Source organism: Oncorhynchus gorbuscha, unplaced genomic scaffold (genome assembly GCF_021184085.1).
Source record: "Oncorhynchus gorbuscha isolate QuinsamMale2020 ecotype Even-year unplaced genomic scaffold, OgorEven_v1.0 Un_scaffold_656, whole genome shotgun sequence".
NCBI classification, from domain to species: Eukaryota; Metazoa; Chordata; class Actinopteri; order Salmoniformes; family Salmonidae; genus Oncorhynchus; species Oncorhynchus gorbuscha.
The window spans coordinates 152,865-224,953 of NW_025745755.1; the positions used below are offsets into that span (position 1 = coordinate 152,865).

A 72,089-nucleotide genomic window follows, 5' to 3' on the forward strand; every position below is an offset into this window, starting at 1 on the left:
AAACCTCTATCCACACCCCCACCAAACCTCTATCCACACCCCAACACCCCCACCAAACCTCTATCCACACCCCAACCAAACCTCTATCCACACCCCCACCAAACCTCTATCACCCCCCACCAAACCTCTATCCACACCCCCACCAAACCTCTATCCACACCCCAACACCCCTACCAAACCTCTATCCACACCCCCCACCAAACCTCTATCCACACCCCACCAAACCTCTATCCACACCCCCACCAAACCTCTATCCACACCCCCACCCCCACCAAACCTCTATCCACACCCTAACACCCCCACCAAACCTCTATCCACACCCCCAACCAAACCTCTATCCACACCCCAACACCCCCACCAAACCTCTATCCACACCCCAACACCCCTCTATCCAAACACCCCTCTCTATCCACACCCCAACACCCCCACCAAACCTCTATCCACACCCCCTACCAAACCTCTATCCACACCCCCAACCAAACCTCTATCCACACCACCCCCACCAAACCTCTATCCACACCCCAACACCCCCACCAAACCTCTATCCACACCACCACCAAACCTCTATCCACACCCCCACCAAACCTCTATCCACACCCCCACCAAACCTCTAACACCCCCACCAAACCTCTATCCACACCCCCCACCAAACCTCTATCCACACCCCAACCCTCTATCCACACCCCCACCAAACCTCTATCCACACCCCCACCAAACCTCTATCCACACCCCCACCAAACCTCTATCCACACCCCCACCAAACCTCTATCCACACCCTAACACCCCCACCAAACCTCTATCCACACCCCCAACCAAACCTCTATCCACACCCCCACCAAACCTCTATCCACACCCAACACCCCCACCAAACCTCTATCCACACCTCAACACCCCCACCAAACCTCTATCCACCAACACCCCTACCAAACCTCTATCCACACCCCAACACCCCTACCAAACCTCTACCCACACCCCAACACCCCCACCAAACCTCTATCCACACCCTAACACTCCTACCAAACCTCTATCCACTCCCCCAACACCCCCCACCAAACCTCTATCCACACCCTAACACCCCCACCAAACCTCTATCCACACCCTAACACCCCACCAAACCTCTATCCACACCCTAACACCCCCACCAAACCTCTATCCACACCCCAACACCCCCACCCTATCCACACCCCAACACCCCCACTCTATCCACACCCCAACAAATCTCTACACCCCTAACACCCCCACAAACCTCTATCCACACCCTAACACCCCCACCAAATCTCTATCCACACCCCTACCAAACCTCTATCCACACCCTAACACCCCAAACCTCTATCCACACCCCAACCAAATCTCTATCCACACCCTAACACCCAAACCTCTATCCACACCCCAACACCCCCACCAAACCTCTATCCACACACCCCCACCAAACCTCTATCCACACCCCAACACCCCCACCAAACCTCTATCCACAAACCCCCACCCTCTATCCACACCCCCACAAACCTCTATCCACACCCCCCCACCAAACCTCTATCCACACCCCAACACCCCCACCAAACCTCTATCCACACCCCAACCAAACCTCTATCCACACCCCCACCAAACCTCTATCCACACCCCACCAAACCTCTATCCACACCCCCACCAAACCTCTATCCACACCCCAACACCCCTACCAAACCTCTATCCACACCCCCACCAAACCTCTATCTATCCACACCCCCACCAAACCTCTATCCACACCCCAACACCCCCACCAAACCTCTATCCACACCCTAACACCCCCACCAAACCTCTATCCACACCCCAACACCCCCACCAAACCTCTATCAACACCCCAACACCCCCACCAAACCTCTATCCACACCCCAACACCCCCACCAAACCTCTATCCACACCCCAACACCCCTACCAAACCTCTATCCACACCCCCAACCAAACCTCTATCCACACCCCAACACCCCCACCAAACCTCTATCCACACCCCAACACCCCCACCAAACCTCTATCCACACACCACCAAACCTCTATCCACACCCCCACCAAACCTCTATCCACACCCCCACCAAACCTCTATCACACCCCCAGTGGATCCACACCCCCACCAAACCTCTATCCACACCCCAACCAAACCTCTATCCACACCCCAACCAAACCTCTATCCACACCCCCACCAAACCTCTATCCACACCCCCATCTATCCACACCCCCAGTCTATCCACACAACACCCCCACCAAACCTCTATCCACACCCTTCTATCCACACCCCCAACCAAACCTCTATCCAGTCTATCCACACCCCAACACCCCCACCAAACCTCTATCCACACCTCAACACCCCCACCAAACCTCTATCCAGCCCCAACACCCCTCCAAACCTCTATCCACACCCCAACACCCCTACCAAACCTCTACCCACACCCTAACACCCCCACCAAACCTCTATCCACACCCTAACACTCTACCAAACCTCTATCCACTCCCCAACACCAACCTCTATCCACACCCCAACACCCCCACCAAACCTCTATCCACACCCTAACACCCCCACCAAACCTCTATCCACACCCTAACACCCCCACCAAACCTCTATCCACACCCTAACACCCCCACCAAACCTCTATCCACACCCCAACACCCCCACCAAAGCTCTATCCAGGAAACCTCTATCCACACCCCAACCAAATCTCTATCCACACCCTAACACCCCACCAAATCTCTATCCACACCCTAATACCCCTACCAAACCTCTATCCACACCCTAACACCCCCACCAAACCTCTATCCACACCCCAACCAAATCTCTATCCACACCCTAACACCCCCACCAAACCTCTATCCACACCCCAACACCCCCACCAAACCTCTATCCACACCCCAACACCCCCACCAAACCTCTATCCACACCCCAACACCCCCACCAAACCTCTATCCACACCCCAACACCCCCACCAAACCTCTATCCACACCCCAACACCCCCACCAAACCTCTATCCACACCCCAACACCCCACCAAACCTCTATCCACACCCCAACACCCCTACCAAACCTCTATCCAATCCCAACACCCCCACCAAACCTCTATCCACACCCCAACGGTCCATGGTCCACACCCTAACACCCCCACCAAACCTCTATCCACAGTACCAAATCTCTATCCACACCCCAACACCCCCACCAAACCTCTATCCACACCTAAAAACCAAACCTCTATCCACACCCCAACACCCCTATGGTTACCAAACCTCTATCCACACCCCCAGTCTATCCACACCCCAACACCCCTACCAAACCTCTATCCACACCCCCAAAACCTCATCCACACCCCCACAAACCTCTATCCACACCCCCACCAAACCTGTATCCACACCCCAGGGTCTATCACAGTTACCCCCACCAAACCTCTATCCACACCCCCAACCAAACCTCTATCCATACACCCCCACCAAACCTCTACAAACACCCCCACCAAACCTCACAACACCCCTACCAAACCTCTATCCACAACACCCCCACCAAACCTCTATCCACACCCCAACACCCCTATGGTTACACCCCAACCAGTCTATCCACACCCCAACACCCCCCACCAAACCTGTATCCACCACACAATCACACACCACCACCAAACCTAACAACAGTGGTATCCACACCCCCACCAAAGGTCTATCCACACCCCCACCAAACCTCTATCCACACCCCAACCAAACCTCTATCCACACCCCCACCAAACCTCTATCCACACCCCACAAACCTCTATACACCCCACACCAAACCTGGTATGGTTAACACCCCCACCAAACCTCTATCCACACCCCCAACCAAACCTCTATCCACACCCCAACACCCCCACCAAACCTGTGATCCACCCCCAACACCCCCACCAAACCTCATCCACACCTAACACCCCCACAGTGGTCCACACCCCAACACCCCTGGTCTATCCACACCCCAACACCCCTACCAAACCTCTACCCACACCCCTAACACCCCCACCAAACCTCTATCCATAACCACAAACAATCCCCAACACCCAACCTCTATCCACACAGTGGTATGGTTAGGGTAACACCCCCACCAAACCTCTATCCACACCCTAACACCCCCACCAAACCTCTATCCACACCCAACACCCCCACCAAAGTGGTATCCACACCCCAACACCCCCACCAAACCTCTATCCACACCCCAACCAAATCTCTATCCACACCCTAACACCCCCACAAACCTCTATCCACACCCCCACCAAACCTCTATCCACACCCCAACACCCCCACAAACCTCTATCCACACCCTAACACCCCCACCAAACCTGGTATGGTTAGGGTCCACAGTTATCCACACCCCAACACCCCTACCAAACATCCATCATCCACACTAACAACAGTGGTATGGTTAGGGTCTATCCACACCACCACCAAACCTCTATCCACACCCCCACCAAACCTCTATCCACACCCCCACCAAACCTCTATCCACACCCCCACCAAACCTGGTATCCACACCCCCCACCAAACCTCTATCCACACAATCATCCACACCTAACAACAAACCTGGTATGGTTACCAAACCTCTATCCACACCCCAACACCCCCACCAGTTATCCACACCCTGTCTATCCACACCCCCAACCAAACCTCTATCCACCCCCAACACCCCCACCAAACCTCTCACAACACCCCCACCAAACCTATCCACACCTCAACAGTGGTATGGTTCCACACCCCAACACCCCCTACCAAACCTCTACCCACACCCTAACACCCCCACCAAACCTCTATCCACACCTAACACTCCTACCAAACCTCTATCCTCCCCAACACCCAACCTCTATCCACACCCCAACACCCCCACCAAACCTCTATCCACACCTAACACCCCCACCAAACCTCTATCCACACCCTAACACCCCCACCAAACCTCTATCCACACCCTAACACCCCCACCAAACCTCTATCCACACCCCAACACCCCCACAAACCTCTATGGTTAGGGTCACCCCCACCAAACCTGTGATCCACACCCCAACAAATCTCTATCCACCTAACAACAGTCTATCCACACCCTAACACCCCCACCAAATCTCTATCCACACCCTGACCCCTACCAAACCTCTATCCACACCTAACACCAGTGGTATCTCTTAGGGTCACCCCCACCAAACCTCTATCCACACCCCAACACCCCTACCAAACCTCTACCCACACCCTAACACCCCCACCAAACCTCTATCCACACCCTAACACTCCTACCAAACCTCTATCCACTCCCCAACACCCAACCTCTATCCACACCCCAACACCCCCACCAAACCTCTATCCACACCCTAACACCCCCACCAAACCTCTATCCACACCCTAACACCCCCACCAAACCTCTATCCACACCCTAACACCCCCACCAAACCTCTATCCACACCCCAACACCCCCACCTAATCCAACAGTGGTATCCACACCCCAGGGTCTCATCCAGTTAGTCTATCCACACCCTAACCACACAATCATCACACCTAATAACAGTGGTATCCACACCCTAACACCCCCACCAAACCTCTATCCACACCCCAACCAAATCTCTATCCACACCCTAACACCCCCACCAAACCTCTATCCACACCCCAACACCCCCACCAAACCTCTATCCACACCCCAACACCCCCACCAAACCTCTATCCACACCCCAACACCCCCACCAAACCTCTATCCACACCCCAACACCCCCACCAAACCTCTATCCACACCCCAACACCCCCACCAAACCTCTATCCACACCCCAACACCCCCACCAAACCTCTATCCACACCCCAACACCCCCACCAAACCTCTATCCACACCCCAACCAAACCTCTATCCACACCCCACAAACCTCTATCCACACCCCCACCAAACATCCACACCAAACCTCTATCCACACCCCCACCAAACCTGGTATGGTTAAACCTCTATCCACACCCCCACCAAACCTCTATCCACACCCCAACACCCCCACCAAACCTCTATCCACCCTAACAATATCCACACCCCCAACAAACCTCTATCCACAACAGTGGTATGGTCTATCCACACCCCAACACCCCCACCAAACCTCTATCCACACCCAACACCCCCACCAAACCTCTATCCACACCCCAACACCCCTACCAAACCTCTATCCACACCCCCAACAAACCTCTATCCACACCCCAACACCCCCACCAAACCTCTAACACCCCAACACCCCCACCAAACCTGGTCCACACCACCACCAAACCTGGTTCCACACCCCACCAAACCTCTATCCACACCCCCACCAAACCTGTATCCACACCCCCACCAAACCTCTATCCACACCCCCACCAAACCTCTATCCACACCCCAACCAAACCTCTATCCACACCCCACCAAACCTATCCACACCCCCACCAAACCTCTATCCACACCCCCACCAAACCTCTATCCACACCCCCACCAAACCTCTATCCACACCCCAACACCCCCACCAAACCTCTATCCACACCCTGGTCTATCCACACCCCAACACCCCCACCAAACCTCTATCCACACCCCAACACCCCCACCAAACCTCTATCCACACCTCAACACCCCCACCAAACCTCTATCCACACCCCAACACCCCTACCAAACCTCTATCCACCCCCAACACCCCTAGTGGTAACACCCCCACCAAACCTCTATCCACACCCTAACACTCCTACCAAACCTCTATCCACTCCCCAACACCCAACCTCTATCCACACCCCAACACCCCCACCAAACCTCTATCCACACAACACCCCCACCAAACCTCTATCCACACCCTAACACCCCCACCAAACCTCTATCCACACCCTAACACCCCCACCAAACCTCTATCCACACCCCAACACCCCCACCAAACCTATCCACACCCCAACACCCCCACCAAACCTCTATCCACACCCCAACCAAATCTCTATCCACACCCTAACACCCCCACCAAATCTCTATCCACACCCTAATACCCCTACCAAACCTCTATCCACACCCTAACACCCCCACCAAACCTCTATCCACACCCCAACCAAATCTCTATCCACACCCTAACACCCCCACCAAACCTCTATCCACACCCCAACACCTCCACCAAACCTCTATCCACACCCTAACACCCCCACCAAACCTCTATCCACACCCCAACACCCCCACCAAACCTCTATCCACACCCCAACACCCCCACCAAACCTCTATCCACACCCCAACACCCCCACCAAACCTCTATCCACACCCCAACACCCCCACCAAACCTCTATCCACACCCCAACACCCCTACCAAACCTCTATCCACACCCCAACACCCCCACCAAACCTTATCCACACCCCAACCAAATCTCTATCCACACCCTAACACCCCCACCAAACCTCTATCCACACCCTAACACCCCCACCAAACCTCTATCCACACCTAACAACCCTGGTAATCTCTATCCACACCCTAACACCCCTACCAAATCTCTATCTACACCCTAACACCCCTACCATACCTCTATCCACACCCCAACCAAATCTCTATCCACACCCTAACACCCCCACCAAACCGCTATCCACACCCTAACACCCCTACCAAATCTCTATCCACACCCTAACACCCCTACCAAACCTCTATCCACACCCCAACACCCCCACCAAACCTCTATCCACACCCTAAAACCCCTACCAAACCTCTATCCACACCCCAACACCCCTACCAAACCTCTATCCACACCCCAACACCCCTACCAAACCTCTATCCACACCCCAACACCCCCACCAAACCTATATCCACACCCCAACCAAACCTCTATCCACACCCCAACCAAACCTCTATCCACACCCTAACACCCCTGATCTATCCACACCCTAACACCCCTCTATCCACACCCTAACACCCCTACAAACCTCTATCCACACCCCACCCCACCAAACCTCTAGGGTCTATCCACACCCCAACCAAACCTCTATCCACACCCCAACCAAACCTCTATCCACACCCCAACCAAACCTCTATCCACACCCCAACCAAACCTCTATCCACACCCCAACACCCCTACCAAAACCTCTATCCACACCCTGGTCTCTATCCACACCCTAACACCCTACCAAACCTCTATCCACACCCTAACACCCCTACCAAACCTCTATCCACACCCTAACACCCCCACCAAACCTCTATCCACACCCCAACATCCCCACCAAACCTCTATCCACACCCCAACATCCCCAGATCCACACCCTAACACCCCTACCAAACCTCTATCCACACCCCAACACCCCTACCAAACCTCTATCCACACCCTAACACCCCTACCAAACCTCTATCCACACCCCCACCAAACCTCTATCCACACCCCAACACCCCTGGTCTATCCACACCCCCACCAAACCTCTATCCACACCCCAACCAAACCTCTATCCACACCCCAACCAAACCTCTATCCACACCCTAACACCCCCACCAAACCTCTATCCACACCCCCACCAAACCTCTATCCACACCCAAACCTAACACCCCCACCAAACCTCTATCCACAACCCAACACCCCTACCAAACCTCTATCCACACCCTAACACCCCTACCAAACCTCTATCACACCCCAACCAAACCTCTATCCACACCCCAACCAAACCTCTATCCACACCCCAACAAACCTCTATCCATGGTTCCACACCCCTCCAAACCTCTATCCACACCCTACCAAACCTCTATCCACACCCCTACCAAACATCCACACCCCTAACACCCCTACAAACCTCTATCCACACCCCTGGTCTATCCACACCCTTAACACCCCTACCAAACCTCTATCCACACCCTAACACCCCTACCAAACCTCTATCCACACCCCAACCAAACCTCTATCCACACCCCAACCAAACCTCTATCCACACCCCAACCAAACCTCTATCCACACCCCAACCAAACCTCTATCCACACCCTAACACCCCTACCAAACCTCTATCCACACCCCAACCAAACCTCTATCCACACCCCAACAAACCTCTATCCACACCCCAACCAAACCTCTATCCACACCCCAACAAACCTCTATCCACACCCCAACCAAACCTCTATCCACACCCTAACACCCCTACCAAACCTCTATCCACACCCCCACCAAACCTCTATCCACACCCTAACACCCCCACCAAACCTCTATCCACACCCCCAACACCCCCACCAAACCTCTATCCACACCCCAACACCCCACCAAACCTCTATCCACACCCCACCAAACCTCTATCCACACCCCCACCAAACCTGGTCTATCCACACCCCCACCAAACCTCTATCCACACCCCACCAAACCTCTATCCACACCCCAACACCCCTACCAAACCTCTATCCACACCCCCACCAAACCTCTATCCACACCCCCACCAAACCTCTATCCACACCCCCACCAAACCTCTATCCACACCCCCACCAAACCTCTATCCACACCCCCACCAAACCTCTATCCACACCCCACAAACCTCTATCCACACCCCCACCAAACCTCTATCCACACCCTAACACCCCCACCAAACCTCTATCCACACCGCTGCATTCAGGTTCCCTTCACACGCTCCTGTAGGATTTGTCATGCCATCACACAGACACACACATATCACTTCACACCAGTGGAGGCTGCTGAGGGGAGGACGGCTCATAATAATGGTCAGGATGGTGTGAAGGGAGTTGATACCATTCAGTTCACTCCAGTATGAGCCGTCCTCCCTCAGCAGCCTCCACTGCTTCACACGCTCCTGTATGATGTGTAATGCCATCCATCGCATTTCTCCAGAGAGAAATAGGGAACATTCCAGTTTGAGACCAGGCCAGGTTAAAACTCAGCCCGACAGGATGAATGATCACTGCTCACGCAATCACACACCTAACAACAGTGGTATGGTTAGAGTGATACCACACACCTAATAACAGTGGTATGGTTAGAGTGATACCACACACCTAATAACAGTGGTATGGTTAGGGTCCACAGTTAGGTGTGTGATTGTGTGGTATCAGACTAACTATGGACCCTAACCATACCACTGTTGTTAGGTGTGTGATTGTGTGGTATCACACTAACTGTGGACCCTAACCATACCACTGTTGTTAGGTGTGTGATATCACACTAACTGTGGACCCTAACCATACCACTGTTGTTAGGTGTGTGATTGTGTGGTATCACACTAACTGTGGACCCTAACCATACCACTGTTGTTAGGTGTGTGATTGTGTGATATCACACTAACTGTGGACCCTAACCATACCACTGTTAGGTGTGTGATAACAACAGTGGTATGGTTAGAGTGATACCACACACCTAATAACAGTGGTATGGTTAGAGTGATACCACACACCTAATAACAGTGGTATGGTTAGAGTGATACCACACACCTAATAACAGTGGTATGGTTAGGGTCCACAGTTAGGTGTGTGATAACAACAGTGGTATGGTTAGGGTCCACAGTTAGTGTGATACCACACACCTAACAACAGTGGTATGGTTAGGGTCCACAGTTAGTGTGATATCACACACCTAACAACAGTGGTATGGTTAGGGTCCACAGTTAGTGTGATATCACACACCTAACAACAGTGGTATGGTTAGGGTCCACAGTTAGTGTGATATCACACACAAACAACAGTGGTATGGTTAGGGTCCACAGTTAGGTGTGTGATAACAACAGTGGTATGGTTAGAGTCCATAGTTAGTGTGATACCACACACCTAACAACAGTGGTATGGTTAGGGTCCACAGTTAGTGTGATATCACACACCTAACAACAGTGGTATGGTTAGGGTCCACAGTTAGTGTGATATCACACACCTAACAACAGTGGTATGGTTAGGGTCCACAGTTAGGTGTGTGATAACAACAGTGGTATGGTTAGAGTCCATAGTTAGTGTGATACCACACACCTAACAACAGTGGTATGGTTAGGGTCCACAGTTAGTGTGATATCACACACCTAACAACAGTGGTATGGTTAGGGTCCACAGTTAGTGTGATATCACACACCTAACAACAGTGGTATGGTTAGGGTCCACAGTTAGTGTGATATCACACACCTAACAACAGTGGTATGGTTAGGGTCCACAGTTAGTGTGATAACAACAGTGGTATGGTTAGGGTCCACAGTTAGGTGTGTGATAACAACAGTGGTATGGTTAGAGTCCATAGTTAGTCTGATACCACACAATCCACTCACACAGGGTAATGATCTAAATAGGGAACACATGCAATCTCAGTCACTTCCTCTCAACCCAACAAGGGTTTTATAGAAAATGTAAATATATCATATGATAGAGGATGAATGATTCACTGCACATGCAAATCAGACACAACCCAATAATTGAGGATTGGGGGTTGAAATCTGTGCGTTCAATTACAACCTCCAACCACAGTGTCATGTTGGGTTCAAACGTCACACCAAGCTGGGATCACAACAATCTAAAAGAATCTTCTTCCATCAATGATGCCTGATTCCTCATGTGTTTGGTTCTGGTGACCATTGCAATGGTTCCTCTATGAGGCTATAATGTGTCCTCTGACGTACTGCTATGCAAATGGAACCCTATTCCCTATATAGTGCACTACTTTTGACCAGAGCCTTATGGAACCAGGTCAAAAGTAGTGCACTAAATAGTGTATAGGGTGCCATTTGAGAGACAACCATATACCGCTGTGTTACGTGGGTAGAGTTGATTGGGGTGATCCTCACTTGACTGGGAGGAGTGAGTGTCGTCATGGAAGGTCAGTTCTCTGAATTAAACAACGTAAATCAATTCTGCAATTGGAAAAAACAATGAATCACAGAGGACACTCCACATTCTTCCATGACACCTCTATTATAGACCTGTGTGTGTGTGTGTGTGTGTGTGTGTGTGTGTGTGTGTGTGTGTGTGTGTGTGTGTGTGTGTGTGTGTGTGTGTGTGTGTGTGTGTGTGTGTGTGTGTGTGTGTGTGTGTGTGTGTGTGTGTGTGTGTGTGTGTGTGTGTGTGTGTGTGTGTGTGGTTTAAGGTCGTAGACTATCACTTCAGCTTTAATAGACATCAGTACAGATCAGATGATCATGTATAATAGTGTAGTTATGAGACACAGCTTCAATAGACAACACAACAACAGAAGCCGGTTTCAACAACACATGTTCATTCTACAGCCTCCACCTACAGAGCCGCTGCAGGAGAAAGGAATTAGGTGGTTCCACTTCATTATCAAGCTAATACCATGAACTCTTCAATTCAATATTATTCACAACCACATATCAAACCATTTACATTTGATCCCTTACAGAGCTCTTAAGAACAATGTGACCATTTACAAAGTGCATGATTCCATTCATCTGTGAAAAAAGGCATAATTAGATGTTTGACATCATTCTACTTTACATGACTAGTTCAAGTTAGAAGCATTTAAATGAGGTGACACCAATGTCAGTTACTTACAACATATTTACAGTAATTACATTAGAATGAGTTGCTAATAACAGACCCGGAATATCTGACATACCAGTACATGTTAAGTAGGTGGTTGTCAAAAACACCTTCCCTGCAAAACCTGCACTCTTAAATCAAGACAGTAAATGGCTATGCCTGTCTACCATTCACACCATTATGGCTGTTTACACAGGCAGCCCAATTCAGGTATTTAGCCCAATTATTGGCAAAATATCTGATTTTTAGGGGGGTAAAATATTAGAATTGGGCTGTCTGTGTAAACACGGCCTGCCTGTCTGCTCTCATCACAGTAACACTTTATTTAGGACCAGTCAACAGGTTGATTCCTTCAGCCCAACCAGCCAAAACCCTTTCAGAAACACTACAACTTCTGTACCACCTCTCACAGGTCAAAGGTCAACATCCTGCCTGAGCAGCAGAAATTAAAATGGACCGCAGTCATATCACATGATCTGCATCAAGAAGATATGGAGTCCAGAGGAGGCTGGTTGGAGGAGCTATAGGAGGATGGGCTCATTGTAATGGCTGGAATGGAATCAAACACCAGAGGAGGCTGGTTGGAGGAGCTATAGGAGGATGGGCTCATTGTAATGGCTGGAATGGAATCAAACACCAGAGGAGGCTGGTTGGAGGAGCTATAGGAGGATGGGCTCATTGTAATGGCTGGAATGGAATCAAACACCAGAGGAGGCTGGTTGGAGGAGCTATAGGAGGATGGGCTCATTGTAATGGCTGGAATGGAATCAAACACCAGAGGAGGCTGGTTGGAGGAGCTATAGGAGGATGGGCTCAAACACATCAAACCTATGGAAACCACGTTTGACTCAGTTCCATTTATTCCATTCCGACCATTACAATGAGCCTTTCCTCGTTATAGATTCTTCCACCAGCCTCCACTGATGGAGTCATATCAAAGCACATGATGTTTATTTTCAAGTCTAAATGAGTTTCTCAGCAGCTACCGCCTGCAGTGCCTTTTGAACTTTAACCTCTGCAGGTCTCTTCCTATAGTTTGGAGATGAAGGGCCCTCGTACATGTCAGACCTTTACAGCTCCTATATTATCTTCATAATCAGTCTAAATTAGTGTCTCTCGGCCTGTCTGACCTTTCACCTCTAGACATGCCCTACAGTTTGGAGATGAAGGGCCCTCGTACATGTCACACCTTTACAGCTCCTATATTATCTTCATAATCAGTCTAAATGAGTGTCTCTCGGCCTGTCTGACCTTTCACCTCTAGACATCCCCTACAGTTTGGAGATGAAGGGCCCTCGTACATGTCACACCTTTACAGCTCCTATATGATCTTCATAATCAGTCTAAATGAGTGTCTCTCAGCCTGTCTGACCTTTCACCTCTAGACATGCCCTACAGTTTGGAGATGAAGGGCCCTCGTACATGTCACACCTTTACAGCTCCTATATGATCTTCATAATCAGTCTAAATTAGTGTCTCTCAGCCTGTCTGACCTTTCACCTCTAGACATCCCCTACAGTTTGGAGATGAAGGGCCCTCGTACATGTCACACCTTTACAGCTCCTATATTATCTTCATAATCAGTCTAAATTAGTGTCTCTCAGCCTGTCTGACCTTTCACCTCTAGACATGCCCTACAGTTTGGAGATGAAGGGCAAGCCCTCGTACATGTCGGCCTTCAGTTTGCACCATTCAGCCAGCCTCTGGATGGCGCTCTTCTCCAGAGCCAGCACCGACGCTGCCTTGTTCAGCTTGGCTTCGTTCCTCTCCAGGTAGCGAGTTCCTTCCTCCTGCAGGAAGGTCAGCCTCTCCGGGCGGCTCTCGTCCAATGGGATGTCCTCGCTCATGTAGGGGTTGAAACGGAAGTAGGTGTTGGGTGGAAGGAGGGCGTCCAGCATGATGTGGACCTCTGACGGAGAGAGAGGAGGTGAGAGAGGTTAGGTCATGTTGCTGGAGTACAGTTAAATCATTGTATATCTCGATAGCTATCATGTTGTTAGTGTAGCTAGTTTAGAGGAAGCAGCTGTCTGGGAGAAGGAGAGAACATGACGTGGACTTCTGATGAGGGACACAAAGTTAGTCCATATGTGACTGGTTTATTATGACTTCCTACTTTATAGAGGTCCATCAAGTTGTTCATAGTGCCATCACCCACAAACACTGACTAAACAGCACTCAGACTGACCATCTACACAGGTAGGAATCAAGTTGTTCATAGTGCCATCACACACTGACTAAACAGCACTCAGACTGACCATCTACACAGGTAGGAATCAGAAAGAGGTCAAGTACTGGGGAGCTGATGGATGAGAGGAATCAGAGAGATGGAGTACTGGGGAGCTGATGGATGAGAGGAATCAGAGAGATGGAGTACTGGGGAGCTGATGAATGAGGAATCAGAGAGATGGAGTACTGGGGAGCTGATGGATGAGAGGAATCAGAGAAATGGAGTACTGGGGAGCTGATGGATGAGGAATCAGAGAGAGGTCAAGCACTGGGGAGCTGATGGATGAGGAATCAGAGAGATGGAGTACTGGGGAGCTGATGGATGAGAGGAATCAGAGAGATGGAGTACTGGGGAGCTGATGAATGAGGAATCAGAGAGATGGAGTACTGGGGAGCTGATGAATGAGGAATCAGAGAGAGGTCAAGCACTGGGGAGCTGATGGATGAGGAATCAGAGAGATGGAGTACTGGGGAGCTGATGGATGAGGAATCAGAGAGAGGTCAAGCACTGGGGAGCTGATGGATGAGGAATCAGAGAGAGGTCAAGCGCTGGGGAGCTGATGAATGAGAGGAATCAGAGAGAGGTCAAGTACTGGGGAGCTGATGAAAGAGGAATCAGAGAGAGGTCAAGCACTGGGGAGCTGATGAATGAGAGGAATCAGAGAGAGGTCAAGCACTGGGGAGCTGATGAATGAGAGGAATCAGAGAGAGGTCAATCACTGGGGAGCTGATGAATGAGAGGAATCAGAGAGATGGAGTACTGGGGAGCTGATGAATGAGAAGAATCAGAGAGAGGTCAAGCACTGGGGGGCTGATGAATGAGAGGAATCAGAGAGATGGAGTACTGGGGAGCTGATGAATGAGAGGAATCAGAGAGAGGTCAAGCACTGGGGAGCTGATGAATGAGAGGAATCAGAGAGAGGTCAAGCACTGGGGAGCTGATGAATGAGAGGAATCAGAGAGAGGTCAAGTACTGGGGAACTGATGAATGAGAGGAATCAGAGAGAGGTCAAGTACTGGGGAGCTGATGAATGAGAGGAATCAGAGAGAGGTCAAGCACTGGGGAGCTGATGAATGAGAGGAATCAGAGAGAGGTCAAGCACTGGGGAGCTGATGAATGAGAGGAATCAGAGAGAGGTCAAGCACTGGGGAGCTGATGAATGAGAGGAATCAGAGAGATGGAGTACTGGGGAGCTGATGAATGAGAGGAATCAGAGAGATGGAGAAATGGGGAGCTGATGAATGAGAGGAATCAGAGAGATGGAGTACTGGGGAGCTGATGAATGAGAGGAATCAGAGAGATGGAGAAATGGGGAGCTGATGAATGAGAGGAATCAGAGAGATGGAGTAATGGGGAGCTAATGAATGAGAGGAATCAGAGAGAGGTCAAGCACTGGGGAGCTGATGAATGAGAGGAATCAGAGAGAGGTCAAGCACTGGGGAGCTGATGAATGAGGAATCAGAGAGAGGTCAAGCACTGGGGAGCTGATGGATGAGAGGAATCAGAGAGATGGAGAAATGGGGAGCTGATGAATGAGAGGAATCAGAGAGATGGAGTAATGGGGAGCTGATGAATGAGAGGAATCAGAGATGGAGTAATGGGGAGCTGATGAATGAGAGGAATCAGAGATGGAGTAATGGGGAGCTGATGAATGAGAGGAATCAGAGAGATGGAGTACTGGGGAGCTGATGAATGAGAGGAATCAGTGAGATGGAGTACTGGGGAGCTGATGAATGAGAGGAATCAGAGAGATGGAGTACTGGGGAGCTGATGAATGAGAGGAATCAGAGAGAGGTCAAGCACTGGGGAGCTGATGAATGAGAGGAATCAGAGAGAGGTCAAGCACTGGGGAGCTGATGAATGAGGAATCAGAGAGAGGTCAAGCACTGGGGAGCTGATGGATGAGGAATCAGAGAGAGGTCAAGTACTGGGGAGCTGATGAATGAGGAATCAGAGAGAGGTCAAGCACTGGGGAGCTGATGGATGAGGAATCAGAGAGAGGTCAAGTACTGGGGAGCTGATGAATGAGAGGAATCAGAGAGAGGTCAAGTACTGGGGAGCTGATGAATGAGAGGAATCAGAGAGAGGTCAAGTACTGGGGAGCTGATGAATGAGAGGAATCAGAGAGAGGTCAAGTACTGGGGAACTGATGAATGAGAGGAATCAGAGAGAGGTCAAGTACTGGGGAGCTGATGAATGAGAGGAATCAGAGAGAGGTCAAGTACTGGGGAGCTGATGAATGAGAGGAATCAGAGAGAGGTCAAGCACTGGGGAGCTGATGAATGAGAGGAATCAGAGAGATGGAGTACTGGGGAGCTGATGAATGAGAGGAATCAGAGAGATGGAGTACTGGGGAGCTGATGAATGAGAGGAATCAGAGAGAGGTCAAGCACTGGGGAGCTGATGAATGAGAGGAATCAGAGAGAGGTCAATCACTGGGGAGCTGATGAATGAGAGGAATCAGAGAGATGGAGTACTGGGGAGCTGATGAATGAGAGGAATCAGAGAGAGGTCAAGCACTGGGGGGCTGATGAATGAGAGGAATCAGAGAGATGGAGTACTGGGGAGCTGATGAATGAGAGGAATCAGAGAGGTCAAGCACTGGGGAGCTGATGAATGAGAGGAATCAGAGAGATGGAGTACTGGGGAGCTGATGAATGAGAGGAATCAGAGAGATGGAGTACTGGGGAGCTGATGAATGAGAGGAATCAGAGAGAGGTCAAGCACTGTGGAGCTGATGAATGAGAGGAATCAGAGAGAGGTCAATCACTGGGGAGCTGATGAATGAGAGGAATCAGAGAGATGGAGTACTGGGGAGCTGATGAATGAGAGGAATCAGAGAGATGGAGTAATGGGGAGCTGATGAATGAGAGGAATCAGAGAGATGGAGTAATGGGGAGCTGATGAATGAGAGGAATCAGAGAGATGGAGTACTGGGGAGCTGATGAATGAGAGGAATCAGAGAGATGGAGTACTGGGGAGCTGATGAATGAGAGGAATCAGAGAGATGGAGTACTGGGGAGCTGATGAATGAGAGGAATCAGAGAGAGGTCAAGCACTGGGGAGCTGATGAATGAGAGGAATCAGAGAGAGGTCAAGCACTGGGGAGCTGATGAATGAGGAATCAGAGAGAGGTCAAGCACTGGGGAGCTGATGGATGAGGAATCAGAGAGAGGTCAAGTACTGGGGAGCTGATGAATGAGAGGAATCAGAGAGAGGTCAAGTACTGGGGAGCTGATGAATGAGGAATCAGAGAGAGGTCAAGTACTGGGGAGCTGATGAATGAGAGGAATCAGAGAGAGGTCAAGTACTGGGGAGCTGATGGATGAGGAATCAGAGAGAGGTCAAGTACTGGGGAGCTGATGGATGAGGAATCAGAGAGGAAGTACTGGGGAGCTGATGGATGAGGAATCAGAGAGAGGTCAAGTACTGGGGAGCTGATGGATGAGGAATCAGAGAGGAATACTGGGGAGCTGATGGATGAGGAATCAGAGAGAGGTCAAGCACTGGGGAGCTGATGGATGAGGAATCAGAGAGAGGTCAAGTACTGGGGAGCTGATGGATGAGGAATCAGAGAGAGGTCAAGTACTGGGGAGCTGATGGATGAGGAATCAGAGAGAGGTCAAGTACTGGGGAGCTGATGGATGAGGAATCAGAGAGAGGTCAAGTACTGGGGAGCTGATGGATGAGGAATCAGAGAGAGGTCAAGCACTGGGGAGCTGATGGATGAGGAATCAGAGAGAGGTCAAGTACTGGGGAGCTGATGGATGAGGAATCAGAGAGAGGTCAAGTACTGGGGAGCTGATGAATGAGAGGAATCAGAGAGAGGTCAAGTACTGGGGAGCTGATGGATGAGGAATCAGAGAGAGGTCAAGTACTGGGGAGCTGATGGATGAGGAATCAGAGAGTCAAGTACTGGGGAGCTGATGGATGAGGAATCAGAGAGGGTCAAGTACTGGGGAGCTGATGGATGAGGAATCAGAGAGAGGTCAAGTACTGGGGAGCTGATGGATGAGGAATCAGAGAGGTCAGTACTGGGGAGCTGATGAATGAGGAATCAGAGAGAGGTCAAGTACTGGGGAGCTGATGAATGAGAGGAATCAGAGAGAGGTCAAGTACTGGGGAGCTGATGGATGAGGAATCAGAGAGAGGTCAAGTACTGGGGAGCTGATGGATGAGGAATCAGAGAGAGGTCAAGTACTGGGGAGCTGATGGATGAGGAATCAGAGAGAGGTCAAGTACTGGGGAGCTGATGGATGAGGAATCAGAGAGAGGTCAAGTACTGGGGAGCTGATGGATGAGGAATCAGAGAGAGGTCAATGGGGAGCTGATGGATGAGGAATCAGAGAGAGGTCAAGTACTGGGGAGCTGATGGATGAGGAATCAGAGAGAGGTCAAGTACTGGGGAGCTGATGGATGAGGAATCAGAGAGAGGTCAAGCACTGGGGAGCTGATGGATGAGGAATCAGAGAGAGGTCAAGTACTGGGGAGCTGATGGATGAGGAATCAGAGAGAGGTCAAGTACTTGATGAACTTGATGTTCTGAGCTGTGTAGGTCAAAAGGAAATCATTGAAGGAGTGACTGAAATACAGCACGAGACAAAACAATGGTCATCCAACTACCTACAGGGACTACATGCAGCGAATGAGTCACTTAATGAGATTCACAGAAAACAATGGTCTTCCAACTACCTACAGGGACTACATGCAGCGAATGAGTCACTTAATGAGATTCACAGAAAACAATGGTCTTCCAACTACCTACAGGGACTACATGCAGCGAATGAGTCACTTAATGAGATTCACAGAAAACAATGGTCTTCCAACTACCTACAGGGACTACATGCAGCGAATGAGTCACTTAATGAGATTCACAGAAAACAATGGTCTTCCAACTACCTACAGGGACTACATGCAGCGAATGAGTCACTTAAGGAGAATCACAGAAAACAATGGTCTTCCAACTAACTACAGGGACTACATGCAGCGTCTGTTTTAGTGAAGCACATTTATCTGACTGACTGGCTGGCTGGCTGACTGACTGACTGACTGGCTGACTGGCTGACTGGCTGACTGGCTGACTGGCTGGCTGACTGGCTCAGCCTTTAATCTGATGTTAGAAATAACCTAATGTGGTTTCATCCCTGTCAAAGGACAGATGTGGCACACCAACTACACACAGTACACCACACACACTCCATGGTCCCTTGGTGACCCACCCTCTGTGTCGGTGGCACTGCTGATGACGTTGGTGATCTTGGCTTTGAGACTGGTGGAGGTGGTGTTGTTCTTGTTGACGGTCTCATAGCGACCCGTACCCAGGGAGACAACACACTGCACTGGGGTGTTGGGCCACAGCAGCTTACACTCATGGATGGCCAACGCTGTGGGGTTGTTGATGAGGAGACCACCATCCTGGAAACACACAGAGACAATCAGACTTCAGAAAAATACCACAAGGATTTTAGACGGACCGATATGATGTTATAATGTTTATATATTTGTGCTTTACTCATCTCATATGTATATACTGTCTTTTAGTCAACGCCACTCCGATATGGCTCGTCCTAATATTTATATATTCCTTCATTCCATTCTTTTACTTTTAGGTTTGTGTTTATTGTTAGATATTACTGCACTATTGGTGCTAGAAACACAAGCATTTTGCAATAACATTGCTAATGTGACCAATAGAATTTGATTTGTTTTAATGTCTGCTTATCTTGTATGTATAAGGTACATGACATTAAGCTTGGTAAATGTCTAATAATATTGAGGTAGAACACAGTAAATCACCACCATGTCCTAGTACATAATGTCTGAGGTAGAACACAGTAAATCACCACCATGTCCTAGTACATAATGTCTGAGGTAGAACACAGTAAATCACCATGTCCTAGAACATAATGTCTGAGGTAGAACACAGTAAATCAACACCATGTCCTAGTACATAATGTCTGAGGTAGAACACAGTAAATCACCACCATGTCCTAGTACATAATGTCTGAGGTAGAACACAGTAAATCACCATGTCCTAGTACATAATGTCTGAGGTAGAACACAGTAAATCACCATGTCCTAGTACATAATGTCTGAGGTAGAACACAGTAAATCACCATGTCCTAGTACATAATGTCTGAGGTAGAACACAGTAAATCACCATGTCCTAGTGCATAATGGCTGAGGTAGAACACAGTAAATCACCATGTCCTAGTACATAATGTCTGAGGTGGAACACAGTAAATCACCATGTCCTAGTACATAATGTCTGAGGTAGAACACAGTAAATCACCATGTCCTAGTGCATAATGGCTGAGGTAGAACACAGTAAATCACCATGTCAGTGCTGCTCTGCATCTAAACACCAGGCCCTGATCAATGCTGCTCTGTATCTAAACACCAGGCCCTGATCAATACTGCTCTGTATCTAAACACCAGGCCCTGATCAATACTGCTCTGCATCTAAACACCAGGCCCTGATCAATGCTGCTCTGTATCTAAACACCAGGCCCTGATCAATGCTGCTCTGTATCTATACACCAGGCCCTGATCAATACTGCTCTGTATCTAAACACCAGGCCCTGATCAATACTGATCTGTATCTAAACACCAGGCCCTGATCAATGCTGCTCTGCATCTAAACACCAGGCCCTGATCAATACTGCTCTGTATCTAAACACCAGGCCCTGATCAATACTGCTCTGTATCTAAACACCAGGCCCTGATCAATACTGCTCTGTATCTAAACACCAGGCCTGTTTAAGCTTCCTGATCTGGGACTACGAGGCTGTTCTACTGGCCCACCAGGCTTGTGGAAACACGTCCCTATCAACCCCTCCAGGGCTGGTGAGGAGTGGTACACTGTCTAATACATCCCAGAGATGAATAGACCAGACCAGAGTCTGCTTGCCTGTAGTGTGATAGTGGTCTGAATAACAAGGAGTTAAACGTATGGTAGAAATGTCTTTCTGACCAGGCCAACAAAAGGGAACCAACAAGTGTACCTCAATGTCTATTGGTAAATAGCCCACCCATTTTCACCTACCTCATCCCCATACTGTTTTTATACTGTTTTTTATTTATTTACTTTTCTGCTCTTTTGCACACCAATATCTCTACCTGTACATGACCATCTGATCATTTATCACTCCAGTGTTAATCTGCAAAATTGTATTATTCGCCTACCTCCTCATGCCTTTTGCACACATTGTATATAGACTCCCCTTTTTTTCTCTGTGTTATTGACTTGTTAATTGTTTACTCCATGTGTAACTCTGTGTTGTCTGTTCACACTGCTATGCTTGATTTTGGCCAGGTCGCAGTTGCAAATGAGAACTTGTTCTCAACTAGCCTACCTGGTTAAATAAAGGTGAAATAAATAAAAAATAAAAAATACAAATGTTGTACAATCACCTCAACAGAGTCGGTGCTCCACAGTAGAAAGAGGCTTTGATTTGGTGAAATTAATTATTCAAGTCTCATTTCCAGAAGCAGTTGTGAATGTCAGTGGCTGCAGACAGACAAGATTAGCCAGACACAGAGGGTAAGTAAGGGCTCTCTCTCTCTCTCTCTCACACACACACACTTACTTGAGAGTGTGTGTGTCAGGCTACTCTATGTGCTCCAGACACTAGCTGAGCAGTGACCTCGTCTTGGCAAAGCCAGGTTTAGTCTTTGTAAGTTATGTCTTCCCTCTCTCCCTATTATCTACCCTCTCCAAGTCCACTTACTCTTGGACTTCATCCACTAAGTCTGCGTCCAAAATGGCACCCTATTTCCTATACAGTGCACTACTTCTGAGAGCCCTATGGGCCCTGGTAATAAGTAATGCACTACGTAGGGAATAGGGTGTAGTTTGGAACGCACCCTGAGTGAAGGGTTTTCTAACTGGGCTGTTTGGATAGGATTAAACTGCTAAAACAATGATCTACTCATGGTGAAGTGTGGGAGAGAGTGTGGCTCACAATAAGGCCTTGACCCCTGCTGACTGCAGGTCAAAGGTCGTTTCCACTCTGTGGGGGTCAGAGCTACAACAGCTCTCTGGGCTAAGCCTCTCTCTCAACAACCTCACTGGCTTCTCACTACAGAGACGCTGAAGAGAAACAAGACAATGAGTCTCCAGTGTTGCCATGGCGTTATGTTCAGCACTGCCTCTTCTAAAAACACTGAAGGAATTGGAATAAGGAAGTGGGCCCTGACTTACATGAAAGTGTCACTATTTGGTGTTTCAAACTAGAGGAAATGTCACAGTCAACAGTGATAGTGAACGTATTACAAGACAATTCTCAGTGCTAACAGTTGTTTCTTTAATCCGGTGATTATTTTGAGTTCCTCAGGCTCTTGAGACCTGTTAACCAACAAGCCAACGTGATTCTCCTGTTGTGCATCATCGTGACTAAGCAGAGATTTCATGGCACCTTAATGCATCTGGACACTTCGCTGCAGGCCTCATGATTAAACACTAAACGAGACAAATAAAACCTTGCCTGGCTGCAATTAAACTGTGACCAGATCACTGGTCTTTATGTAATGATGCAGTATGTCCCTGGTCTTTATGTTATCATGATGCAGTATGTCCCTGGTACAGTGTGACCAGATCACTGGTCTTTATGTTATCATGATACAGTATGTCCCTGGTACAGTGTGACCAGATCACTGGTCTTTCTGTTATGATACAGTATATCACTGGTCTTTATGTTATGATACAGTATGTCCCTGGTACAGTGTGACCAAATCACTGGTCTTTATGTTATGATGCAGTATGTCCCTGGTACAGTGTGACCAGATCACTGGTCTTTATGTTATGATACAGTATGTCCCTGGTACAGTGTGACCAGATCACTGGTCTTTATGTTATGATACAGTATGTCCCTGGCAAACTAACTGTGAAGGAAGTTCTGTGGAACCATAGTTCAGTGCCTCTGTCAAAATAACAACCAAGCTTTGTTATGGTCTTTATGTTATCATGACTCTAGATGGATAAAACCCATGTTGGCATGGCCATTGCAGGCTTCCACAATTTTAAAGAAGTCTGGGTGGGAATTCCTATGGGTTAAGGAAGGATCACATGATTCCATCCAGGTCATCAGTAGGGACCAGCAAATTAATTATACTCATGAGAAAACGCTAGGTGGGCACACTTTCAGTTTGTTTGCTAAATCATAGATGTAGAAGAAGAAGAAAATGGACTGCTTCAAAATGGAGATGTCCTCGATGGCGCTGCCTGTGCACTCACTGACAACATAATAAAACATTATGTTATCTATCCATGTATGTCCCAGGTACAGTGTGACAGAGAGAGATCACTGGTCTTTATGTTGACATGATGCAGTATGACACAGACAGACAGTGTGACCAGATCACTGGTCTTTATGTTACAGAGATGCAGTATGTCCCTGAGATAGAGACAGAGATCACAGACACTGATGAGAGAGACAGTAGACCAGACAGAGAGAGTATGTGACCAGATCAAACTGGGATTTGAATGTTAGGAAGTCTGATGAATGTTGTATTGACTGACTGGTACAGCTGCAGAGAGAGATCACTGGTCCTGTTTATTTATTTATCTGTTATAGATGTCCCTGATAATGTGACCAGGCCGATTTCAAGTTTTCATAACAACCGGAAATCTGTATTTTTGTTGTGGGCGCCGATTTGCAATTTTTTAAATATATTTTTTTACCCTTTATTTAACTAGACAAGTCAGTTAAGAACACATTCTTATATTCAATGATGCAGGAATGTCCCTGGTTAACTGCCTGACAGGGGCAGAAAGACAGGTCTTTACCTTGTCATGAAATCCAATATGTCCCTTACAGTTAACTAGTCCATCACAATGCGTATGTCCCTCTCATTGCACCAGATCAGCCTGCCTGTTATGTTAAATGCAGTAAGCCAAGGTAAGTTGCTAGCTAGCATTAAACTTATCTTATAAAAAACAATCAATCATAATCACCAGTTAACTACACATGGTTGATGATATTACTGGTCTTTATGTTCTGCATGATGCATATAATCTGACTGAGCATACAAGCATACAAGTATCTGACTGAATGGTGGTAGGCAGAAGCATGCACGTAAACATTCATTCAAACAGCACTTTATGCATTTTGCCAGCAACTCTTCAGTTGTGACGTCAAGCATTGCGCTCTTTATGTTTCAAGATCAACTCCCTGGATTTATGTTATCATGATGCAGTATGTCCCTGGCTACAGTGTGACCAGATCACTGGTCTTTATGTTTCTATGTAGTTGTTCCCCTTGCTCTGCAGTGTGACCAGATCATGTGGTCTTTATCGTTATCATGCTGGTATGTCCCCAGGGTCGAGGATAGGGACGGACCCTATACTGTTACACTGGCAATACTAAAGTGCCTATAAGAACATCCAATAGTCAAAGGTTAATGAAATACAAATGGTATAGAGGGACATAGTCCTATAATTCCTATAATAACTACAACCTAAAACTTCTTACTTGGGAATATTGAAGACTCATGTTAAAAGGAACCACCAGCTTTCATATGTTCTCATGTTCTGAGGAAGGAACTTAAATGTTAGCTTTCTTACATGGCACATATTGCACTTTTACATTCTTCTCCAACACTTTGTTTTTGCATTATTTTAACCAAATTGAACATGTTTCATTATCTACTTGAGGTTAAATTGATTTTAGTGATGTATTATATTAATTTAAAATGTGTTAATTCAGTACTGTTGTAGTTGTCATTAACAAATTATTACATCGGCCGATCAATTGGTATCGGCTTTTTTGGTCCCCCAATAATCGGTAGCTCAAAAAACAAACCTGCTCATTGTTAGTATTATTCAAATAAACAATGCTAGAAATATGCTTGTCTATGTTCTTCAACACTGAGCCAACAGCTCCCCATATAATAGTCCTGGTAGTGAGTGTTGAGCCAAAGGTCTCCATGCCACATCATCTCATTACGCCAGCTGGTTCTATTCCCTGACCCTTATGGTCACATAGCCTTAATTAGGGTCAACCTTCCAATCACCATATACTACTATTTTACAATCACAACAAGCCAACATCATTGGCCTATATCTGTGTTGGAGTCAAGAACTAAAAAAACTATTAAATTATCATGTTTTCTCATTGCTTTTCAACAAGGAAATTGGAATTTCAGTTTACTTATACAAAGAAAAAGGCAATGTAATAATTTCCCAAGTAAGATCATTTGGCCATGAGCTTGGAATGAAATCCCCATTACAACAGGATGTCATTTAGCTATAACAAACAAACCTGCTCATTTAAATCCCCATAACAGCAGGTCATTTAGCTATAACAAACAAACCTGCTCATTTAAATCCCCATTACAACAGGATGTCATTTAGCTATAACAAACAAACCTGCTCATTTAAATCCCCATAACAGCAGGTCATTTAGCTATAACAAACAAACCTGCTCATTTAAATCCCCATAACAGGAGGTCATTTAGCTATAACAAACAAACCTGCTCATTTAAATCCCCATAACAGCAGGTCATTTATCTAGCTATAACAAACAAACCTGCTCATTTAAATCCCCATAACAGGAGGTCATTTATCTAGCTATAACAAACAAACCTGCTCATTTAAATCCCCATAACAGGAGGTCATTTAGCTAGCTATAACAAACAAACCTGCTCATTTCAATCCCCATTACAACAGGTCATTTAGCTATAACAAACAAACCTGCTCATTTAAATCCCCATAACAGGAGGTCATTTAGCTATAACAAACAAACCTGCTCATTTAAATCCCCATAACAGGAGGTCATTTAGCTAGCTATAACAAACAAACCTGCTCATTTAAATCCCCATAACAGGAGGTCATTTATCTATAACAAACAAACCTGCTCATTTAAATCCCCATAACAGGAGGTCATTTAGCTATAACAAACAAACCTGCTCATTTAAATCCCCATAACAGCAGGTCATTTAGCTATAACAAACAAACCTGCCCATTTAAATCCCCATAACAGCAGGTCATTTAGCTATAACAAACAAACCTGCTCATTTAAATCCCCATAACAGCAGGTCATTTAGCTATAACAAACAAACCTGCTCATTTAAATCCCCATAACAGCAGGTCATTTAGCTATAACAAACAAACCTGCTCATTTAAATCCCCATAACAGCAGGTCATTTAGCTATAACAAACAAACCTGCTCATTTAAATCCCCATAACAGCAGGTCATTTAGCTATAACAAACAAACCTGCTCATTTAAATCCCCATAACAGCAGGTCATTTAGCTATAACAAACAAACCTGCTCATTTAAATCCCCATAACAGCAGGTCATTTAGCTAGCTATAACAAACAAACCTGCTCATTTAAATCCCCATAACAGCAGGTCATTTATCGAGCTATAACAAACAAACCTGCTCATTTAAATCCCATTACAGCAGGTCATTTATCTATAACAAACAAACCTGCTCATTTAAATCCCCATTACAACAGGTCATTTAGCTATAACAAACAAACCTGCTCATTTAAATCCCCATAACAGCAGGTCATTTAGCTATAACAAACAAACCTGCTCATTTAAATCCCCATAACAGCAGGTCATTTAGCTAGCTATAACAAACAAACCTGCTCATTTAAATCCCCATAACAGCAGGTCATTTAGCTATAACAAACAAACCTGCTCATTTAAATCCCCATTACAACAGCAGGTCATTTATCTAGCTATAACAAACAAACCTGCTCATTTAAATCCCCATAACAGCAGGTCATTTAGCTATAACAAACAAACCTGCTCATTTAAATCCCCATAACAGCAGGTCATTTATCTAGCTATAACAAACAAACCTGCTCATTTAAATCCCCATAACAGCAGGTCATTTAGCTATAACAAACAAACCTGCTCATTTAAATCCCCATAACAGCAGGTCATTTATCTAGCTATAACAAACAAACCTGCTCATTTAAATCCCCATAACAGCAGGTCATTTAGCTATAACAAACAAACCTGCTCATTTAAATCCCCATAACAGCAGGTCATTTAGCTATAACAAACAAACCTGCTCATTTAAATCCCCATAACAGCAGGTCATTTAGCTATAACAAACAAACCTGCTCATTTAAATCCCCATTACAACAGCAGGTCATTTAGCTATAACAAACAAACCTGCTCATTTAAATCCAGCCTGAGAGTCCCTGACTGAGGCTTCTCAGCTTCTCTTCATGATATCCTAACACAACAGTAGCACAACATGGATATACTGGCTCTAGTCTCATTGTTTAGCTGTGTCCAGATGGGCAGATGACCGGGACTGGGAGGGAGGACATGTTGCATTCAGCTGAGGCAGAAGAGATCACATTTTCTGTCCCATTTCCTCTTGAACACTGGGGAGGTCGAACTGGGAGCCACGCTCTGCTCATCTCCCCTCTAGACTCTGGGTGTCCCACAAATAGCACCCTATTCCCTATGTAGTGCACTACTATAGGGTTATGGTCAAAAGTACTGCACTATATAGAGAATAGGGTGGCATTTGGGACGTATCCTCTCTGTCAGTGTATTTATGATGGAACAACATTCATGCCAGTAAAACAAACACCAGTGAACTAAACTGCAGCACGTGGCCGAGCCAGACTAGCTACATGTTTAAATATACCAGATCACTGTGTATTAGTTCACCATGACTCTACTATAGAACCAGTACTATACAACCCAGTTGTTTAAATATACCAGATCACTGTGTATTAGTTCACCATGACTCTACTATAGAACCAGTACTATACAACCGTAGCAGGTGGTGTGGTCAGCCCAACGCATTAACCGGGGGCACACTGCCTGCTCTCCAGGACATCTACAGCACCCGGTGTCACATGAAGGACAAGAAGATCATCAAGGACCTCAGCCACCCGAGCCACGGCCTGTTCACCCCCTAACATCTAGAAGATCATCAATGACCTCTGCCACCCGAGCCACGGCCTGTTCACCCCGCTAACACCTAGAAGATCATCAAGGACCTCTGCCACCCGAGCCACAGCCTGTTCACCCCGCTAAACACCTAGAAGATCATCAAGGACCTCAGCCCCCGAGCCACGGCCTGTTCACCCCGCTAACACCTAGAAGATCATCAAGGACCTCAGCCACCCGAGCCACGGCCTGTTCACCCCGCTAAACACCTAGAAGATCATCAAGGACCTCAGCCACCCGAGCCACGGCCTGTTCACCCCGCTAACACCTATTCTGATTCCAGATGGTCAATCCTTACAGAACACTGAACACTATTCTGATTCCAGATGAGCCATCCTTACAGAACATGGAACACTATTCTGATTCCAGATGGTCAATCCTTACAGAACACTGAACACTATTCTGATTCCAGATGATCCATCCTTACAGAACATGGAACACTATTCTGATTCCAGATGGTCAATCCTTACAGAACATGGAACACTATTCTGATTCCAGATGGTCAATCCTTACAGAACACTGAACACTATTCTGATTCCAGATGAGCCATCCTTACAGAACATGGAACACTATTCTGATTCCAGATGGTCAATCCTTACAGAACATGGAACACTATTCTGATTCCAGATGGTCAATCCTTACAGAACATGGAACACTATTCTGATTCCAGATGGTCAATCCTTACAGAACACTGAACACTATTCTGATTCCAGATGATCCATCCTTACAGAACACGGAACACTATTCTGATTCCAGATGATCAATCCTTACAGAACACGGAACACTCAATATGCTTTAACTTTTTCTCCATCTTGAGTACATCTCAGAGCAGTTAGCTGGTTAATGCATGCAGAGGTCCTGGTCTGAGTACATCTCAGAGCAGTTAGCTGGTTAATGCATGCAGAGGTCCTGGTCTGAGTACATCTCAGAGCAGTTAGCTGGTTAATGCATGCAGAGGTCCTGGTCTGAGTACATCTCAGAGCAGTTAGCTGGTTAATGCATGCAGAGGTCCTGGTCTGAGTACATCTCAGAGCAGTTAGCTGGCTAATGCATGCAGAGGTCCTGGTCTGAGTACATCTCAGAGCAGTTAGCTGGTTAATGCATGCAGAGGTCCTGGTCTGAGTACATCTCAGAGCAGTTAGCTGGTTAATGCATGCAGAGGTCCTGGTCTGAGTACATCTCAGAGCAGTTAGCTGGTTAATGCATGCAGAGGTCCTGGTCTGAGTACATCTCAGAGCAGTTAGCTGGTTAATGCATGCAGAGGTCCTGGTCTGAGTACATCTCAGAGCAGTTAGCTGGTTAATGCATGCAGAGGTCCTGGTCTGAGTACATCTCAGAGCAGTTAGCTGGTTAATGCATGCAGAGGTCCTGGTCTGAGTACATCTCAGAGCAGTTAGCTGGTTAATGCATGCAGAGGTCCTGGTCTGAGTACATCTCAGAGCAGTTAGCTGGTTAATGCATGGAGAGGTCCTGGTCTGAGTACATCTCAGAGCAGTTAGCTGGTGTTCTAAAGCCTAGTGTTTCCATTCCCCTTTAAAACACTGATTGTTTTATGGACGGGCTGGTGGGCTGGCGGGCGTCTCCATCCGGACTGACTGAGAGCAGAGGGAGTTCAGCTGTCAACCGGTTTCTCAGCCAAGAGTTAAAGCTGCTACTTGCATGTTAATCCACACACACACACACACACACACACACACACACACACACACACACACACACACACACACACACACACACACACACACACACACACACACACACACACACACACACGAAACAGAACATAAAGGGATTAGTGATAAGAGTCTATTGACTATGTAATAGCATATTAGTTAGGTCAGTCCACTGGGTATGTAGCATTGTCAGAGAAGGGACAGAGAGCTAAAGGGACATTATGGATAATGAAAGCATTATCCATGTCATGAAATGGACTTGGCCTTATCAAAATGTTGAAGCAGGAAGTTCAATGATTAAAAGGAGGTTCATCCAAGATAACAGCCAAGTCTCGTGACAAGCTAAGGATTCAAATGATTACTGCCACATTAAAACCACCAAATATGTCCATTGATCAGTAGAGAAAACTCCAAAAACAACCCAGCTCTCTGAAGAGGCGAGTCAAGAGCTGTGGACTTTGAATACATCTCTAGTCTACACTCTCCTCTTTGGTCTGTTGTGAAAGCTTTTGAAACAAGGGAAACGGGGCCAAAACACAGTGGCACACAGTATATAAAGGATGTCACCAAATCATCCATCTCTCTCCACACACACAGATCTCACTCAGACTAATCCTGTGGCGTGTGTGCGTGCGCTACGTGTTGAAATATCAATACATTATTGGAGTGTGTGTGGCAGGGCACTGTGCCTCTTTATGAATGGCTGATCAAAGGGACTGTGGGGCAGGCAGGCAGCGACCTCTCCTTTCAGACTCTGGGTAAAGGTTAAAGAGCGGCTGTCTAAGGGCTCTGCCCAGATGGAGGGAGGCCCAAACCCACTTGGTCGGGTAGATAGAATATTCACTGGTTGCCATGGAGATTTCTAAGGCTCTGAGAAGAGAGCTTGCTTTGCAATTAGCTCTGACTTCCTACTTCCTGAAACAAACCAACATCCAGGAAACAGCTTTTGATCTATGACGCAGGTGTACAGTCTACAACCAAACACAACTAAAGCAGGTCAACGGAGTGGCATCCAAATTACACAGGTCAAATAACATTTTGTTTACCTAGAAAATAGAGAAACAAATAGGCTGTTGAGGTACAACCTGACAGAGTGTTGGCTATACATCAGATATTCTCTTTCATCAAGAGTCACTGTCCTGCCATTCCCCTACAGGCAGCAGCACCTACAGGAACCCTTCTCCATCACAGGGGGGCTCAGTCTTTGATATGCGTGTTTGAAGTGAGAGTGAGTTAGAGTTCTGTTCACAAACACAAACAGACCCCACAGAGCCCCAGGACAGCAACACAATTAGACCCAACCACATCATGAGAGAACAAAAAGATCAATTTTTTGCAATGTGTCAAGTTACAAAAAAAAACAGAGCAAACTAGAATGCTATTTGTCCCTAAACAGAGAGAACACAGTGGCAGAATACCTGACCACTGTGACTGACTCAAACTTAAGGAAAGCTTTGACTATGTACAGACTCAGTGAGCATAGCCTTGCTATTGAGAAAGGCCGTCATAGGCAGCCATGGCTCTCAAGAGAAGACAGTTAGACGGCAGGGTAGCCTAGTGGTTAGAGTGTAGGGGCGGCAGGGTAGCCTAGTGGTTAGAGTGTTGGACTAGTAACCGAAAGGTTGCAAGTTCGAATCCCTGAGCTGACGTGGTAAAAGTCTGTTCTTCTGCCCCTGAACAAGGCAGTTAACCCACTGTTCCTAGGCCGTCATTGAAAATAAGAATTTGCTCTTAACTGACTTGCCTAGTAAAATAAAGGTTAAAAAAATAATAATAATTTTTAAAAAAACAGACAATATGCTCACTGCCCACAAAATGAGGTGGAAACTGAGCTGAACTTCCTAACATCCTGTCCAATGTATGACCATATTAGAGACACATATTTCCCTCAGATTACACAGACAGAAAGAATTCGAAAACAAATCCAATTTTGATAACCTCTCATATCTACTGGGTGAAATACCACAGTGTGACATCACAGCAGCAGGATTATTATTATTATTTATTTTCCATTTTGTACTTTACCTATTTTCACATCGTTACAACACTGTATATAGACAAATGTCTTTATAATTTTGGAACTTTTGTGAGTGTAATGTTTACTGTTCATTTTTATTGTTTATTTCACTTTTCTTTATTATCTATTTCACTTGCTTTGGCGATGTTGACATATGTTTCCCATGACAATAAAGCCCCTTGAATTGAATTGAAATGGAACAGAGAGAGAGAGGCTCTACATTTACACACTGCATCTCCAGCTGAGAGAACGGGCTAATTTAACACACAGAAACACACACTACGGCCCTACAGTTAATGGTCTCAGGCCTCGGAGAGGACTATCAGGAAGTGTACTGAAAGTGTATTGATTTGCGAGAAGTGTTGGGTAAATGAGTGACAGTCAGGGAGAGATCATAGAGACAGAGAGACAAAGAGGGAGGGGTAATAGAGAAAGAGAGCGGTTGAGGTAGATAAACAGAGAGAAAGAGAGAGGTTGAGGTAGATAAACAGAGAGAAAGAGAGAGGCTTGAGGTAGATAAACAGAGAGAAAGAGAGAGGCTGAGGTAGATAAACAGAGAGAAAGGGAGAGGCTGAGGTAGATAAACAGAGAGAGGTTGAGGTAGATAAACAGAGAGAAAGGGAGAGGCTGAGGAAGATAAACAGAGAGAAAGAGAGAGGTTGAGGTAGATAAACAGAGAGAGAGAGAGAGAGAGGGGTTGAGGTAGATAAACAGAGAGAGAGAGAGAGGTTGAGGTAGATAAACAGAGAGAAAGGGAGAGGCTGAGGTAGATAAACAGAGAGAGGGTGAGGTAGATAAACAGAGAGAGAAAGGTTGAGGTAGATAAACAGAGAGAGAGAGGTTGAGGTAGATAAACAGAGAGAGAGAGAGAGAGGTTGAGGTAGATAAACAGAGAGAGAGAGAGAGAGAGAGAGAGGTTGAGGTATATAAACAGAGAGAGAGAGAGAGGTTGAGGTATATAAACAGAGAGAGAGGTTGAGGTAGATAAACAGAGAGAGAGAGGTTGAGGTAGATAAACAGAGAGAGAGAGAGAGAGAGAGAGAGAGAGAGAGAGAGAGAGGTTGAGGTAGATAAACAGAGAGAGAGAGAGGTTGAGGTATATAAACAGAGAGAGAGAGAGAGAGGTTGAGGTATATAAACATAGAAAGAGAGAGAGGTTGACGTAGATAAACAGAGAGAGAGAGGTTGAGGTAGATAAATAGAGAGAGGTTGAGGTAGATAAACAGAGAGAGAAAGAGAGAGAGAGAGAGAGGTTGAGGTAGATAAACAGAGAGAGAGAGAGAGAGAGAGAGAGAGAGAGAGAGAGAGAGAGAGAGAGAGAGAGAGAGAGAGAGAGAGAGAGAGAGAGAGAGAGAGGTTGAGGTAGATAAACAGAGAGAGGCTGAGGTAGATAAACAGAGAGAGGCTGAGGTAGATAAACAGAGAGAGGCTGAGGTAGATAAACAGAGAGAGGCTGAGGTAGATAAACAGAGAGAGGCTGAGGTAGATAAACAGAGAGGCTGAGGTAGATAAACAGAGAGGCTGAGGTAGATAAACAGAGAGAGAGAGAGAGGTTGAGGTATATAAACAGAGAAAGAGAGAGAGGTTGAGGTAGATAAACAGAGAGAGGCTGAGGTAGATAAACAGAGAGGTTGAGGTAGATAAACAGAGAGAGGTTGAGGTAGATAAATAGAGAGAGGTTGAGGTAGATAAATAGAGAGAGAGTACTAAAGCTACACATACAGAGATAGATGAATTGGTTACCTGGTGCAGGTCTTTTCCCAGTGGATACTCCTGGAAGTACCCTGGGGCGGCGGAGGAGGCTCTGATGGCCTGCCACATCTTGTGTTTACAGTCTCCTATGTAGTGGGACCTGACCCCTGGTAGCATGCTGTAGTTCCTGAACACATAGGCCTTCAGAGGCAGACCCCTGTTCACTATGGTGCTCACTGCTGACACCTAGAGGAGGAACAGAGGCATGAACTAAATGAAGACATGTTCATGAGAGAAGAGATGGGTTGGTTGTTCAGCAACAAAACCAACGTGCACAACAGAGGGGTTGGCTTAGATTGTTAACAACATGTATTTAGTCTCCAATGTTTATTGTGCAAATGTATTTATGTTTTCAATGAGCACTTGTTGTCTCTTAAATGCATCGTTACAGTTGTTGATTAGCTAGCTAGCAAATTTTAGCCCCATTAGCATTGACATGACATGAGTCAAAACAAGACATGGAGTCAAGACACAATGAGACTAAACGAGCAGCCTAGGATTCCCTACATGGCAGCTTCTTGTCATTGTTGCTATGTGACCGTCCAGGATCATAACAACGCAGGCCATCCAGCCGTATCGATGTGTGCGTATCATTTTGGTGCCTCGTCAGCCGACCCGTCGATATGGACTTGATTAAGTCCTTGTTCCCAGTGTAAGGGTATGGTTGTTAAAGTGATGTATAGATCAAACCTTACCTTTGGGCATTTTGGATCCCGGGCTGTCTCGACCATGAGGCCTTCTCCCATTCTCTCCCTGTTACACACAAAACATTCACCACTTCATTATCAAACCAGACTAAATTATACTGCAATTTACATGCTCCAAAATAAGAACATGATTTTCATAGGTCAGACTACACTGTCAAGATATTTTACCACTGACAGGCCAGTACCCTAGACGGAGCAGCAGGGTACTGACATGACAGTATCCTAGACGGAGCAGCAGGGTACTGACATGACAGGGTACTAGACAGAGCAGCAGGGTACTGACATGACAGTATACTAGACGGAGCAGCAGGGTACTGACACGACAGTATCCTAGACGGAGCAGCAGGGTACTGACATGACAGGGTACTAGACGGAGCAGCAGGGTACTGACATGACAGGGTACTAGACGGAGCAGCAGGGTACTGACATGACAGGGTACTAGACAGAGCAGCAGGGTACTGACATGACAGTATCCTAGACGGAGCAGCAGGGTACTGACATGACAGTATACTAGACGGAGCAGCAGGGTACTGACATGACAGTATACTAGACGGAGCAGCAGGGTACTGACACGACAGTATACTAGACGGAGCAGCAGGGTACTGACACGATAGTATACTAGACGGAGCAGCAGGGTACTGACACGACAGGGTACTAGACGGAGCAGCAGGGTACTGACATGACAGTACCCTAGACGGGGCAGCAGGGTACTGACATGACAGTACCCTAGACGGAGCAGCAGGGTACTGACATGACAGTATACTAGACGGAGCAGCAGGGTACTGACACGACAGTATACTAGACGGAGCAGCAGGGTACTGACACGATAGTATACTAGACGGAGCAGGAGGGTACTGACACGACAGGGTACTAGACGGAGCAGCAGGGTACTGACATGACAGTACCCTAGACGGGGCAGCAGGGTACTGACATGACAGTATACTAGACGTAGCAGCAGGGTACTGACATGACAGTATCCTAGACGGAGCAGCAGGGTACTGACATGACAGGGTACTAGACGGAGCAGCAGGGTACTGACATGACAGTATCCTAGACGGAGTAGCAGGGTACTGACATGACAGTATCCTAGACGGAGCAGCAGGGTACTGTACTCACTTGAGGATGTTCTCCCAGATCTGGCTGTCGTAGAAGGCGTGGCTCCAGCCCATCTTAACGGTTCCCACGATGACGTTCTGTTTGAACACATCAGAACCCAGCTTCCTGTAGAGTTCCTCACAATCATCCAGAGGAATCTGGAACACCCCCAACATGAAGGCCAGGATGGCACCTGAGGGACAGGGGTTCATCGTGTTAAGATGCCACGTGCCCAACAGGACTTTCAGATTTTAAACAAAGTATTATCCTCCCCAATGTCGTGATATCCAATTGGTAGTTACAGTCTTGTCCCATCGCTGCAACTCCCGTACAGAGGGAGAGGCGAAGGTTGAGAGCCATGCGTCCTCCGAAACACGACCCCGCCAAGCCATACTGCCTCTTGACACACAGCTCGCTTAACCCGGAAGCCAGCCGAACCAACGTGTCAGAGGAAACACCATACAGCTGGTGACCGTGTCAGAGTACATGCGCCAGGCCCACCACAGGAGTCGCTAGGGTTTGCGCCAGGCCCAAACCCTCCCTAACCCGGACGATGCTGGGACAATTGTGCGTCGCCTCATGGGTCTCCCGGTCGCAGCCAGTCTGTAATGACGCCTCAAGCGCTGCTCCACTCTGGAGGCCCTGACTTTTTGATTTTAAGACTGGACTGTATAGTGCCTTTCATTAAACACAAGTGACTGGGTTCTCAGACATAAATGAAACCTAGTCTTGGCCTAAAAGAATGCTCAATGGGTTATGTTCTCAGGACTAGGCCTGATCTGTCTGGGAAACCAGCCCTAGTAGTGTGGAGCGATATCATGTTGTAGACAATACAGGGAGCTTGGTGAAACAGCCTACCTGTGCTGACCCCACAGATGTAGTCAAACAGCTGGTAGATGGGTTTGCCCGTCAGTGTCTGCAGTTTGTGTAGGGTCTGCAGGGCCACCAGTCCCCTGGTCCCCCCTCCATCGATGGCCAGGATCCGTATACCCTGGCCCTTCACAGGGTCTGTGTATCCCACCAGGGTCAGGGCCTCTCTCACTGCAGCCTGGAGCCGGGGTCTCTGGTCTGCCTCAGACGCAACAGGCACGGGATCACCCTCTCCTGGGGGAGAAATTCACACACTTCCACATGTACCCATCTTAGTTGAATGCACTGATTGGAAGTTGGTCTATCAGAGCTTCTGCTACATGACTAAAATATGAATGTAAATATACCCACAGTATATCTACAAGGATTGAAGTTTACATTGTCTACAAAAACAGCCCCACACCTTGACGGCCACGCCGCGTGTCTCAGGGTACTCCAGAAGATGCAGGCTAAGCTCCTCCACACGGCTGGTGTGGATATTCATGTCTGTGGCTTTCTGGATGCCCTGCACCAAGGCTCTGGTCCTGTTGTCCATACTCACCCGGGCTATGATCTGGGATGGGAGGGCACAGAACATATCCAGGATCCTATTTAAAAATGTATATCAAAATGAGATATACGGTAATCATTGTGTGTAATGTTTTCCTTCTGTCCTAGATCATTGAACATGAACTTCAAACGGACAGGGTAAGACACTTCAAACGGACAGGGTAAGACACTTCAAACCGACAGGGTAAGACACTTCAAACCGACAGGGTAAGACACTTCAAACCGACAGGGTAAGACACTTCAAACCGACAGGGTAAGACACTTCAAACCGACAGGGTAAGACACTTCAAACCGACAGGGTAAGACACTTCAAACCGACAGGGTAAGACACTTCAAACCGACAGGGTAAGACACTTCAAACCGACAGGGTAAGACACTTCAAACCGACAGGGTAAGACACTTCAAACCGACAGGGTAAGACACTTCAAACCGACAGGGTAAGACACTTCAAACCGACAGGGTAAGACACTTCAAACCGACAGGGTAAGACCTTCAAACCGACAGGGTAAGACACTTCAAACCGACAGGGTAAGACACTTCAAACCGACAGGGTAAGACACTTCAAACCGACAGGGTAAGACACTTCAAACCGACAGGGTAAGACACTTCAAACCGACAGGACAGGGTAAGACACTTCAAACCGACAGGGTAAGACACTTCAAACCGACAGGGTAAGACACTTCAAACCGACAGGGTAAGACACTTCAAACCGACAGGGTAAGACACTTCAAACCGACAGAAGACACTTCAAACCGACAGGGTAAGACACTTCAAACCGACAGGGTAAGACACTTCAAACCGACAGGGTAAGACACTTCAAACCGACAGGGTAAGACACTTCAAACCGGGGGTAAGACACTTCAAACCGACAGGGTAAGACACTTCAAACCGACAGGGTAAGACACTTCAAACCGACAGGGTAAGACACTTCAAACCGACAGGGTAAGACACTTCAAACCGACAGGGTAAGACACTTCAAACCGACAGGGTAAGACACTTCAAACCGACAGGGTAAGACACTTCAAACCGACAGGGTAAGACACTTCAAACCGACAGGGTAAGACACTTCAAACCGACAGGGTAAGACACTTCAAACCGACAGGGTAAGACACTTCAAACCGACAGGGTAAGACACTTCAAACCGACAGGGTAAGACACTTCAAACCGACAGGGTAAGACACTTCAAACGGACAGGGTAAGACACTTCAAACGGACAGGGTAAGACACTTCAAACGGACAGGGTAAGACACTTCAAACGGACAGGGTAAGACACTTCAAACGGACAGGGTAAGACACTTCAAACGGACAGGGTAAGACACTTCAAACTGACAGGGTAAGACACTTCAAACTGACAGGGTAAGACACTTCAAACACTTTAAAGTTCATTTTAATTCATTCACATGGCAGAGAATCATTCATTTACATGAATCAGTTTCAGTACCTTCTCTCTCTGGCTCAACAGTCGTTTCTTGGCCCCCTCTTCAGCATTCTTCTTCTCCTCCTCAGTCTCCATCTTCTCTCCAGACTTCCTCACAGCCTCCTCCGTGTTTTTCTCTTCAACTGCTGCTGTGACGCTCTTGGGGTCAGCTCTGAACTTACTAGGTACCAAGGGTGCTATGTAGCTGCCAAAGAATGCCTGAACATTGGGACGAGGGTCGGACAGATACTGCCCAAACCCCCCTTTTTTAGAGGGTGTTAGGGTGGGGGTATGGGTGACTGGGTCAGAGGAAGTACTGTCTGTGGCAGGGCTCTCTCGGGTGGGAACACCCGAGGTTGGGCGAACCTCCTCCAGGGGAGGAGTCGGTTGTGGGGTAGCTGCCTTGCCCTGGATAGCCTTGGTCTCAGCTGCCACAGGTACTGAAACGGGGATGTGGTCCCCGCTCTTCGTACTCTGATAACGTAGACTGAGAGCAGGCTTGGAGGACATGGATGCTTGAGCATTGTCATTTAGATGGTGAGGCTTCTTGTCATCTCCTGTTGATAGACTAGTACAACTCCCAAAGTAGTCGTTGACGTGTTGAGACAAGGTGCTGTTTGTCTCGTCCATGTTGGTGGACAGGGCCTCTGGTTGGAACAGCTGTAACGTCTGCTTGGCAATGGCTGACGAGGAGCTAGCGGTGGATCTAGCCACTGATGCGGCGGAGTTAGCCACTGACGCAGCGAGGCTCTGTTTGGGCTTGACGTTGGCCATGAAGGGTTTCTCTAAACTTGACGAGGAGCTAGCGGTGGATATAGCCACTGACGCAGCGAGGCTCTGTTTGGGCTTGACGTTGGCCATGAAGGGTTTCTCTAAAGCCTGAAGTGGCTGATTCTCCTTCCCCTCCTCTCCATTGTTCTGGTCCTGTCCTACTGTCTGATCCTGCTCTGGTGGCTTCATGTGTATTGCAGCAGCTGAAGGGTCACTAGCTGCCGGGGTTGGAGATGGAGTCAGAGGCTCCGCTTCGGCCTGTACCTTCTCTGCATGGGTGGCTGCGGCACTGGGCTTAAGGCGGGAGATCTTGGAGAGGAGGTCGCTGCCACTTACTGCTTTAGTTACAGTGTTGAGCGTGCTCCTGATCCGCGACATGCGTCAGCTCACACCAGAGACAGGAGAGAGTTAAAATGGTCAGCTCACACCAGAGACAGGAGAGTTAAAATGGTCAGCTCACACCAGAGACAGGAGAGAGTTAAAATGGTCAGCTCACACCAGACACAGGAGAGTTAAAATGGTATGACTGGACTACAGCCTTGCTTGTGCCAGTGATGATACGGGAATAGGCCTTGATGGGTCATCTCCTTCACTTGTGTGGTCTGTGTTCAGTTAGGACAACCTCTGGAGACTGGGTCAGTTAGGACAACCTCTGGAGACTGGGTCAGTTAGGACAACCTCTGGAGACTGGGTCAGTTAGGACAACCTCTGGAGACTGGGTCAGTTAGGACAACCTCTGGAGACTGGGTCAGTCCTCTTGGCTCTGGTCCAGCATAGGTCGTCTAGGAATGAAGCTGCCTCCTAGAATATCTGAGAAAGAAAGCCAATGGATGTCAGAGGACTTTGTGCAAAGTCTAGCTAAATAAACATATCATTTAGCCTAAAGTAAAACCACAATGGAGCCCCTCATTAGAATGAACAAAGGTATTTGTCCCACACAAAAAAAAATAGATAGGGTTTGAATGGCCAACCAGTGCGATCAAATCCCCGGATGTTCCTTCTGTTCCATGGTAGCCATGGAAACCTTTCAAAACAACAACATTCGTTTTCCAGTGTAGAAAACTAATGATATCTACGGGTTTCCAAATACTTTATCAACGTAAGTTTTAATATACGAAGAGAAACACGATGGACGAGAGGCCTTCATCAAACCTAAGCTTGAGAGCATCTGAAATCGTGAAAAATGTACTGGAGAACGCACGCGGTGCCCTCGGCCACCAGCAAGTGGTGGAAGACTCCACCGAATACGAGTTTAGAAACATAGAATGGATAACTTGCAAGGACTTTACAATTGAACTGGGGAAAGTGCAAATCGAGGAGTACATCCACACATGGGAGGTGCACACCAGCTGGCTTTTTAGCCTAGTATTCCTCGAGGAGACGGATCATGAATTTCACAAACAGTACCACTACCGGGCACAATGGAGCATCCCCACCCGACGCACTCCGATCCCCAAGGCGACTGCCAGTGTCTACTTTGTCATTGTGATTTCCAAGATCAAACCTCAGACTTTGCCCGTGGAGGTGCACTTTCTAGTGGAGTCGAAGAGGCTGACACACAGGCCAGGGGAAACGAGGTTCAGGGAGAAGTGGCTGAAAGACGTCATCGAGAGCAAAACGTTGCTCCAGAATACTGTCGACTTTTAGCAAAGTAAACATTGGAATGGACAGCTAACGTTTCTGTGGCGAATATTCAATTCAATTCAATTCAATTCAAGGACTTTATTGGCATGGGAAACATGTGTTAACATTGCCAAAGCAAGTGAGGTAGACATCATACAAAGTGAATATATAAAGTATTCATCTCTATATATTCAATCTCGTATGAGACACCTAACGTTACCTAGCGAGCACATTTCCAGGCCAAAGAGGAACACACGAGTCATTTACATGGGCTTGTATCAATAAAGGGACCACTGCCTTCACTGTGAAGAGATGGGGGGAAAAAAACATAGCTGCATATCAGCGAAGCTATGTGTTTTACAACAACTCGGTCGTTTTTTTTTGCTAACTAGCGATACAACACAGCAGCTAGTACCTAACGTTCATTTATTTTATGCTGGGTTAGCTAACTGGCAAAGCAGAATCAGCTCGCTAATCATCATTGAGTTTACGACAGCCCATTTCAAAAGGTGTTTTGTAGATTATGATAAACACCTAGACAAATGTAACATTTCACCCAAAGAAATTACCTGAATAGTCAGCGTTTTATTGACAGATCTGCTCGCTAAGGAAAACAGGAAATGTGTAAATATACAATAGATCACGTTACGGTGCTCTGCTTCTCGATTGGCTGTTTCATTGGCACGTCAAGCGCTAACCACCAACCACGAGAGGGCATGCATTGACTGCTCTGTAACACTAGAGGGCAGCATTGACTGCTCTGTAACACTAGAGGGCAGCATTGACTGCTCTGTAACACTAGAGGGCAGCATTGACTGCTCTGTAACACTAGAGGGCAGCATTTTATATGAGATAATCCTTCCTGTGTGAATCATTACATTTCATTGTGGAACAGCTACAGTATTTAATTGAATTTAAATAGGATAAAAATAATTCCGCATGACTCATTTGTATTACTTATGTTTGGCACAAATGTTTATTTCACCAATTAGAGTATGAACTAATGATTTGATCAAATCTAGATGGAGTGTGCATCCGATTGTAATCTACAACATTCCAGCATCATGGAGAGCGACATAGCCACATACAGCCCACTACCGAAAGTAGCTAATGGTTTATCTATAACATTATTATTTCTGTTGTTAACCCAATCACAAGAGGAGGATTGTTCAATTGATAGATAAAATACAATATCAACATGTGATGCAAATTAAATATGGATGATTTGGAGATCATTCACTGATCATCCCCCATTGAGGATGTATCTATCTCTACTATGGATTGTTCCATGCAGAGTCTCGTTCAACAACATGCAGTGTGAAATGTCAGCAAGGTGTGCAAATGTCAAATGAGCTCAGTGGTTTTTATCTTGATACAACATGGTTGGGAGGAACATTGACTTCAACAAAGGTAATTGGACAAGGTCCATTCAGGTCTCATAATGGGGTGCCCACGAATCCTCACAAACCTCAATGTCAAACCACTGTCTGGATGGGTCCCAAATGGAACCTGTTCCTGTGCCTGTTCCTGTTCCTGTGCCTGTTCCTGTGTCTGTTACTGTGCCTGTTCCTGTGTCTGTTACTGCCTGTTCCTGTGCCTGTTCCTGTGCCTGTTCCTGTGTCTGTTACTGTGCCTGTTCCTGTGTCTGTTCCTGTGTCTGTTACTGTGCCTGTTATCTGTTCCTGTTCCCGCTCTAAAGGTCCATAGAGTTCTCAATGTGATTATTGAATTTCCACCCTTATTACATGACACAACAGTAGCCAGTAGTGGATATAGACCAGTTGAATAAATGACTCTCTGGTACAGAGTGTAATAACATGGAGGAACACAGAAACAGCCCACAGAGGTCCAGTGCTGCTGGAGGAACACAGAAACAACGCACAGAGGCACAGTGCTGCTGGAGGATCACAGAAACAACCCACAAAGGCACAGTGCTGCTGGAGGAACACAGAAACAGCCCACAGAGGCACATTGCTGCTGGAGGAACACAGAAACAAATGACACAGAGGCACAGTGCTGCTGGGAACACAGAAACAGCCCACAGAGGCACAGTGCTGCTGGAGGAACACAGAAACAACGCACAGAGGAACAGTGCTGCTGGAGGATCACAGAAACAACCCACAAAGGCATAGTGCTGCTGGAGGAACACAGAAACAGCCCACAGAGGCACATTGCTGCTGGAGGAACACAGAAACAGCCCACAGAGGCACAGTGCTGCTGGAGGAACACAGAAACAGCCCACAGAGGCACAGTGCTGCTGGAGGAACACAGAAACAACCCACAGAGGCAGAGTGCTGCTGGAGGAACACAGAAACAACCCACAGAGGCACAGTGCTGTTGGAGGAACACAGAAACAACCCACAGAGGCACAGTGCTGTTGGAGGAACACAGAAACAACCCACAGAGGCACAGTGCTGTTGGAGGAACACAGAAACAGCCCACAGAGGCACAGTGCTGCTGGAGGAACACAGAAACAACCCACAGAGGCACAGTGCTGCTGGAGGAACACAGAAACAACCCACAGAGGCACAGTGCTGTTGGAGGAACACAGAAACAACCCACAGAGGCACAGTGCTGCTGGATATTCCTGTTGATCCTAGCTGCCAAAATTAAACACAATTACATTTTTGTGTTTGTGTATATATGGATGTTTTATAGCAAAACCCCTCCCTCTTTGTTCCATTCAAACAGTAATAACAGTTTCAATAGAGGTAATCAAAAACATACAGCAGAAGCAAACCCATTATTATGTCATATGTCATTATTATGTCATATGTCATTATTATGTCATATGTCATCATTGTTCTGTCATCTATAGAAGAAAAGCCTTCTCTGATTATACACTGTATCCAGATTCCTGTCACAGTGCACTGAAGTGACTCAATAGTAAACGTTGAAATTTTGTTCCTTTCTATGAAGGGCAGCAGATAATTCCATATATTATTGGCGCAATCCAATTCAAGTTCCCCTTCCCTCTTAAAAACGACAAGTCCCCATAGCAACCAGGTCTTGCACCGTGCTCCCTGGAGCCGTATAGGTAAGGTTGATGATAGGGGTAAACAAGACACAGAGAGATGGTCAGATGTTTGGAACCGATAGATGATTCACACAGAGACTGAGGATATAGAGAATCCCATGAGGTCATATAGAAGTCCATTACACTCATATGGCTTTATTGTATGACTCCAGATTCATTCTAAAGTCTATTGTACACAGTGAGCGATGCTCCACAACCTAAAGATGAATCACACTGAGTGGGGATATTGGAAATCCCAGGGGATCATAGAAGACAAAAATTGCAGTTATTGCTATGTGGTGTTACAGCGCCACTTCAGAATAATTTCAAAGTGGCCAGTGTAGCTACAAGATCTACTGTATACTGTAGCTAGATACAGCTTTACTGCACCACCCAGATTCATTTCAGGCTGTATTTCAGTGCCCTAGCCCAGATCTACTGTATACTGTAGCTAGATATCCACCTTTACCTGCACCCTCCAGACCACTTCAGAGTGTATTTCAGTGTAGCTCAGATCTAAACTGTATACTGTAGCTAGATACAGCTTTACTGCACCCCTCCAGAGTCATTTCAGAGGCTCCCAATGGTGGAACAAACTACCTCACTGACGCCAGGACACGGAGCAATCACCACCTCCAGAGTCATTTCAGACCCCATTTCAGTGTAGCTCAGATCTACTGTATACCTAGCTAGATAAAGTTTACTTCACCCCCCAGAGTATTTAGATGCACTATTGTAAAGTGGCTGTTCCACTGTATACTGTCATAAGGTGAATGCACCAGATTTGTAAGTCGCTCTGGATAAGAGCTCTGCTAAATGACTTAAATGTAAATATGTAAATGTCCAGATAATTTCAAAGTGGACAGTGTAGCTCAGATCTACTGTATACTGTAGCTAGATACAGCTTTACTGCACCACTCCAGATTCATTTCAGAGTGTATTTCAGTGTAGCTCAGATCTACTGTATACTGTAGCTAGATACAGCTTTACTGCACCCCTCCAGAGTCATTTCAGAGTGTATTTCAGTGTAGCTCAGAGCCATTGGGGAACAACAACGATATATATATATATATATATATATATATATATATATATATATATATATATATATATATATATATATATATATATATATATATATATATATATATATATTCGGCATAGAGGACATGCTGTGTAAACGTTGATGTGAGAAGACAGAAGATGCAGCAGTGGAAACATGATAAACACTGGATGAATCATCTAAAAGGGTCTATTTCTGACTTGCTTTATGACAGCGAGCTTTAGAGCATCACTAATATATGCACATTACTGTCTGTATGTATGTTGCCCTGATGTTATTGCTCCCTGTCACTGAGCATGATGGGTGGCATGATGGGTGGCATGATGGGCGGCATGATGGGTGGCATGATGGGTGGCATGATGGGTGGCATGATGGGTGGCATGATGGGTGGCATGATGGGTGGCATGATGGGTGGCATGATGGCATGACGGGTGGCATGATGGGTGGCATGATGGGTGGCATGATGGGTGGCATGATGGGCGGCATGATGGGTGGCATGATGGGTGGCATGATGGGTGGCATGATGGGTGGCATGATGGGTGGCATGATGGGTGGCATGATGGGTGGCATGGATAGGTGGCATAAATGATCGGCTATGAAAAGCCAACTGACATTTACTCCTGAGGTGCTGACCTGTTGCACCCTCTACAACCATTGACAAATAAAATAAAATAAAATGTATTTGTCACATACACATGGTTAGCAGATGTTAATGCGAGTGTAGCGAAATGCTTGTGCTTCTAGTTCCGACAATGCAGTAATAACCAATGAGTAATCTAACCTAACAATTCCAAACCTACTACCTTATACACACAAGTGTAAAGAGATAAAGAATATGTACATAAGGATATGAATGAGTGATGGTACAGAGCGGCATAGGCAAGATGCAGTAGATGGTATCGAGTACAGTATATACATATGAGATGGGTAATGTAGGCTATGTAAACAAAGTGGCATAGTTTAAAGTGGCTAATGATACATGTATTACATAAAGATGCAGTAGATGATATAGAGTACAGTATATACATATACATATGAGATGAATAATGTAGGGTTTGTAAACATTATATTAAGTAGCATTGTGACTATTATTATTTGACCCTGCTGGTCATCTGAACTTTTGAACATCTTGGTCATGTACTGTTATAATCTCTACCTGGCACAGCCAGAAGAGGACTGGCCACCCTCAGAGCCTGTTTTTCCTCTAGGTTTCTTCCTAGGTTTTGGCCTTTCTAGGGAGTTTTCCCTAGCCACCGTGCTTCAACATCTGCATTGCTTGCTGTTTGGGGTTTTAGGCTGGGTTTCTGTACAGCACTTTGAGATATCAGCTGATGTAAAAATGGCTTTATAAGTAAATACATTTGATTGACTGATGGACGGGTGGCATAGATGGGTGGCATGAAAGGAGGCATTACTGGTGGCATGACGGGTGGCATGGACGGGTGGCATGGACGGGTGGCATGGATGGGTGGCATGACAGGTGGCATGACAGGTGGCATGATGGGTGGCATGACGGGTGGCATGACAGGTGGCATGGATGGGTGGCATGACAGGTGGCATGACAGGTGGCATGACAGGTGGCATGACAGGTGGCATGACAGGTGGCATGGATGGGTGGCATGACAGGTGGCATGACAGGTGGCATGACAGGTGGCATGATGGGTGGCATGACGGGTGGCATGGCGGATGGCATGGATGGGTGGCATAGATGGGTGGCATGACGGGTGGCATGATGGGTGGCATGACGGGTGGCATGCAGGGTGGCATGACGGGTGGCATAGATGGGTGGCATGGACGGGTGGCATGACAGGTGGCATGACAGGTGGCATGACAGGTGGCATGACAGGTGGCATGACAGGTGGCATGATGGGTGGCATGACGGGTGGCATGGCGGATGGCATGGATGGGTGGCATGGACGGGTGGCATGACGGGTGGCATAGATGGGTGGCATGGACGGGTGGCATGCTGGGTGGCATGATGGGTGGCATGATGGGTAGCATGGACTGCATAATTTGTAAGTCGCTCTGGATAAGAGCGTCTGCTAAATGACTAAATGTAAATGTAAATAATAGATGTATAGTAGGAAAATACTATTATGTAGTACTTAACAGCACCATAAACAGTGTCGATGTGTCCTCACACTGAAGGAGAACATGCTTTTATTCTAGCATGATGAGGTGTGAGTCCCAAATGGCATCCTATTCCCTATATAGTGCAGTACGTTTTTCCAGGGCCCATAGGGTCTAAAGCAGTGCACTATGTAGGGAATGGGGTGCCATTTGGGACACAGTCATGGTGTGGAGAGGTTGTGGATAATGAATAACACCACTCAGCACACTGTAACACTCAGAAGCGAAGGATCTGCAAGCTTCTAGACACAAATCTCAGCTTCAATACATCCTGTCAGATATGTGCCTCCCTGCTGATAAGTACTGTACAAATGACCTTTTCTTCACGACTGTCACAAAGGACCTGGGTGAAACAGGACAGAGAGAAGTGCTCTCACAGAGCCCAGAGTAACGGTATAAACACATAATTTCACAATATGACATTTACCACAGTCTGCATCTATAGAAATTCATTTTCTCCAGGAATATGAAGTGACCAGTCAATACAGATGTTGACTTGATGCTTCTAAATCAACATGGGTCATGTTGATACATGGATGCTGAGGGGAAATGCTTCTAAATCAACATGGGTCATGTTGATACATGGATGCTGAGGAGAAATGCTTCTAAATCAACATGGGTCATGTTGATACATGGATGCTGAGGGGAAATGCTTCTAAATCAACATGGGTCATGTTGATACATGAAGGCTGAGGGGAAATGCTTCTAAATCAACATGGGTCATGTTGATACATGGATGCTGAGGGGAATGCAAATCAACATGGGTCATGTTGATACATGAAGGCTGAGGGGAAATGCTTCTAAATCAACATGGGTCATGTTGATACATGGATGCTGAGGGGAATGCTTCTAAATCAACATGGGTCATGTTGATACATGGATGCTGAGGGGAATGCTTCTAAATCAACATGGGTCATGTTGATACATGGATGCTGAGGGGAAATGCTTCTAAATCAACATGGGTCATGTTGATACATGGATGCTGAGGGGAAATGCTTCTAAATCAACATGGGTCATGTTGATACATGGATGCTGAGGGGAAATGCTTCTAAATCAACATGGGTCATGTTGATACATGGATGCTGAGGGGAAATGCTTCTAAATCAACATGGGTCATGTTGATACATGGATGCTGAGGGGAAATGCTTCTAAATCAACATGGGTCATGTTGATACATGGATGCTGAGGGGAAACACCAATGTTCTTTTACATTACATTGTAAAGGATACAAGTCCTTATACCTGACTTTTATCAATCATATTCAACATGGATTCAATTGGAAAGAGTCTAGTTTAGGGGTGGATGTCCTCTGTTCCTTTTGTATTCTGTGGAAGAAAGGCTTTTCATTAGGCCCATGTGGCTGATGGTCACAAAGTACTGGTCTTTGTCTACAATTAATATTGACAGAAAATGGAAATTAGGGACATTGAAGGAAATGAATGTGCACTCACGTGTGAAGCCAGGGGAGGTGTTCATATTGAACATGTAGCCTAGATGTTCATTACACTCTGGGAATGCGCACTGCGCACCTACCTATACAGCACATTCTGATTTCACCCGTGCATCCAGAGCCATATTTAAACAGGCCTCCAGCTCTGGTGCACCTGTCGTTGCTGCCCATCTTTTCTTGGACGGTGATGGCCCGTACAAAATGTCATAGACAGACGACGCTTGCAGGGTTACCCAACCACATAGCGCCGGGCGGCGGGCGGCCAAACGGACGTTTCTTGAAGGTATGTAGCTATCAATGGAGCAGCAAATTCAGGGCGAGTCGTCAGTCGTCAGGGCGAGTCGTCAGGCAAATACGATGCTGCTACCAGCTAAAGCACTTGTTGTTGCCGCGCAGAGCTACTGCGCATGATAGGCGAGAGATAGTGGCCGAATTGCCAATAGGAAAGTATTGCACCTAATTTTCTGAACATAATTAACAATGGAAAAAAATGGTAACCAAAAAATCTTTTGAGGGACAATGAGTTTACAACTCAATTATAGTGGCAATGGCAGTTCGGAGCGGGAGGACGCGGGAGGAACTGATGAAACAGGTGAACACGACTTTGCGCTTATAAAAGCTGGGGTTTTGGGATTGATTTTTGTCTTAGCCACATGTGGGAATTTGTGCCTTCTGCATGCACTTTGGAGGAAGCGCAAGATGAATACAAGGACCCAACTGTTCCTTCTGCACCTGTGTTTTGCGGACCTAGTGGTCGCTTTCTTCCAAGTCCTACCGCAGCTCTGCATGGAGATTACGCACCGGTTCCGAGGCTCAGATTTCGTCTGTAGGTCGGTGAAATATCTTCAGGTGGTTGGGATGTTCGCCTCCACATACATGATAGTGGCCATGACCATAGATCGGTACCATGCGGTCTGCAAACCCATGGTGTCGTTCTTGAAGGGTTCTTTTAAGAGGTACGTCGCCATAGGCGCAGCGTGGCTGATCTCTCTGGCTTTCAGCACTCCGCAACTCTTCATCTTCTCTCTCCAAGAACTAGAAGAGAACCTGTATGATTGTTGGGCGACATTTATCGAACCTTGGGGTTCTAAGATATACATCAGCTGGATTACTTTATCAGTGTTTGTTCTCCCGGTTATCATCTTGCTGTACTGCCAGATTAAAATATGCACGGGGATATACTTTAACATGAAGAGAAAGGCGCTCCAGGCTTCCACGAGCGACAGGCGCACGGGCACCAAAGGGGTCTCGAGCGCGATGTTGAAGACGGTCAAAATGACATTCGTCATCATTATGGTCTACTCGATATGCTGGAGCCCCTTCTTTGTGGTCCAGTTGTGGTCTGCATGGAGTCCCAGTACAGCGCCCACAAATGGTAAATTCGATTGTATTTGTGTACCTGCTTGTCATTTTACTACATGGTTAGGAGCACAGGTATCTAGAAGCCACAGGTATCTAGAAGCCACAGGTATCTAGTTTAATCACACTGATTGGCCTCCAGTTGCATTGATTTGCATGACCTTTCCCATTCTTTCTGTGGAAACCTGTAGTGCTATTTTTATCATGCCCTTCTCTCTCTCTCTCTCTCTCTCTCTCTCTCTCTCTCTCTCTCTCTCTCTCTCTCTCTCTCTCTCTCTCTCTCTCTCTCTCTCTCTCTCTCTCTCTCTCTCTCTCTCTCTCTCTCTCTCTCTCTCTCTCTCTCTCTCTCTCTCTCTGTGTCTCTCTCTCTCTGTGTCTCTCTCTCTCTCTCTCTCTCTCTCTCTCTCTCAGGTCCATTATTTGTCATCATCATGCTGCTTGCCAGTCTAAACAGCTGTACCAACCCCTGGATCTATCTTTACTACAGTTAGGAGACACTATGTTGGACTAGCTCTGGCCCAGGGCACTACTTTCAGCTTCACAGAAGGCTCAGCATCAGCAAGCCACACATAACACCATGGACCAGAGCTATTGATGGACCATGTGGGCAATATGGAAACTCCTCCCACTCTACTGCTTCACCTTGTACTTTATATAGCATTTCTTTGATGTCATTGAAGACCCATGGTTTAGACACATGTATATATTTGTAAATATCCTCGTTGATTCAACATCAATATTGGTATGTCAAGCCAACCATTTTAGCTCTCAGCAGTAAGCAAATGTAATGTATATTCTGTCAAGCTAATATTCTATAAGAGGTGCAGGAACTGGAGCAGTAGAACATTTGAGGTGGCAGGACTCAGTTCCAGTGAGATCCTGTCCTAATCAATCACTGATTATCTGGGATGAGTTCCTGTCCTAATCAATCACTGATTATCTGGGATGAGATCCTGTCCTAATCAATCACTGACTATCTGGGATGAAATCCTGTCCTAATCAATCACTGATTATCTGGGATGAGATCCTGTCCTAATCAATCACTGACTATCTGGGATGAGCTGCTGTCCTAATCAAGCACTGATTATCTGGGATGAGATCCTGTCCTAATCAATCACTGATTATCTGGGATGAGATCCTGTCCTAATCAATCACTGATTATCTGGGATGAGATCCTGTCCTAATCAATCACTGATTATCTGGGATGAGCTGCTGTCCTAATCAATCACTGATTATCTGGGATGAATTCCTGTCCTAATCAATCACTGATTGTCTGGGATGACTGGCCACCAGAAAAACTATTGTGAGGAAGGATATGGGCATCGGTGAACAACGAATGGTTGCTTTGTGAGTATAATGTATATTCTTATCCCGATCTGGTCCATACATTTATTGATGTGTTTGAGCTCTGACATGTCTTTACATAGATATCTGTATGTTCTCTGTTTTGTGCAATGCAACAATAAAACACGTCTGTACATGATTTGAATAATTCACTGTGTTTCATGTTGAACATTACTCTGCTGTTGTGTTGATTGCAGCTGCCTTCTCGACCAGGCCTCCCGTGAGACTCTGTGTCTCAACTGGCTTTTCCTGGTTAAATAAAGGTGAAATAAAAAGTTCCACGGGAAGTGAAATAATTCAGTGGTTTCTGGGAAAGCACACTATCAAAGGAATAACTCCAATGACAGACATATGCTTGGGCTCTTTCCCTTCTAGCTTCAAACAAAATGGTACCGTGTGGTAAACATTTCAAAGAAATTAAGACCATTGTTACATTCAACAATGGTCCTATGGTTTTCTTTTGAAAATACTTTTCCAATAGCAGACTCTCAGAGCTGATTTTCTTCCAGCCAAGTGATTATGACACATGCAGGCAGGGTTGGGGAGTATCTGATTACATGTAATCTGATGACCATCAGTTACGGTACAGGCAAGAATATTGTAATCAGATTACAGATGCTGTTGAAATACTAGATGATTACATCTTCCATTACTTTTAAATTCAAAAAGGATGTTTGCAGGAAAAAATACATAATGACACCTTTCTGTTTCCTCAATGACATTCAATTGTAAAAATATGCAAGTTAAAGTTTGTTCAACCTGAGCAAGTCTGACCGCCAATCAGAGAGCACTATGATGACACACCAAATGATGACCACCAATCAGATAGCACTATGATGACACACCAAATGATGACCACCAATCAGAGAGCACTATGATGACACACCAAATGATGACCACCAATCAGAGACTACTATGATGACACACCAAATGATGACCACCAATCAGAGACTACTATGATGACACACCAAATGATGACCACCAATCAGATAGCACTATGATGACACACCAAATGATGACCACCAATCAGAGAGCACTATGATGACACACCAAATGATGACCACCAATCAGATAGCACTATGATGACACACCAAATGATGACCACCAATCAGAGAGCACTATGATGACACACCAAATGATGACCACCAATCAGATAGCACTATGATGACACACCAAATGATGACCACCAATCAGATAGCACTATGATGACACACCAAATGATGACCACCAATCAGAGAGCACTATGATGACACACCAAATGATGACCACCAATCAGAGACTACTATGATGACACACCAAATGATGACCACCAATCAGAGACTACTATGATGACACACCAAATGATGACCACCAATCAGAGACTACTATGATGACACACATTTGATGGATCTATTTTGTTTTCTTCTAATGCCTCTTAAAAGGGAAAATAATCAATTACATTACTGAGTTTGGGCAATCCAGAGTTACATTACTGAGTTTGGGCAATCCAGAGTTACATTACTGAGTTTGGGCAATCCAGAGTTACATTACTGAGTTTGGGCAATCCAGAGTTACATTACTGAGTTTGGGCAATCCAGAGTTACATTACTGAGTTTGGGCAATCCAGAGTTACATTACTGAGTTTGGGCAATCCAGAGTTACATTACTGAGTTTGGGCAATCCAGAGTTACATTACTGAGTTTGGGCAATCTAAAATTACATTACTGAGTTTGGGCAATCCGAAGTTACATTACTGAGTTTGGGCAATCCAGAGTTACATTACTGAGTTTGGGCAATCCAGAATTACATTACTGAGTTTGGGCAATCCAGAGTTACATTACTGAGTTTGGGCAATCCAGAGTTACATTACTGAGTTTGGGCAATCCAGAGTTACATTACTGAGTTTGGGCAATCCAGAGTTACATTACTGAGTTTGGGCAATCCAGAGTTACATTACTGAGTTTGGGCAATCCAGAGTTACATTACTGAGTTTGGGCAATCCAGAGTTACATTACTGAGTTTGGGCAATCCGAAGTTACATTACTGAGTTTGGGCAATCCAGAGTTACATTACTGAGTTTGGGCAATCCGAAGTTACATTACTGAGTTAGGGCAATCCAGAGTTACATTACTGAGTTTGGGCAATCCAGAGATACATTACTGAGTTTGGGCAATCCGAAGTTACATTACTGAGTTAGGGCAATCCAGAGTTACATTACTGAGTTTGGGCAATCCAGAGTTACATTACTGAGTTTGGGCAATCCAGAGTTACATTACTGAGTTTGGGCAATCCAGAGTTACATTACTGAGTTTGGGCAATCCAGAGTTACATTACTGAGTTTGGGCAATCCAGAGTTACATTACTGATTACAATTTTGGACAGACAACTAATAACTGTAGCGGATTACATATAGAAAGTAACCTACCCGACCCTTCATGCTATTGACAGTTTGGTAACACTTTATATTAAGGTCCCTTAATAAACAATATATAAACCGTTTGTAAAGAGATTACTTACCACTTATTCATCATTATTCCTACATTTTTATATGTCATTAAGGAATCTCTAAATAGTCATTTAACGCATTTATAAACGTTATTTTAAATAATTTATTAACGATTTATGAGATCATTCATAAATTGTTTCATCATAGTATGTTAACAATTTGTAAATTATGAATCATCTACAACTAATGTACTTATTTGTCAACATAAGTTTATTGATAATGTATTTGTTACTTGGTTGATTAATGGTTTGACTCAACATGTATTTACATATTTATAAATGTATTTATATACAGTATGTCATGAATGGTATATTTATTAATTGTTAATGAGTACATGTATAAATGGGAGAACATTTACATACTAATACCTCAGTTGATGATTAATTTAAATCCTTATAAACCATTTACTAATTATTAATAAACTATTTTGCAGCCCCTAATCTAATGTTGTGAGTCCATTGAGTTGCTTTAGCATTAGCTAACCTAGCATGCTGCCGAAAAATGCAGTTTAATGAAAAACGAGCAGTATTTAAATCTTCTCAGTTTTGTGGCTTGGATAATGGGATAATTAGGAGTACAAGCAACACCTTCTATTCACGGATGGACGTATGTTTTTCAAGTCAAAACCCTCATCCGTCCCGGAGGTGAAAACATATTGGACAGTTATGATTTGAAGGCAGACTGAACTCCAAGTTGAGTCTTGGCTAACTAAACACAGTAACATAGAGTACCAGTCTAAAGTCTGGACACACCTACTCATTCAAGAGTTTTTCCTTCATTTTTACTATTTTCTACATTGGAGAATAATAGTGAAGACATAAAAACTATGAAATAACACATATGTAGTAACCAGAAAAGTGTTAAAACAAATCAAAATATAATTTATACTTGAGCTTCTTCAAAGTAGCCACCCTTTGCCTTGATGACAGCTCTGCACACTCTTGGCCTTCTCTCAACCAGCTTCATGAGGTAGTCTTTTGACTGCTACTGTATGTAAACTGCTACTGTATATAAACTGCTACTGTATGTAAACTGCTACTGTATATAAACTACTACTGTATATAAACTGCTACTGTATTTAAACTGCTACTGTATATAAACTGCTACTGTATGTAAACTGCTACTGTATGTAAATACATTGATAAAAATGTATATAAATGGTGAGTCAAACCATTAATCAACCATTAACAAATGCCTTATAACTAATCTTATGAGTTGACAATAACTCCTTTATAACAATGTCGTTATGATTGCTCCTGGCTGTGGGTATGACGGTAGACGTCATTTCCGGTCACAACTTGCAGGCTTGTTTTCAAATTGCTGTGCGTTTTGTTGCCAACCTATTTTGCTACCTGACAACTTTACGGGTTTCACTTTTTAATTACCGTTCATATATTTATTTTTTCCTCGACTTTTTCACTCCGGACGCTTTATCTGGACACGATTCGTCAGGACCTCCAACAGCCGAAGCTAAGTAGTAACATTAACATGATGCCTTCTAATTGCAGCCGCTGTGCTCGCCTTACGGCGAGGATAGCTGTACTGCAAGCCCAGCTTCAGACGCAATCGTTAGGCAAGGGTAATTTCAGTGTAGGAAAGGATGAAACAGCGTCTGTGCCACCAGTAAGTACAGATAGTAGTATAAATCCCCTGGCACAGTCCCCGCAGCCGGACAACTTTCTCACGGTTTCTGGAAGGAAATGCTGTAGGAACGCTCAACCGGTGTCGCTCATTCAGCAGACAGAAACTTTCAACCGGTTCTCCCCATTAAGCAGCGGGTCGGTGTCAGAGGCCGAGTCTTCTCTGGTCTCTACTCCTCCCGTTACGGGGTCTGAGACGCCGAAGCTTCCCACCATTAGCTCTGACAAATTGAAAACTCTAGTCATTGGCGACTCCATTACCCGCAGTATTAGACTTAAAGCGAATCATCCAGCGATCATACACTGTTTACCCGGGGGCAGGGCTACCGACGTTAAGGCTAATCTGAAGATGGTGCTGGCTAAAGCTAAAACTGGCGAGTGTAGAGAGTATAGAGATATTGTTATCCACGTCGGCACCAACGATGTTAGGATGAAACAGTCAGAGATCACCAAGCGCAACATAGCTTCTGCGTGCATATCAGCTAGAAAGATGTGTCGGCATCGAGTAATTGTCTCTGGCCCCCTCCCAGTTAGGGGAGTGATGAGCTCTACAGCAGAGTCTCACAACTCAATCGCTGGTTGAAAACTGTTTTCTGCCCCTCCCAAAAGATAGAATTTGTAGATAATTGGCCCTCTTTCTGGGACTCGCCCACAAACAGGACCAAGCCTGACCTGCTGAGGAGTGACGGACTCCATCCTAGCTGGAGGGTGCTCTCATCTTATCTGCCAACATAGACAGGGCTCTAACTCCTCTAGCTCCACAATGAAATAGGGTGCAGGCCAGGCAGCAGGCTATTAGCCAGCCTGCCAGCATAGTGGAGTCTGCCACTAGCATAGTTAGTGTAGTCAGCTCAGCTATCACCATTGAGACCGTGTCTGTGCCTCGACCTGGGTTGGGCAAAACTAAACATGGCGGTGTTCGCCTTAGCAATCTCACTAGGATAAAGACCACCTCCATTCCTGTCATTACTGAAAGAGATCATGATACCTCACATCTCAAAATAGGGCTACTTAATGTTAGATCCCTTACTTCAAAGGCAATTATAGTCAATGAACTAATCACTGATCATAATCTTGATGTGATTGGCCTGACTGAAACATGGCTTAAGCCTGATGAATTTACTGTGTTAAATGAGGCCTCACCTCCTGGCTACACTAGTGACCATATCCCCGTGCATCCCGCAAAGGCGGAGGTGTTGCTAACATTTACGATAGCAAATTTCAATTTACAAAAAAAAAAATGACGTTTTCGTCTTTTGAGCTTCTAGTCATGAAATCTATGCAGCCTACTCAATCACTTTTTATAGCTACTGTTTACAGGCCTCCTGGGCCATATACAGCGTTTCTCACTGAGTTCCCTGAATTCCTATCAGACCTTGTAGTCATTGCAGATAATATTCTAATCTTTGGTGACTTTAATATTCACATGGAAAAGTCCACAGACCCACTCCAAAAGGCTTTTGGAGCCATCATCGACTCAGTGGGTTTTGTCCAACATGTCTCTGGACCCACTCACTCTCACAGTCATACGCTGGACCTAGTTTTGTCCCATGGAATAAATGTTGTGGATCTTAATGTTTTCCTCATAATCCTGGACTATCAGACCACCATTTTATTACGTTTGCAATTGCAACAAATAATCTGCTCAGACCCCAACCAAGGAACATCAAAAGTCGTGCTATAAATTCACAGACAACACAAAGATTCCTTGATGCCCTTCCAGACTCCCTCTGCCTACCCAAGGACGCCAGAGGACAAAAATCCGTTAACCACCTAACTGAGGATCTCAATTTAACCTTGCGCAATACCCTAGATGCAGTTGCACCCCTAAAAACTAAAAAAATGTCTCATAAGAAACTAGCTCCATGGTACACAGAAAATACCCGAGCTCTGAAGCAAGCTTCCAGAAAATTGGAACGGAAATGGCGCCACACCAAACTGGAAGTCTTCCGACTAGCTTGGAAGGATGGTACCGTGCAGTACCGAAGAGCCCTTACTGCTGCTCGATCGTCCTATTTTTCTAACTTAATTGAGGAAAATAAGAACAATCCGAAATTCCTTTTTGATACTGTGGCAAAGCTAACTAAAAAGCAGCATTCCCCAAGAGAGGATGACTTGCACTTTAGCAGTGATAAATTCATGAACTTCTTTGAGGAAAAGATTATGATTATTAGAAAGCAAATTACGGACTCCTCTTTAAACCTGCGTATTCCTCCAAACCTCAGTTGTCCTGAGTCTGCACAACTCTGCCAGGACCTAGGATCAAGAGAGACGCTCAAGTGTTTTAGTACTATATCTCTTGACACAATGATGAAAATAATCATGGCCTCTAAACCTTCAAGCTGTATACTGGACCCTATTCCAACTAAACTACTGAAAGAGCTGCTTCCTGTGCTTGGCCCTCCTATGTTGAACATAATAAACGGCTCTCTATCCACTGGATGTGTACCAAACTCACTAAAAGTGGCAGTAATAAAGCCTCTCTTGAAAAAGCCAAACCTTGACCCAGAAAATATAAAAAACTATCGGCCTATATCGAATCTTCCATTCCTCTCAAAGATTTTAGAGAAGGCTGTTGCGCAGCAACTCACTGCCTTCCTGAAGACAAACAATGTATACGAAATGCTTCAGTCTGGTTTTAGACCCCATCATAGCACTGAGACGGCACTTGTGAAGGTGGTAAATGACATTTTGATGGCATCGGACCGAGGCTCTGCATCTGTCCTCGTGCTCCTAGACCTTAGTGCTGCTTTTGATACCATCGATCACCACATTCTTTTGGAGAGATTGGAAACCCAAATTGGTCTACACGGACATGTTCTGGCCTGGTTTAGGTCTTATCTGTCGGAAAGATATCAGTTTGTCTCTGTGAATGGTTTGTCCTCTGACAAATCAACTGTACATTTCGGTGTTCCTCAAGGTTCTGTTTTAGGACCACTATTGTTTTCACTATATATTTTACCTCTTGGGGATGTTATTCGAAAACATAATGTAAACTTTCACTGCTATGCGGATGACACACAGCTGTACATTTCAATGAAACATGGTGAAGCACCAAAATTGCCCTCGCTAGAAGCATGTGTTTCAGACATAAGGAAGTGGATGGCTGCAAACTTTCTACTATTAAACTCGGACAAAACAGAGATGCTTGTTCTAGGTCCCAAGAAACAAAGAGATCTTCTGTTGAATCTGACAATTAATCTTAATGGTTGTACAGTCGTCTCAAATAAAACTGTGAAGGACCTCGGCGTTACTCTGGACCCTGATCTCTCTTTTGAAGAACATATCAAGACCATTTCGAGGACAGCTTTTTTCCATCTACGTAACATTGCAAAAATCAGAAACTTTCTGTCCAAAAATGATGCAGAAAAATTAATCCATGCTTTTGTCACTTCTAGGTTAGACTACTGCAATGCTCTATTTTCCGGCTACCCGGATAAAGCACTAAATAAACTTCAGTTAGTGCTAAATACGGCTGCTAGAATCCTGACTAGAACCAAAAAATTTGATCATATTACTCCAGTGCTAGCCTCTCTACACTGGCTTCCTGTCAAAGCAAGGGCTGATTTCAAGGTTTTACTGCTAACCTACAAAGCATTACATGGGCTTGCTCCTACCTACCTCTCTGATTTGGTCCTGCCGTACATACCTATACGTACGCTACGGTCACAAGACGCAGGCCTCCTAATTGTCCCTAGAATTTCTAAGCAAACAGCTGGAGGCAGGGCTTTCTCCTATAGAGCTCCATTTTTATGGAACGGTCTGCCTACCCATGTCAGAGACGCAAACTCGGTCTCAACCTTTAAGTCTTTACTGAAGACTCATCTCTTCAGTGGGTCATATGATTGAGTGTAGTCTGGCCCAGGAGTGGGAAGGTGAACGGAAAGGCTCTGGAGCAACGAACCGCCCTTGCTGTCTCTGCCTGGCCGGTTCCCGTTTTCCACTGGGATTCTCTGCCTCTAACCCTGTTACGGGGCTGAGTCACTGGCTTGCTGGGGCTCTCTCGTGCCGTCCCTGGGGGGATGCGTCACCTGGGTGGGTTGATTCACTGTTGTGGTCGGCCTGTCTGGGTTCCCCCCACCCCTTGGGTTGTACCGTGTCGGAGATCTTTGTGGGCTATACTCGGCCTTGTCTCAGGATGGTAAGTTGGTGGTTGAAGATTTCCCTCTAGTGGTGTGGGGGCTGTGCTTTGGCAAAGTGGGTGGGGTTATATCCTTCCTGTTTGGCCCTGTCCGGGGTGTCCTCGGATGGGGCCACAGTGTCTCCTGACCCCTCCTGTCTCAGCCTCCAGTATTTATGCTGCAGTAGTTTATGTGTCGGGGGGCTAGGGTCAGTTTGTTTATCTGGAGTACTTCTCCTGTCCTATTCGGTGTCCTGTGTAAATCTAAGTGTGCGTTCTCTAATTCTCTCCTTCTCTCTTTCTTTCTCTCTCTCGGAGGACCTGAGCCCTAGAACCATGCCCCAGGACTACCTGACATGATGACTCCTTGCTGTCCCCAGTCCACCTGGCCATGCTGCTGCTCCAGTTTCAACTGGCCTGGGCCCTAGGACCATGTCCCAGGACTACCTGACATGAGGACTCCTTGCTGTCCCCAGTCCACCTGGCCATGCTCCTGCTCCAGTTTCAACTGTTCTGCCTTACTATTATTCAACCATGCTGGTCATTTATGAACATTTGAACATCTTGGCCACGTTCTGTTATAATCTCCACCTGGCACAGCCAGAAGAGGACTGGCCACCCCACATATGCTCTCTCTAATTCTCTCTTTCTTTCTCTCTCTCGGAGGACCTGAGCCCTAGGACCGTGCCCCAGGACTACCTGACATGATGGCTCCTTGCTGTCCCCAGTCCATCTGACTGTGCTGCTGCTCCAGTTTCAACTGTTCTGCCTTATTATTATTTGACCATGCTGGTCATTTATGAACATTTGAACATCTTGGTCATGTTCTGTTATAATCTCTACCCGGCACAGCCAGAAGAGGACTGGCCACCCCACATAGCCCGGTTCCTCTCTAGGTTTCTTCCTAGGTTTTGGCCTTTCTAGGGAGTTTTTCCTAGCCACCGTGCTTTTACACCTGCATTGTTTGCTGTTTGGGGTTTTAGGCTGGGTTTCTGTACAGCACTTTGAGATATCAGCTGATGTACGAAGGGCTATATAAATAAATTTGATTTGATTGGATTTGATTGTCACTTACTGTGAATTTCAGACTGCCTGAATAACAGACCATGAAATGACAAACACAAGACGATCTATTCTCTTCCCAAACGTTTATCCATCTGGTAAACATTCAGACAATAGAACAAAGGACTTGATTGCAAATTGCCTGTGAGGAAGAGAAATGTTCATGTTCACTTTGAAAGCTATCATCATACTTCAGCAAGTGTGTGGTACATGGCCAATATACCACGGCTAAGGGCTGTATCCAGACACTGTGTTGCGTTGCGCTTCAGAACAGCCCTTAGCCGTGGTATATTGGTCATATACCACACCCCCCCCCCATGCCAATATACCATGGCTAAGGGCTGTCTCCAGGCACTCTGTGTTGCGTTGCGCTTCAGAACAGCCCTTAGCCGTGGTATATTGGTCATATACCACACCCCCTCATGCCAATATACCACGGCTAAGGGCTGTCTCCAGGCACTCTGTGTTGCGTTGCGCTTCAGAACAGCCCTTATCCGTGGTATATTGGTAATATACCACACCCCCTCATGGCAATATACCACAGCTAAGGGCTGTCTCCAGGCACTCTGTGTTGCGTTGCGCTTCAGAACAGCCCTTAGCCATGGTATATTGGTCATATACCACACCTCCCCATGCCAATATAGGATATGTAGTATGGCTTGTCCAACGGGTTTCATAACCACTACCTGCATTCACATAATTACTGTACTTTGTCTTTAAGGGGGCTGCGTTTCCTACATCCATCTTTGGGCTTTGAAATGAATTCTATCCTGATAGAGGAATTTCTTAATCCCTTTATGTTTTATTGCCAAAATCAATTCAATTCGCACTCATTTCTAATTCATGATAAGTTGTAAGTTTATCATTTGCATGAATTAGCAAGAGGCCAGTCTTAAAAACAAGTTCAGCATTTATTCTTGATGAGTACTGACCCAAAATACAAAGAACATTACATTTTAAAGAAAGAAGACATAAAATGACGTCATCAGTTACACCCCCTCTCCCAGCATTACAATGGCGTAGTATTCGGTCCTGGAGATAGTTTCACTCCCCTCATAAACTACATTCCAACCTGTCTAAAGGATATACTTCTCTCCACTAATGGAATCCAACCAAAACATTCTTATCTGTTTGAAAAACTATCTTATCTCTGCTTTAAAACTTTCCCAGGAGACACAGACACAATTCATTTCTGCTTACATTTTCAGTAACAGTACAATTAAGAACCCATACTTTTCAAATAATAACATAATAGTATTAGCATAAATGGTTCTAATCATTAATGTATACATAATTGATCATCTAAACTATATTTTCCTCTAACATATCTACCCATGGATTGTTGAAGGATAGTACTTAGGAATGACCTATGAGTTTAGTTTAACTGTCGTACCCTTTCAGAACCCAATCGAAAAACTTGTTTTACTCCAGTATTTGTAAACAATGCAATTGTAAACAGTGTATAGCCTCAAAACATGGTTAAACATATAGTTCTCCCTCAGCTTTTTACCAAAACAGTGGTGGGGTGCTGCTTTAATGTAGTTTATAAAGACCCACTGTTCCTAAGACAGGACTCCTACATGTTACTGTATGTGCTGTACTGTAGGGTTTATTATTCTACATGTTACAGTTAGATTACCGCGCCTGTCATTCACCTGCCTTTATAGAATTAACTGAAGTTAGATTACCTCACCTGCCTTTATAGAATTAACTGAAGTTAGATTACCGCGCCTGTCACTCACCTGCCTTTATAGAATTAACTGAAGTTAGATTACCTCACCTGCCTTTATAGAATTAACTGAAGTTAGATTACCGCGCCTGTCATTCACCTGCCTTTATAGAATTAACTGAAGTTAGATTACCTCACCTGTCACTCACCTGCCTTTATAGAATTAACTGAAGTTAGATTACCTCACCTGTCATTCACCTGCCTTTATAGAATTAACTGAAGTTAGATTACCTCACCTGTCACTCACCTGCCTTTATAGAATTAACTGAAGTTAGATTACCTCACCTGTCACTCACCTGCCTTTATAGAATTAACTGAAGTTAGATTACCTCACCTGTCACTCACCTGCCTTTATAGAATTAACTGAAGTTAGATTACCTCACCTGTCACTCACCTGCCTTTATAGAATTAACTGAAGTTAGATTACCTCACCTGTCATTCACCTGCCTTTATAGAATTAACTGAAGTTAGATTACCTCACCTGTCACTCACCTGCCTTTATAGAATTAACTGAAGTTAGATTACCTCACCTGTCATTCACCTGCCTTTATAGAATTAACTGAAATTAGACTACCACGCCTGTCATTCACCTGCCTTCATAGAATTAACTGAAGTTAGATTACCGCACCTGCCTTTATAGAATTAACTGAAGTTAGATTACCGCGCCTGTCATTCACCTGCCTTTATAGAATTAACTGAAGTTAGATTACCGTGCCTGCCTTTATAGAATTAACTGAAGTTAGATTACCGCACCTGTCATTCACCTGCCTTCATAGAATTAACTGAAGTTAGATTACCGCACCTGCCTTTATAGAATTAACTGAAGTTAGATTACCGCGCCTGTCACTCACCTGCCTTTATAGAATTAACTGAAGTTAGATTACCGCGCCTGTCACTCACCTGCCTTTATAGAATTAACTGAAGTTAGATTACCGTGCCTGTCACTCACCTGCCTTTATAGAATTAACTGAAGTTAGATTACCTCACCTGCCTTTATAGAATTAACTGAAGTTAGATTACCTCACCTGCCTTTATAGAATTAACTGAAGTTAGATTACCGCGCCTGTCACTCACCTGCCTTTATAGAATTAACTGAAGTTAGATTACCGCACCTGTCACTCACCTGCCTTTATAGAATTAACTGAAGTTAGATTACCGTGCCTGTCACTCACCTGCCTTTATAGAATTAACTGAAGTTAGATTACCGCGCCTGTCACTCACCTGCCTTTATAGAATTAACTGAAGTTAGATTACCTCACCTGCCTTTATAGAATTAACTGAAGTTAGATTACCTCACCTGTCATTCACCTGCCTTTATAGAATTAACTGAAGTTAGATTACCTCACCTGCCTTTATAGAATTAACTGAAGTTAGATTACCTCACCTGCCTTTATAGAATTAACTGAAGTTAGATTACCTCACCTGTCATTCACCTGCCTTTATAGAATTAACTGAAGTTAGATTACCTCACCTGTCACTCACCTGCCTTCATAGAATTAACTGAAGTTAGATTACCTCACCTGTCATTCACCTGCCTTTATAGAATTAACTGAAGTTAGATTACCTCACCTGTCACTCACCTGCCTTTATAGAATTAACTGAAGTTAGATTACCTCACCTGTCACTCACCTGCCTTTATAGAATTAACTGAAGTTAGATTACCTCACCTGTCACTCACCTGCCTTTATAGAATTAACTGAAGTTAGATTACCTCACCTGTCATTCACCTGCCTTTATAGAATTAACTGAAGTTAGATTACCTCACCTGCCTTTATAGAATTAACTGAAGTTAGATTACCTCACCTGCCTTTATAGAATTAACTGAAGTTAGATTACCTCACCTGTCACTCACCTGCCTTTATAGAATTAACTGAAGTTAGATTACCTCACCTGCCTTTATAGAATTAACTGAAGTTAGATTACCGCGCCTGTCATTCACCTGCCTTAATAGAATTAACTGAAGTTAGATTACCGCGCCTGTCACTCACCTGCCTTTATAGAATTAACTGAAGTTAGATTACCTCACCTGTCATTCACCTGCCTTTATAGAATTAACTGAAGTTAGATTACCTCACCTGTCACTCACCTGCCTTTATATAATTAACTGAAGTTAGATTACCTCACCTGCCTTTATAGAATTAACTGAAGTTAGATTACCTCACCTGTCACTCACCTGCCTTTATAGAATTAACTGAAGTTAGATTACCTCACCTGTCACTCACCTGCCTTTATAGAATTAACTGAAGTTAGATTACCTCACCTGCCTTTATAGAATTAACTGAAGTTAGATTACCTCACCTGCCTTTATAGAATTAACTGAAGTTAGATTACCTCACCTGTCACTCACCTGCCTTTATAGAATTAACTGAAGTTAGATTACCGCGCCTGTCACTCACCTGCCTTTATAGAATTAACTGAAGTTAGATTACCGCGCCTGTCACTCACCTGCCTTTATAGAATTAACTGAAGTTAGATTACCGCGCCTGTCACTCACCTGCCTTTATAGAATTAACTGAAGTTAGATTACCTCACCTGTCACTCACCTGCCTTTATAGAATTAACTGAAGTTAGATTACCTCACCTGCCTTTATAGAATTAACTGAAGTTAGATTACCTCACCTGTCACTCACCTGCCTTTATAGAATTAACTGAAGTTAGATTACCGTGCCTGTCACTCACCTGCCTTTATAGAATTAACTGAAGTTAGATTACCGTGCCTGTCACTCACCTGCCTTTATAGAATTAACTGAAGTTAGATTACCTCACCTGCCTTTATAGAATTAACTGAAGTTAGATTACCGCGCCTGTCATTCACCTGCCTTTATAGAATTAACTGAAGTTAGATTACCGCGCCTGTCACTCACCTGCCTTTATAGAATTAACTGAAGTTAGATTACCTCACCTGTCATTCACCTGCCTTTATAGAATTAACTGAAGTTAGATTACCTCACCTGTCACTCACCTGCCTTTATATAATTAACTGAAGTTAGATTACCTCACCTGCCTTTATAGAATTAACTGAAGTTAGATTACCTCACCTGTCACTCACCTGCCTTTATAGAATTAACTGAAGTTAGATTACCTCACCTGTCACTCACCTGCCTTTATAGAATTAACTGAAGTTAGATTACCTCACCTGCCTTTATAGAATTAACTGAAGTTAGATTACCTCACCTGCCTTTATAGAATTAACTGAAGTTAGATTACCTCACCTGTCACTCACCTGCCTTTATAGAATTAACTGAAGTTAGATTACCGCGCCTGTCACTCACCTGCCTTTATAGAATTAACTGAAGTTAGATTACCGCGCCTGTCACTCACCTGCCTTTATAGAATTAACTGAAGTTAGATTACCGCGCCTGTCACTCACCTGCCTTTATAGAATTAACTGAAGTTAGATTACCTCACCTGTCACTCACCTGCCTTTATAGAATTAACTGAAGTTAGATTACCTCACCTGCCTTTATAGAATTAACTGAAGTTAGATTACCTCACCTGTCACTCACCTGCCTTTATAGAATTAACTGAAGTTAGATTACCGTGCCTGTCACTCACCTGCCTTTATAGAATTAACTGAAGTTAGATTACCGTGCCTGTCACTCACCTGCCTTTATAGAATTAACTGAAGTTAGATTACCGCGCCTGTCACTCACCTGCCTTTATAGAATTAACTGAAGTTAGATTACCTCACCTGTCACTCACCTGCCTTTATAGAATTAACTGAAGTTAGATTACCTCACCTGCCTTTATAGAACTAACTGAAGTTAGATTACCTCACCTGTCATTCAACTGCCTTCATAGAATTAACTGAAGTTAGATTACCTCACCTGTCATTCACCTGCCTTTATAGAACTAACTGAAGTTAGCTTACCTCACCTGCCTTTATAGAACTAACTGAAGTTAGATTACCTCACCTGCCTTTATAGAATTAACTGAAGTTAGATTACCTCACCTGCCTTTATAGAATTAACTGAAGTTAGATTACCGCGCCTGTCACTCACCTGCCTTTATAGAATTAACTGAAGTTAGATTACCGCGCCTGTTATTCACCTGCCTTTATAGAATTAACTGAAGTTAGATTACCTCACCTGTCATTCACCTGCCTTTATAGAATTAACTGAAGTTAGATTACCTCACCTGTCATTCACCTGCCTTTATAGAATTAACTGAAGTTAGATTACCTCACCTGTCACTCACCTGCCTTTATAGAATTAACTGAAGTTAGATTACCGCACCTGTCACTCACCTGCCTTTATAGAATTAACTGAAGTTAGATTACCTCACCTGTCACTCACCTGCCTTTATAGAATTAACTGAAGTTAGATTACCTCACCTGCCTTTATAGAATTAACTGAAGTTAGATTACCTCACCTGCCTTTATAGAATTAACTGAAGTTAGATTACCTCACCTGTCACTCACCTGCCTTTATAGAATTAACTGAAGTTAGATTACCGCGCCTGTCACTCACCTGCCTTTATAGAATTAACTGAAGTTAGATTACCGCGCCTGTCACTCACCTGCCTTTATAGAATTAACTGAAGTTAGATTACCGCGCCTGTCACTCACCTGCCTTTATAGAATTAACTGAAGTTAGATTACCGTGCCTGTCACTCACCTGCCTTTATAGAATTAACTGAAGTTAGATTACCTCACCTGCCTTTATAGAATTAACTGAAGTTAGATTACCGCGCCTGTCACTCACCTGCCTTTATAAAATTAACTGAAGTTAGATTACCTCACCTGTCACTCAACTGCCTTTATAGAATTAACTGAAGTTAGATTACCTCACCTGCCTTTATAGAATTAACTGAAGTTAGATTACCTCACCTGCCTTTATAGAATTAACTGAAGTTAGATTACCTCACCTGCCTTTATAGAATTAACTGAAGTTAGATTACCTCACCTGTCATTCACCTGCCTTTATAGAACTAACTGAAGTTAGATTACCTCACCTGTCATTCACCTGCCTTCATAGAATTAACTGAAGTTAGATTACCTCACCTGTCATTCACCTGCCTTTATAGAACTAACTGAAGTTAGATTACCTCACCTGCCTTTATAGAATTAACTGAAGTTAGATTCCCTCACCTGTCATTCACCTGCCTTTATAGAATTAACTGAAGTTAGATTACCTCACCTGTCACTCACCTGCCTTTATAGAATTAACTGAAGTTAGATTACCTCACCTGTCATTCACCTGCCTTTATAGAATTAACTGAAGTTAGATTACCGCACCTGTCATTCACCTGCCTTTATAGAATTAACTGAAATTAGACTACCACGCCTGTCATTCACCTGCCTTCATAGAATTAACTGAAGTTAGATTACCTCACCTGTCACTCACCTGCCTTTATAGAATTAACTGAAGTTAGATTACCTCACCTGTCACTCACCTGCCTTTATAGAATTAACTGAAGTTAGATTACCTCACCTGCCTTTATAGAATTAACTGAAGTTAGCTTACCTCACCTGCCTTTATAGAACTAACTGAAGTTAGATTACCTCACCTGCCTTTATAGAATTAACTGAAGTTAGATTACCTCACCTGCCTTTATAGAATTAACTGAAGTTAGATTACCTCACCTGTCACTCACCTGCCTTTATAGAATTAACTGAAGTTAGATTACCGCGCCTGTCACTCACCTGCCTTTATAGAATTAACTGAAGTTAGATTACCGCGCCTGTCACTCACCTGCCTTTATAGAATTAACTGAAGTTAGATTACCGCGCCTGTCACTCACCTGCCTTTATAGAATTAACTGAAGTTAGATTACCGCGCCTGTCACTCACCTGCCTTTATAGAATTAACTGAAGTTAGATTACCGCGCCTGTCACTCACCTGCCTTTATAGAATTAACTGAAGTTAGATTACCTCACCTGTCACTCACCTGCCTTTATAGAATTAACTGAAGTTAGATTACCTCACCTGCCTTTATAGAATTAACTGAAGTTAGATTACCTCACCTGTCACTCACCTGCCTTTATAGAATTAACTGAAGTTAGATTACCGTGCCTGTCACTCACCTGCCTTTATAGAATTAACTGAAGTTAGATTACCGTGCCTGTCACTCACCTGCCTTTATAGAATTAACTGAAGTTAGATTACCTCACCTGCCTTTATAGAATTAACTGAAGTTAGATTACCGCGCCTGTCACTCACCTGCCTTTATAAAATTAACTGAAGTTAGATTACCTCACCTGTCACTCACCTGCCTTTATAGAATTAACTGAAGTTAGATTACCTCACCTGCCTTTATAGAATTAACTCAAGTTAGATTACCTCACCTGCCTTTATAGAACTAACTGAAGTTAGATTACCTCACCTGCCTTTATAGAACTAACTGAAGTTAGATTACCTCACCTGTCATTCACCTGCCTTCATAGAATTAACTGAAGTTAGATTACCTCACCTGTCATTCACCTGCCTTTATAGAATTAACTGAAGTTAGATTACCTCACCTGCCTTTATAGAATTAACTGAAGTTAGATTCCCTCACCTGTCATTCACCTGCCTTTATAGAATTAACTGAAGTTAGATTACCTCACCTGTCACTCACCTGCCTTTATAGAATTAACTGAAGTTAGATTACCTCACCTGTCATTCACCTGCCTTTATAGAATTAACTGAAGTTAGATTACCGCACCTGTCATTCACCTGCCTTTATAGAATTAACTGAAATTAGACTACCACGCCTGTCATTCACCTGCCTTCATAGAATTAACTGAAGTTAGATTACCTCACCTGTCACTCACCTGCCTTTATAGAATTAACTGAAGTTAGATTACCTCACCTGTCACTCACCTGCCTTTATAGAATTAACTGAAGTTAGATTACCTCACCTGCCTTTATAGAATTAACTGAAGTTAGCTTACCTCACCTGCCTTTATAGAACTAACTGAAGTTAGATTACCTCACCTGCCTTTATAGAATTAACTGAAGTTAGATTACCTCACCTGCCTTTATAGAATTAACTGAAGTTAGATTACCTCACCTGTCACTCACCTGCCTTTATAGAATTAACTGAAGTTAGATTACCGCGCCTGTCACTCACCTGCCTTTATAGAATTAACTGAAGTTAGATTACCGCGCCTGTCACTCACCTGCCTTTATAGAATTAACTGAAGTTAGATTACCGCGCCTGTCACTCACCTGCCTTTATAGAATTAACTGAAGTTAGATTACCGCGCCTGTCACTCACCTGCCTTTATAGAATTAACTGAAGTTAGATTACCGCGCCTGTCACTCACCTGCCTTTATAGAATTAACTGAAGTTAGATTACCTCACCTGTCACTCACCTGCCTTTATAGAATTAACTGAAGTTAGATTACCTCACCTGCCTTTATAGAATTAACTGAAGTTAGATTACCTCACCTGTCACTCACCTGCCTTTATAGAATTAACTGAAGTTAGATTACCGTGCCTGTCACTCACCTGCCTTTATAGAATTAACTGAAGTTAGATTACCGTGCCTGTCACTCACCTGCCTTTATAGAATTAACTGAAGTTAGATTACCTCACCTGCCTTTATAGAATTAACTGAAGTTAGATTACCGCGCCTGTCACTCACCTGCCTTTATAGAATTAACTGAAGTTAGATTACCTCACCTGTCACTCACCTGCCTTTATAGAATTAACTGAAGTTAGATTACCTCACCTGCCTTTATAGAATTAACTGAAGTTAGATTACCTCACCTGCCTTTATAGAACTAACTGAAGTTAGATTACCTCACCTGCCTTTATAGAACTAACTGAAGTTAGATTACCTCACCTGTCATTCACCTGCCTTCATAGAATTAACTGAAGTTAGATTACCTCACCTGTCATTCACCTGCCTTTATAGAATTAACTGAAGTTAGATTACCTCACCTGCCTTTATAGAATTAACTGAAGTTAGATTCCCTCACCTGTCATTCACCTGCCTTTATAGAATTAACTGAAGTTAGATTACCTCACCTGTCACTCACCTGCCTTTATAGAATTAACTGAAGTTAGATTACCTCACCTGTCATTCACCTGCCTTTATAGAATTAACTGAAGTTAGATTACCGCACCTGTCATTCACCTGCCTTTATAGAATTAACTGAAATTAGATTACCACGCCTGTCATTCACCTGCCTTCATAGAATTAACTGAAGTTAGATTACCTCACCTGTCACTCACCTGCCTTTATAGAATTAACTGAAGTTAGATTACCTCACCTGTCACTCACCTGCCTTTATAGAATTAACTGAAGTTAGATTACCTCACCTGCCTTTATAGAATTAACTGAAGTTAGATTACCTCACCTGCCTTTATAGAATTAACTGAAGTTAGATTACCTCACCTGCCTTTATAGAATTAACTGAAGTTAGATTACCTCACCTGCCTTTATAGAATTAACTGAAGTTAGATTACCTCACCTGTCACTCACCTGCCTTTATAGAATTAACTGAAGTTAGATTACCGCGCCTGTTATTCACCTGCCTTTATAGAATTAACTGAAGTTAGATTACCTCACCTGTCATTCACCTGCCTTTATAGAATTAACTGAAGTTAGATTACCGCACCTGTCATTCACCTGCCTTTATAGAATTAACTGAAGTTAGATTACCTCACCTGTCACTCACCTGCCTTTATAGAATTAACTGAAGTTAGATTACCGTGCCTGTCACTCACCTGCCTTTATAGAATTAACTGAAGTTAGATTACCACGCCTGTCACTCACCTGCCTTTATAGAATTAACTGAAGTTAGATTACCGTGCCTGTCACTCACCTGCCTTTATAGAATTAACTGAAGTTAGATTACCACGCCTGTCATTCACCTGCCTTCATAGAATTAACTGAAGTTAGATTACCTCACCTGCCTTTATAGAATTAACTGAAGTTAGATTACCGCGCCTGTCACTCACCTGCCTTTATAGAATTAACTGAAGTTAGATTACCTCACCTGTCACTCACCTGCCTTTATAGAATTAACTGAAGTTAGATTACCTCACCTGCCTTTATAGAATTAACTGAAGTTAGATTACCTCACCTGTCACTCACCTGCCTTTATAGAATTAACTGAAGTTAGATTACCGTGCCTGTCACTCACCTGCCTTTATAGAATTAACTGAAGTTAGATTACCGTGCCTGTCACTCACCTGCCTTTATAGAATTAACTGAAGTTAGATTACCTCACCTGCCTTTATAGAATTAACTGAAGTTAGATTACCGCGCCTGTCACTCACCTGCCTTTATAAAATTAACTGAAGTTAGATTACCTCACCTGTCACTCACCTGCCTTTATAGAATTAACTGAAGTTAGATTACCTCACCTGCCTTTATAGAATTAACTCAAGTTAGATTACCTCACCTGCCTTTATAGAACTAACTGAAGTTAGATTACCTCACCTGCCTTTATAGAACTAACTGAAGTTAGATTACCTCACCTGTCATTCACCTGCCTTCATAGAATTAACTGAAGTTAGATTACCTCACCTGTCATTCACCTGCCTTTATAGAATTAACTGAAGTTAGATTACCTCACCTGCCTTTATAGAATTAACTGAAGTTAGATTACCTCACCTGTCACTCACCTGCCTTTATAGAATTAACTGAAGTTAGATTACCTCACCTGTCATTCACCTGCCTTTATAGAATTAACTGAAGTTAGATTACCGCAC

General features: G+C 44.9%; 2 protein-coding genes and 1 pseudogene across 2 annotated transcripts; 2 read left to right on the forward strand and 1 right to left on the reverse strand.

Moving 5' to 3' along the window:
- Nucleotides 1–13,218: 13,218 nt before the first annotated feature.
- On the reverse strand, nucleotides 13,219–41,696 carry LOC124019704 (annotated as a pseudogene).
- akap14 (A-kinase anchoring protein 14) lies at nucleotides 40,425–41,781 on the forward strand. The gene has a single exon (XM_046335114.1). It carries the CDS (start codon nucleotides 40,549–40,551, stop codon nucleotides 41,065–41,067), a length of 519 nt encoding a protein of 172 aa, XP_046191070.1. The 5' UTR covers nucleotides 40,425–40,548; the 3' UTR covers nucleotides 41,068–41,781.
- A 7,440-nt stretch (nucleotides 41,782–49,221) lies between these two features.
- Nucleotides 49,222–51,532, forward strand: LOC124019708 (arg8-vasotocin receptor-like). The gene is made up of 2 exons (XM_046335117.1): nucleotides 49,222–50,077; nucleotides 50,473–51,532. The coding sequence occupies exons 1-2, from the start codon at nucleotides 49,222–49,224 to the stop codon at nucleotides 50,550–50,552; spliced, it is 936 nt and encodes a 311-aa protein (XP_046191073.1). The 3' UTR covers nucleotides 50,553–51,532.
- Nucleotides 51,533–72,089: the final 20,557 nt, after the last annotated feature.

Bases quoted from the DNA above. Each gene is read 5' to 3' on its own strand.
- LOC124019708 (XM_046335117.1), top strand. From the start codon at position 49,222: ATGAGTTTACAACTCAATTATAGTGGCAATGGCAGTTCGGAGCGGGAG. The intron at 50,078-50,472 runs GTAAATTCGATT...TCTCTCTCTCAG, and splicing joins CAGTACAGCGCCCACAAATG to GTCCATTATTTGTCATCATC.
- akap14 (XM_046335114.1), top strand. From the start codon at position 40,549: ATGGACGAGAGGCCTTCATCAAACCTAAGCTTGAGAGCATCTGAAATC.